Source organism: Eurosta solidaginis, unplaced genomic scaffold (genome assembly GCF_040869045.1).
Source record: "Eurosta solidaginis isolate ZX-2024a unplaced genomic scaffold, ASM4086904v1 ctg00001401.1, whole genome shotgun sequence".
In the NCBI taxonomy this organism is placed as follows: domain Eukaryota; kingdom Metazoa; phylum Arthropoda; class Insecta; order Diptera; family Tephritidae; genus Eurosta; species Eurosta solidaginis.
This window is the reverse complement of record NW_027137113.1, coordinates 94,362-166,450: the sequence shown is the minus strand read 5'-3', so window position 1 is coordinate 166,450 and position 72,089 is coordinate 94,362. Positions and strand designations below refer to the sequence as shown.

General features: G+C 41.0%; 2 pseudogenes; one reads left to right on the top strand and one right to left on the bottom strand.

Annotated features, from left to right (window-relative positions):
- Positions 1-37,670: 37,670 nt before the first annotated feature.
- LOC137236171 (nucleosome-remodeling factor subunit NURF301-like) lies at positions 37,671-39,179 on the top strand (annotated as a pseudogene).
- An 18,322-nt stretch (positions 39,180-57,501) lies between these two features.
- Positions 57,502-59,008, bottom strand: LOC137236170 (nucleosome-remodeling factor subunit NURF301-like; annotated as a pseudogene).
- Positions 59,009-72,089: the final 13,081 nt, after the last annotated feature.

The window sequence follows — 72,089 nt, the reverse complement described above, 5'->3', positions numbered from 1 at the left end:
AAAATTAGACGGTTGTTGTTGTTGAAGCGATAAGGATACTCCCCGAAGCCCTTGGGGAGTGTTATCGATGTTGATGGTCCTTTGCCGGATGCAGATCCGGTACTTTCCAGTATCAAGCACCACCAAGGCACCAGCCCGACCATCTCGGGAATGATTTAGTATGACCACATTAAACCTTCCAGGCCATACCGCCCCCCTAGATCCATGAGGAACTTGGAGTCAACAGAGCCGCGCTGTTAAAGTAACATGATTCGCCACGGGTAGGTGAGGTTGACAATTGGGTTGGATAAGCTATATTTTGCGCTGGCAACACCTTGAAAGGGTTGCGCTACACAACCCCTCAATTTAGTATTTTAGTCGCCTCTTACGACAGGCGCCCTAACCCGCTGGGGAAAACGGTCATAAACCTTTGCACAACACAGTCCATATATACACATATACATATATATATACATTTTTTTCGATCCAAGAGTTGTTATATACAAGAACACGAGGTTGGCGATGAGCCGCTGTGGCTCGGCTACTGGCGTTTTTCAGGTATTCCATAATGACTGTCAGAAAAAAAAGAAAGCCGAACATTCAGTTGCAGAAATAACTGAATACAGGAGCTTAGTCAAATACTGCGATATTACATTATACATTTTATGTTCTTGTTGTAACTGCAAAATTTGTCCCCAAAGACTTAGGGGAGTGTGCTGACTTACGCTTTTTAGGTGCATAAAATGCTTACTGTAAATACTTACAAATGTACGTCATTTTAAATTGAAATAAAGTATACTAACCTTTTCAATGTATTGCAATTTATCCTCTTTTGTCATACTCATCCACTCTTTAGCGCCACGTTTAATTGTTTCCACAGCGGAGAGTCCTGTATTACGTTGACGAAAATCGCTCAAAAAATTCAAATATGGATTACGATGTATTGTTCCACTGGGACGTTGGCATTTGCCAATTTTCGTCTTGTGGATTGCAGTTTTGGAAACGCCTTTATTGGTTTTCGTAGTGGAGCGTGAAGTTAATGACGGTTTCATTATCTCCATTAATGACTATCGTTAAATTTTTTAATGGTTTAAAAAATTATTCTTTGCGTTGGGACGCACTAATTTGGCTTAGTAATATTTAAATAATAACTATAGAGTTAATAGAAATTCCAGTGTTTTTGCAAATACAGCTAATTTTTGTAAAATTAATGAATTTTAATCTTTTCGACTTGAATTTGTAATGATTGGAAAAATTCTATAAACTCGACAGGTTTACGAAATTATTGAAACTATTTCCAAAAGCTTTTGTGGTAAATGAAATATGAAAGTATTCAGTGTTAAATATGTAAAGTGTAATAATAAGTTACATGAAACCAAGGCGAATTCAGTACCAGTTGTTGTTATCCCAACTGCTGATTGCTTCTTCTAGATTATTTTCCATACAACGCGTGGTACTAAAATATGTCAGTTAATCGAAATCAATACAAATTTTCTTTTGACTTGACATTCTTCTGCACGGCGAATTAGTCGAATTCGCTTTGCCACCACCTGGTATGGATTCGCCTTGCATGAAAATAAGCCTTGTACAAGTAGAGTTTGACGTAATGATCCAGAAATTCGCCACCACCAACAAGCGATAAGGCAAGGCAGATTCTCCCATCTAGTAGCGTGACTCTTAATCCCTTCATGATATGGATTAAAAAATCTGAGGAGGTACTCAAATACATTAAAAGCCTCCACACACAGCAATAGACTGACTGAAAGGTCAAGAACGATGGATCAAAATAAAGATAGCAGTGCATCGAGGCGGGTTAGGGGGTCAGAATATACCCGCGGTAGGTATGCCTGTCGTAAGAGGCGACTAATATACCAAATAGACAGTTGCCAGCGCAATATATAGCTTCTCCAAAAACCCAATTGTCAACCTCACCTATCTGTGGCGAATCCTGTTTCATTTACAGCCGAGGCTCTGGCGACCCCGAACTCCTCATGGATGTAGGGGGTGGTAGGGCGGTATGGCCTAGAATGTCGCATGTGGTCATAACAAATCGTTCCCGAGATGGTCGGGCTTGGTACGGGATCTGCATTAGACATGGGACCATCATCTCGATAACACTCCCCAAGGCCTTCGGGCAGTGTCCTTATAGCTACAACAACAACATCAACAACACCGAGGCCTTATAATAATGATAATAATAAATATAATTTAAGTTTGGCCAAGGTCACTTTCGATTCAGATTTAAATTTCATGTTTGACTGAGAAATCGATTTTGTCAGTATCAATTTTGGTTTCAACTTTGATTATGATTTCAGTTTTCGCTATGGTTTCCGTTTCTGCTCGGGTTTCGCTAATGACTTATTTTCTCCCTTATATTTCTGATTTACCTATTTTGTTTCAATATCAGTCTTGGGTTTGACTCGAGTTCGGTCATTGTTTCAGTTCTCGTTTCTGACGGGGCTTGGCTTGGGTTTTGGTTCCACATCCGATCTGGGTTTGGTTATGGTTTCGCTCTGTTATGTGTTCGTGTTTCGATCCCGGTATCGGTCTAGGTTTCAGATTTGGTTCTGGTTTCAGTTATCCGTTTTAGCTTCTGCTTTCGTTTCTAGATTTAAATTCGGTTCCGAATTCGTTATGGCTCGGATCGGCCCAGTTTCGGTTACAGGCATGGTTCTGGCTTCAGTCTCAGTTTATTACCAATACTTTCTTCGACCTACATTCTTTTCCTTTCCTTTCCAATACGGATTGCCCAATACCTTGAAAAATATGTATCCATATTTTAAGATAGCTAGTCCGCTTTTCAGTCACTTCCACTACAAACTGCTAGCTAGAGCCTGATAAAAATTAGACGGTTGTTGTTGTTGAAGCGATAAGGATACTCCCCGAAGCCCTTGGGGAGTGTTATCGATGTTGATGGTCCTTTGTCGGATGCAGATCCGGTACTTTCCAGTATCAAGCACCACTAAGGCACCAGCCCGACCATCTCGGGAACGATTTAGTATGACCACATTAAACCTTCCAGGCCTACCGCCCCCCTAGATCCATGAGGAACTTGGAGTCTCCATAGCCGCGCTGTTAAAGTAACATGATTCGCCACGGGTAGGTGAGGTTGACAATTGGGTTGGATAAGCTATATTTTGCGCTGGCAACACCTTGAAAGGGTTGCGCTACACAACCCCTCAATTTAGTATTTTAGTCGCCTCTTACGACAGGCCCCCTAACCCGCTGGGGAAAACGGTCATAAACCTTTGCACAACACAGTCCATATATACACATATACATATATATATACATTTTTTTCGATCCAAGAGTTGTTATATACAAGAACACGAGGTTGGCGATGAGCCGCTGTGGCTCGGCTACTGGCGTTTTTCAGGTATTCCATAATGACTGTCAGAGAAAAAAAGAAAGCCGAACATTCAGTTGCAGAAATAACTGAATACAGGAGCTTAGTCAAATACTGCGATATTACATTATACATTTTATGTTGTTGTTGTAACTGCAAAATTTGTCCCCAAAGACTTAGGGGAGTGTGCTGACTTACGCTTTTTAGGTGCATAAAATGCTTACTGTAAATACTTACAAATGTACGTCATTTTAAATTGAAATAAAGTCTACTAACCTTTTCAATGTATTGCAATTTATCCTCTTTTGCCATACTCATCCACTCTTTAGCGCCACGTTTAATTGTTTCCACAGCGGAGAGTCCTGTATTACGTTGACGAAAATCGCTCAAAAAATTCAAATATGGATTACGATGTATTGTTCCACTGGGACGTTGGCATTTGCCAATTTTCGTCTTGTGGATTGCAGTTTTGGAAACGCCTTTATTGGTTTTCGTGGTGGAGCGTGAAGTTAATGACGGTTTCATTATCTCCATTAATGACTATCGTTAAATTTTTTAATGGTTAAAAAAATTATTCTTTGCGTTGGGACGCACTAATTTAGATTTGGCTTAGTAATATTTAAATAATAACTATAGAGTTAATAGAAATTCCAGTGTTTTTGCAAATACAGCTAATTTTTGTAAAATTAATGAATTTTAATCTTTTCGACTTGAATTTGTAATGATTGGAAAAATTCTATAAACTCGACAGGTTTACGAAATTATTGAAACTATTTCCAAAAGCTTTTGTGGTAAATGAAATATGAAAGTATTAAGTGTTAAATATGTAAAGTGTAATAATAAGTTACATGAAACCAAGGCGAATTCAGTACCAGTTGTTGTTATCCCAACTGCTGATTGCTTCTTCTAGATTATTTTCCATACAACGCGTGGTACTAAAATATGTCAGTTAATCGAAATCAATAAAAATTTTCTTTTGACTTGACATTCTTCTGCACGGCGAATTAGTCGAATTCGCTTTCCCACCACCTGGTATGGATTCGCCTTGCATGAAAATAAGCCTTGTACAAGTAGAGTTTGATGTAATGATCCAGAAATTCGCCACCACCAACAAGCGATAAGGCAAGGCAGACTCTCCCATCTAGTAGCGTGACTCTTAATCCCTTCATGATATGGATTAAAAAATCTGAGGAGGTACTCAAATACATTAAAAGCCTCCACACACAGCTATAGACTGACTGAAAGGTCAAGAACGATGGATCAAAATAAAGATAGCAGTGCATCGAGGCGGGTTAGGGGGTTAGAATATACCCGCGGTAGGTATGCCCGTCGTAAGAGGCGACTAATATACCAAATAGACAGGTTGCCAGCGCAATATATAGCTTCTTCAAAAACCCAATTGTCAACCTCACCTATCTGTGGCGAATCCTGTTTCATTTACAGCCGAGGCTCTGGCGACCCCGAACTCCTCATGGATGTAGGGGGTGGTAGGGCGGTATGGCCTAGAATGTCGCATGTGGTCATAACAAATCGTTCCCGAGATGGTCGGGCTTGGTACCGGATCTGCATTAGGCATGGGACCATCATCTCGATAACACTCCCCAAGGCCTTCGGGCAGTGTCCTTATAGCTACAACAACAACATCAACAACACCGAGGCCTTATAATAATGATAATAATAAATACAATTTAAGTTTGGCCAAGGTCACTTTCGATTCAGATTTAAATTTCATGTTTGACTGAGAAATCGATTTTGTCAGTATCAATTTTGGTTTCAACTTTGATTATGATTTCAGATTTCGCTATGGTTTCCGTTTCTGCTCGGGTTTCGCTAACGACTTATTTTCTCCCTTATATTTCTGATTTACCTATTTTGTTTCAATATCTGTCTTGGGTTTGACTCGAGTTCGGTCATTGTTTCAGTTCTCGTTTCTGACGGGGCTTGGCTTGGGTTTTGGTTCCACATCCGATCTGGGTTTGGTTATGGTTTCGCTCTGTTATGTGTTCGTGTTTCGATCCCGGTATCGGTCTAGGTTTCAGATTTGGTTCTGGTTTCAGTTATCCGTTTTAGCTTCTGCTTTCGTTTCTAGATTTAAATTCGGTTCCGAATTCGTTATGGCTCGGATCGGCCCAGTTCCGGTTATAGGTATGGTTCTGGCTTCAGTCTCAGTTTATTACCAATACTTTCCTCGACCTACATTATTTTCCTTTCCTTTCCAATACGGATTGCCCAATACCTTGAAAAATATGTATCCATATTTTAAGATAGCTAGTCCGCTTTTCAGTCACTTCCACTACAAACTGCTAGCTAGAGCCTGATCAAAAATTTGACGGTTGTTGTTGTTGAAGCGATAAGGATACTCCCCGAAGCCCTTGGGGAGTGTTATCGATGTTGATGGTCCTTTGCCGGATGCAGATCCGGTACTTTCCAGTATCAAGCACCACTAAGGCACCAGCCCGACCATCTCGGGAACGATTTAGTATGACCACATTAAACCTTCCAGGCCATACCGCCCCCCTAGATCCATGAGGAACTTGGAGTCTCCAGAGCCGCGCCGTTAAAGTAACATGATTCGCCACGGGTAGGTGAGGTTGACAATTGGGTTGGATAAGCTATATTTTGCGCTGGCAACACCTTAAAAGGGTTGCGCTACACAACCCCTCAATTTAGTATTTTAGTCGCCTCTTACGACAGGCCCCCTAACCCGCTGGGGAAAACGGTCATAAACCTTTGCACAACACAGTCCATATATACACATATACATATATATATACAATTTTTTCGATCGAAGAGTTGTTATATACAAGAACACGAGGTTGGCGATGAGCCGCTGTGGCTCGGCTACTGGCGTTTTTCAGGTATTCCATAATGACTGTCAGAGAAAAAAAGAAAGCCGAACATTCAGTTGCAGAAATAACTGAATACAGGAGCTTAGTCAAATACTGCGATATTACATTATACATTTTATGTTGTTGTTGTAACTGCAAAATTTGTCCCCAAAGACTTAGGGGAGTGTGCTGACTTACGCTTTTTAGGTGCATAAAATGCTTACTGTAAATACTTACAAATGTACGTCATTTTAAATTGAAATAAAGTCTACTAACCTTTTCAATGTATTGCAATTTATCCTCTTTTGCCATACTCATCCACTCTTTAGCGCCACGTTTAATTGTTTCCACAGCGGAGAGTCCTGTATTACGTTGACGAAAATCGCTCAAAAAATTCAAATATGGATTACGATGTATTGTTCCACTGGGACGTTGGCATTTGCCAATTTTCGTCTTGTGGATTGCAGTTTTGGAAACGCCTTTATTGGTTTTCGTGGTGGAGCGTGAAGTTAATGACGGTTTCATTATCTCCATTAATGACTATCGTTAAATTTTTTAATGGTTAAAAAAATTATTCTTTGCGTTGGGACGCACTAATTTAGATTTGGCTTAGTAATATTTAAATAATAACTATAGAGTTAATAGAAATTCCAGTGTTTTTGCAAATACAGCTAATTTTTGTAAAATTAATGAATTTTAATCTTTTCGACTTGAATTTGTAATGATTGGAAAAATTCTATAAACTCGACAGGTTTACGAAATTATTGAAACTATTTCCAAAAGCTTTTGTGGTAAATGAAATATGAAAGTATTCAGTGTTAAATATGTAAAGTGTAATAATAAGTTACATGAAACCAAGGCGAATTCAGTACCAGTTGTTGTTATCCCAACTGCTGATTGCTTCTTCTAGATTATTTTCCATACAACGCGTGGTACTAAAATATGTCAGTTAATCTAAATCAATAAAAATTTTCTTTTGACTTGACATTCTTCTGCACGGCGAATTAGTCGAAGTCGCTTTGCCACCACCTGGTATGGATTCGCCTTGCATGAAAATAAGCCTTGTACAAGTAGAGTTTGATGTAATGATCCAGAAATTCGCCACCACCAACAAGCGATAAGGCAAGGCAGACTCTCCCATCTAGTAGCGTGACTCTTAATCCCTTCATGATATGGACTAAAAAATCTGAGGAGGTACTCAAATACATTAAAAGCCTCCACACACAGCAATAGACTGACTGAAAGGTCAAGAACGATGGATCAAAATAAAGATAGCAGTGCATCGAGGCGGGTTAGGGGGTTAGAATATACCCGCGGTAGGTATGCCTGTCGTAAGAGGCGACTAATATACCAAATAGACAGGTTGCCAGCGCAATATATAGCTTCTCCAAAAACCCAATTGTCAACCTCACCTATCTGTGGCGAATCCTGTTTCATTTACAGCTGAGGCTCTGGCGACCCCGAACTCCTCATGGATGTATGGGGTGGTAGGGCGGTATGGCCTAGAATGTCGCATGTGGTCATAACAAATCGTTCCCGAGATGGTCGGGCTTGGTACCGGATCTGCATTAGGCATGGGACCATCATCTCGATAACACTCCCCAAGGCCTTCGGGCAGTGTCCTTATAGCTACAACAACAACATCAACAACACCGAGGCCTTATAATAATGATAATAATAAATACAATTTAAGTTTGGCCAAGGTCATTTCGATTCAGATTTAAATTTCATGTTTGACTGAGGAATCGATTTTGTCAGTATCAATTTTGGTTTCAACTTTGATTATGATTTCAGTTTTCGCTATGGTTTCCGTTTCTGCTCGGGTTTCGCTAATGACTTATTTTCTCCCTTATATTTCTGATTTACCTATTTTGTTTCAATATCAGTCTTGGGTTTGACTCGAGTTCGGTCATTGTTTCAGTTCTCGTTTCTGACGGGGCTTGGCTTGGGTTTTGGTTCCACATCCGATCTGGGTTTGGTTATGGTTTCGCTCTGTTATGTGTTCGTGTTTCGATCCCGGTATCGGTCTAGGTTTCAGATTTGGTTCTGGTTTCAGTTATCCGTTTTAGCTTCTGCTTTCGTTTCTAGATTTAAATTCGGTTCCGAATTCGTTATGGCTCGGATCGGCCCAGTTTCGGTTACAGGCATGGTTCTGGCTTCAGTCTCAGTTTATTACCAATACTTTCTTCGACCTACATTCTTTTCCTTTCCTTTCCAATACGGATTGCCCAATACCTTGAAAAATATGTATCCATATTTTAAGATAGCTAGTCCGCTTTTCAGTCACTTCCACTACAAACTGCTAGCTAGAGCCTGATCAAAAATTAGACGGTTGTTGTTGTTGAAGCGATAAGGATACTCCCCGAAGCCCTTGGGGAGTGTTATCGATGTTGATGTTCCTTTGCCGGATGCAGATCCGGTACTTTCCAGTATCAAGCACCACTAAGGCACCAGCCCGACCATCTCGGGAACGATTTAGTATGACCACATTAAACCTTCCAGGCCATACCGCCCCCCTAGATCCATGAGGAACTTGGAGTCTCCAGAGCCGCGCTGTTAAAGTAACATGATTCGCCACGGGTAGGTGAGGTTGACAATTGGGTTGGATTAGCTATATTTTGCGCTGGCAACACCTTGAAAGGGTTGCGCTACACAACCCCTCAATTTAGTATTTTAGTCGCCTCTTACGACAGGCCCCCTAACCCGCTGGGGAAAACGGTCATAAACCTTTGCACAACACAGTCCATATATACACATATACATATATATATACAATTTTTTCGATCCAAGAGTTGTTATATACAGGAACACGAGGTTGGCGATGAGCCGCTGTGGCTCGGCTACTGGCGTTTTTCAGGTATTCCATAATGACTGTCAGAGAAAAAAAGAAAGCCGAACATTCAGTTGCAGAAATAACTGAATACAGGAGCTTAGTCAAATACTGCGATATTACATTATATATTTTATGTTGTTGTTGTAACTGCAAAATTTGTCCCCAAAGACTTAGGGGAGTGTGCTGACTTACGCTTTTTAGGTGCATAAATGCAAAAAAAATAAAGCCGAACATTCAGTTGCAGAAATAACTGAATACAGGAGCTTAGTCAAATACTGCGATATTACATTATACATTTTATGTTGTTGTTGTAACTGCAAAATTTGTCCCCAAAGACTTAGGGGAGTGTGCTGACTTACGCTTTTTAGGTGCATAAAATGCTTACTGTAAATACTTACAAATGTATGTCATTTTAAATTGAAATAAAGTCTACTAACCTTTTCAATGTATTGCAATTTATCCTCTTTTGCCATACTCATCCACTCTTTAGCGCCACGTTTAATTGTTTCCACAGCGGAGAGTCCTGTATTACGTTGACGAAAATCGCTCAAAAAAATCAAATATGGATTACGATGTATTGTTCCACTGGGACGTTGGCATTTGCCAATTTTCGTCTTGTGGATTGCAGTTTTGGAAACGCCTTTATTGGTTTTCGTGGTGGAGCGTGAAGTTAATGACGGTTTCATTATCTCCATTAATGACTATCGTTAAATTTTTTCATGGTTAAAAAAATTATTCTTTGCGTTGGGACGCACTAATTTAGATTTGGCTTAGTAATATTTAAATAATAACTATAGAGTTAATAGAAATTCCAGTGTTTTTGCAAATACAGCTAATTTTTGTAAAATTAATGAATTTTAATCTCTTCGACTTGAATTTGTAATGATTGGAAAAATTCTATAAACTCGACAGGTTTACGAAATTATTGAAACTATTTCCAAAAGCTTTTGTGGTAAATGAAATATGAAAGTATTCAGTGTTAAATATGTAAAGTGTAATAATAAGTTACATGAAACCAAGGCGAATTCAGTACCAGTTGTTGTTATCCCAACTGCTGATTGCTTCTTCTAGATTATTTTCCATACAACGCGTGGTACTAAAATATGTCAGTTAATCGAAATCAATAAAAATTTTATTTTGACTTGACATTCTTCTGCACGGCGAATTAGTCGAATTCGCTTTGCCACAACCTGGTATGGATTCGCCTTGCATGAAAATAAGCCTTGTACAAGTAGAGTTTGATGTAATGATCCAGAAATTCGCCACCACCAACAAGCGATAAGGCAAGGCAGACTCTCCCATCTAGTAGCGTGACTCTTAATCCCTTCATGATATGGATTAAAAAATCTGAGGAGGTACTCAAATACATTAAAAGCCTCCACACACAGCAATAGACTGACTCAAAGGTCAAGAACGATGGATCAAAATAAAGATAGCAGTGCATCGAGGCGGGTTAGGGGGTTAGAATATACCCGCGGTAGTATGCCTGTCGTAAGAGGCGACTAATATACCAAATAGACAGGTTGCCAGCGCAATATATAGCTTCTCCAAAAACCCAATTGTCAACCTCACCTATCTGTGGCGAATCCTGTTTCATTTACAGCCGAGGCTCTGGCGACCCCGAACTCCTCATGGATGTAGGGGGTGGTAGGGCGGTATGGCCTAGAATGTCGCATGTGGTCATAACAAATCGTTCCCGAGATGGTCGGGCTTGGTACCGGATCTGCATTAGGCATGGGACCATCATCTCGATAACACTCCCCAAGGCCTTCGGGCAGTGTCCTTATAGCTACAACAACAACATCAACAACACCGAGGCCTTATAATAATGATAATAATAAATACAATTTAAGTTTGGCCAAGGTCACTTTCGATTCAGATTTAAATTTCATGTTTGACTGAGAAATCGATTTTGTCAGTATGAATTTTGGTTTCAATTTTGATTATGATTTCAGTTTTCGCTATGGTTTCCGTTTCTGCTCGGGTTTCGCTAATGACTTATTTTCTCCCTTATATTTCTGGTTTACCTATTTTGTTTCAATATCAGTCTTGGGTTTGACTCGAGTTCGGTCATTGTTTCAGTTCTCGTTTCTGACGGGGCTTGGCTTGGGTTTTGGTTCCACATCCGATCTGGGTTTGGTTATGGTTTCGCTCTGTTATGTGTTCGTGTTTCGATCCCGGTATCGGTCTAGGTTTCAGATTTGGTTCTGGTTTCAGTTATCCGTTTTAGCTTCTGCTTTCGTTTCTAGATTTAAATTCGGTTCCGAATTCGTTATGGCTCGGATCGGCCCAGTTTCGGTTACAGGCATGGTTCTGGCTTCAGTCTCAGTTTATTACCAATACTTTCTTCGACCTACATTCTTTTCCTTTCCTTTCCAATACGGATTGCCCAATACCTTGAAAAATATGTATCCATATTTTAAGATAGCTAGTCCGCTTTTCAGTCACTTCCACTACAAACTGCTAGCTAGAGCCTGATCAAAAATTAGACGGTTGTTGTTGTTGAAGCGATAAGGATACTCCCCGAAGCCCTTGGGGAGTGTTATCGATGTTGATGGTCCTTTGCCGGATGCAGATCCGGTACTTTCCAGTATCAAGCACCACCAAGGCACCAGCCCGACCATCTCGGGAACGATTTAGTATGACCACATTAAACCTTCCAGGCCATACCGCCCCCCTAGATCCATGAGGAACTTGGAGTCAACAGAGCCGCGCTGTTAAAGTAACATGATTCGCCACGGGTAGGTGAGGTTGACAATTGGGTTGGATAAGCTATATTTTGCGCTGGCAACACCTTGAAAGGGTTGCGCTACACAACCCCTCAATTTAGTATTTTAGTCGCCTCTTACGACAGGCGCCCTAACCCGCTGGGGAAAACGGTCATAAACCTTTGCACAACACAGTCCATATATACACATATACATATATATATACATTTTTTTCGATCCAAGAGTTGTTATATACAAGAACACGAGGTTGGCGATGAGCCGCTGTGGCTCGGCTACTGGCGTTTTTCAGGTATTCCATAATGACTGTCAGAAAAAAAAGAAAGCCGAACATTCAGTTGCAGAAATAACTGAATACAGGAGCTTAGTCAAATACTGCGATATTACATTATACATTTTATGTTCTTGTTGTAACTGCAAAATTTGTCCCCAAAGACTTAGGGGAGTGTGCTGACTTACGCTTTTTAGGTGCATAAAATGCTTACTGTAAATACTTACAAATGTACGTCATTTTAAATTGAAATAAAGTATACTAACCTTTTCAATATATTGCAATTTATCCTCTTTTGCCATACTCATCCACTCTTTAGCGCCACGTTTAATTGTTTCCACAGCGGAGAGTCCTGTATTACGTTGACGAAAATCGCTCAAAAAATTCAAATATGGATTACGATGTATTGTTCCACTGGGACGTTGGCATTTGCCAATTTTCGTCTTGTGGATTGCAGTTTTGGAAACGCCTTTATTGGTTTTCGTAGTGGAGCGTGAAGTTAATGACGGTTTCATTATCTCCATTAATGACTATCGTTAAATTTTTTAATGGTTTAAAAAATTATTCTTTGCGTTGGGACGCACTAATTTGGCTTAGTAATATTTAAATAATAACTATAGAGTTAATAGAAATTCCAGTGTTTTTGCAAATACAGCTAATTTTTGTAAAATTAATGAATTTTAATCTTTTCGACTTGAATTTGTAATGATTGGAAAATTTCTATAAACTCGACAGGTTTACGAAATTATTGAAACTATTTCCAAAAGCTTTTGTGGTAAATGAAATATGAAAGTATTCAGTGTTAAATATGTAAAGTGTAATAATAAGTTACATGAAACCAAGGCGAATTCAGTACCAGTTGTTGTTATCCCAACTGCTGATTGCTTCTTCTAGATTATTTTCCATACAACGCGTGGTACTAAAATATGTCAGTTAATCGAAATCAATACAAATTTTCTTTTGACTTGACATTCTTCTGCACAGCGAATTAGTCGAATTCGCTTTGCCACCACCTGGTATGGATTCGCCTTGCATGAAAATAAGCCTTGTACAAGTAGAGTTTGATGTAATGATACAGAAATTCGCCACCACCAACAAGCGATAAGGCAAGGCAGATTCTCCCATCTAGTAGCGTGACTCTTAATCCCTTCATGATATGGATTAAAAAATCTGAGGAGGTACTCAAATACATTAAAAGCCTCCACACACAGCAATAGACTGACTGAAAGGTCAAGAACGATGGATCAAAATAAAGATAGCAGTGCATCGAGGCGGGTTAGGGGGTCAGAATATACCCGCGGTAGGTATGCCTGTCGTAAGAGGCGACTAATATACCAAATAGACAGTTGCCAGCGCAATATATAGCTTCTCCAAAAACCCAATTGTCAACCTCACCTATCTGTGGCGAATCCTGTTTCATTTACAGCCGAGGCTCTGGCGACCCCGAACTCCTCATGAATGTAGGGGGTGGTAGGGCGGTATGGCCTAGAATGTCGCATGTGGTCATAACAAATCGTTCCCGAGATGGTCGGGCTTGGTACGGGATCTGCATTAGACATGGGACCATCATCTCGATAACACTCCCCAAGGCCTTCGGGCAGTGTCCTTATAGCTACAACAACAACATCAACAACACCGAGGCCTTATAATAATGATAATAATAAATATAATTTAAGTTTGGCCAAGGTCACTTTCGATTCAGATTTAAATTTCATGTTTGACTGAGAAATCGATTTTGTCAGTATCAATTTTGGTTTCAACTTTGATTATGATTTCAGTTTTCGCTATGGTTTCCGTTTCTGCTCGGGTTTCGCTAATGACTTATTTTCTCCCTTATATTTCTGATTTACCTATTTTGTTTCAATATCAGTCTTGGGTTTGACTCGAGTTCGGTCATTGTTTCAGTTCTCGTTTCTGACGGGGCTTGGCTTGGGTTTTGGTTCCACATCCGATCTGGGTTTGGTTATGGTTTGGCTCTGTTATGTGTTCGTGTTTCGATCCCGGTATCGGTCTAGGTTTCAGATTTGGTTCTGGTTTCAGTTATCCGTTTTAGCTTCTGCTTTCGTTTCTAGATTTAAATTCGGTTCCGAATTCGTTATGGCTCGGATCGGCCCAGTTTCGGTTACAGGCATGGTTCTGGCTTCAGTCTCAGTTTATTACCAATACTTTCTTCGACCTACATTCTCTTCCTTTCCTTTCCAATACGGATTGCCCAATACCTTGAAAAATATGTATCCATATTTTAAGATAGCTAGTCCGCTTTTCAGTCACTTCCACTACAAACTGCTAGCTAGAGCCTGATCAAAAATTAGACGGTTGTTGTTGTTGAAGCGATAAGGATACTCCCCGAAGCCCTTGGGGAGTGTTATCGATGTTGATGGTCCTTTGTCGGATGCAGATCCGGTACTTTCCAGTATCAAGCACCACTAAGGCACCAGCCCGACCATCTCGGGAACGATTTAGTATGACCACATTAAACCTTCCAGGCCTACCGCCCCCCTAGATCCATGAGGAACTTGGAGTCTCCATAGCCGCGCTGTTAAAGTAACATGATTCGCCACGGGTAGGTGAGGTTGACAATTGGGTTGGATAAGCTATATTTTGCGCTGGCAACACCTTGAAAGGGTTGCGCTACACAACCCCTCAATTTAGTATTTTAGTCGCCTCTTACGACAGGCCCCCTAACCCGCTGGGGAAATCGGTCATAAACCTTTGCACAACACAGTCCATATATACACATATACATATATATATACATTTTTTTCGATCCAAGAGTTGTTATATACAAGAACACGAGGTTGGCGATGAGCCGCTGTGGCTCGGCTACTGGCGTTTTTCAGGTATTCCATAATGACTGTCAGAGAAAAAAAGAAAGCCGAACATTCAGTTGCAGAAATAACTGAATACAGGAGCTTAGTCAAATACTGCGATATTACATTATACATTTTATGTTGTTGTTGTAACTGCAAAATTTGTCCCCAAAGACTTAGGGGAGTGTGCTGACTTACGCTTTTTAGGTGCATAAAATGCTTACTGTAAATACTTACAAATGTACGTCATTTTAAATTGAAATAAAGTCTACTAACCTTTTCAATGTATTGCAATTTATCCTCTTTTGCCATACTCATCCACTCTTTAGCGCCACGTTTAATTGTTTCCACAGCGGAGAGTCCTGTATTACGTTGACGAAAATCGCTCAAAAAATTCAAATATGGATTACGATGTATTGTTCCACTGGGACGTTGGCATTTGCCAATTTTCGTCTTGTGGATTGCAGTTTTGGAAACGCCTTTATTGGTTTTCGTGGTGGAGCGTGAAGTTAATGACGGTTTCATTATCTCCATTAATGACTATCGTTAAATTTTTTAATGGTTAAAAAAATTATTCTTTGCGTTGGGACGCACTAATTTAGATTTGGCTTAGTAATATTTAAATAATAACTATAGAGTTAATAGAAATTCCAGTGTTTTTGCAAATACAGCTAATTTTTGTAAAATTAATGAATTTTAATCTTTTCGACTTGAATTTGTAATGATTGGAAAAATTCTATAAACTCGACAGGTTTACGAAATTATTGAAACTATTTCCAAAAGCTTTTGTGGTAAATGAAATATGAAAGTATTAAGTGTTAAATATGTAAAGTGTAATAATAAGTTACATGAAACCAAGGCGAATTCAGTACCAGTTGTTGTTATCCCAACTGCGGATTGCTTCTTCTAGATTATTTTCCATACAACGCGTGGTACTAAAATATGTCAGTTAATCGAAATCAATAAAAATTTTCTTTTGACTTGACATTCTTCTGCACGGCGAATTAGTCGAATTCGCTTTCCCACCACCTGGTATGGATTCGCCTTGCATGAAAATAAGCCTTGTACAAGTAGAGTTTGATGTAATGATCCAGAAATTCGCCACCACCAACAAGCGATAAGGCAAGGCAGACTCTCCCATCTAGTAGCGTGACTCTTAATCCCTTCATGATATGGATTAAAAAATCTGAGGAGGTACTCAAATACATTAAAAGCCTCCACACACAGCTATAGACTGACTGAAAGGTCAAGAACGATGGATCAAAATAAAGATAGCAGTGCATCGAGGCGGGTTAGGGGGTTAGAATATACCCGCGGTAGGTATGCCCGTCGTAAGAGGCGACTAATATACCAAATAGACAGGTTGCCAGCGTAATATATAGCTTCTTCAAAAACCCAATTGTCAACCTCACCTATCTGTGGCGAATCCTGTTTCATTTACAGCCGAGGCTCTGGCGACCCCGAACTCCTCATGGATGTAGGGGGTGGTAGGGCGGTATGGCCTAGAATGTCGCATGTGGTCATAACAAATCGTTCCCGAGATGGTCGGGCTTGGTACCGGATCTGCATTAGGCATGGGACCATCATCTCGATAACACTCCCCAAGGCCTTCGGGCAGTGTCCTTATAGCTACAACAACAACATCAACAACACCGAGGCCTTATAATAATGATAATAATAAATACAATTTAAGTTTGGCCAAGGTCACTTTCGATTCAGATTTAAATTTCATGTTTGACTGAGAAATCGATTTTGTCAGTATCAATTTTGGTTTCAACTTTGATTATGATTTCAGATTTCGCTATGGTTTCCGTTTCTGCTCGGGTTTCGCTAACGACTTATTTTCTCCCTTATATTTCTGATTTACCTATTTTGTTTCAATATCTGTCTTGGGTTTGACTCGAGTTCGGTCATTGTTTCAGTTCTCGTTTCTGACGGGGCTTGGCTTGGGTTTTGGTTCCACATCCGATCTGGGTTTGGTTATGGTTTCGCTCTGTTATGTGTTCGTGTTTCGATCCCGGTATCGGTCTAGGTTTCAGATTTGGTTCTGGTTTCAGTTATCCGTTTTAGCTTCTGCTTTCGTTTCTAGATTTAAATTCGGTTCCGAATTCGTTATGGCTCGGATCGGCCCAGTTCCGGTTACAGGCATGGTTCTGGCTCCAGTCTCAGTTTATTACCAATACTTTCTTCGACCTACATTCTTTTCCTTTCCTTTCCAATACGGATTGCCCAATACCTTGAAAAATATGTATTCATATTTTAAGATAGCTAGTCCGCTTTTCAGTCACTTCCACCACAAACTGCTAGCTAGAGCCTGATCAAAAATTAGACGGTTGTTGTTGTTGAAGCGATAAGGATACTCCCCGAAGCCCTTGGGGAGTGTTATCGATGTTGATGGTCCTTTGCCGGATGCAGATCCGGTACTTTCCAGTATCAAGCACCACTAAGGCACCAGCCCGACCATCTCGGGAACGATTTAGTATGACCACATTAAACCTTCCAGGCCATACCGCCCCCCTAGATCCATGAGGAACTTGGAGTCTCCAGAGTCGCGCTGTTAAAGTAACATGATTCGCCACGGGTAGGTGAGGTTGACAATTGGGTTGGATAAGCTATATTTTGCGCTGGCAACACCTTGAAAGGGTTGCGCTATACAACCCCTCAATTTAGTATTTTAGTCGCCTCTTACGACAGGCCCCCTAACCCGCTGGGGAAAACGGTCATAAACCTTTGCACAACACAGTCCATATATACACATATACATATATATATACATTTTTTTCGATCCAAGAGTTGTTATATACAAGAACACGAGGTTGGCGATGAGCCGCTGTGGCTCGGCTACTGGCGTTTTTCAGGTATTCCATAATGACTGTCAGAGAAAAAAAGAAAGCCGAACATTCAGTTACAGAAATAACTGAATACAGGAGCTTAGTCAAATACTGCGATATTACATTATACATTTTATGTTGTTGTTGTAACTGCAAAATTTGTCCCCAAAGACTTAGGGGAGTGTGCTGACTTACGCTTTTTAGGTGCATAAAATGCTTACTGTAAATACTTACAAATGTACGTCATTTTAAATTCAAATAAAGTCTACTAACCTTTTCAATGTATTGCAATTTATCCTCTTTTGCCATACTCATCCACTCTTTAGCGCCACGTTTAATTGTTTCCACAGCGGAGAGTCCTGTATTACGTTGACGAAAATCGCTCACAAAATTCAAATATGGATTACGATGTATTGTTCCACTGGGATGTTGGCATTTGCCAATTTTCGTCTTGTGGATTGCAGTTTTGGAAACGCCTTTATTGGTTTTCGTGGTGGAGCGTGAAGTTAATGACGGTTTCATTATCTCCATTAATGACTATCGTTAAATTTTTTAATGGTTGAAAAAATTATTCTTTGCGTTGGGACGCACTAATTTAGATTTGGCTTAGTAATATTTAAATAATAACTATAGAGTTAATAGAAATTCCAGTGTTTTTGCAAATACAGCTAATTTTTGTAAAATTAATGAATTTTAATCTTTTCGACTTGAATTTGTAATGATTGGAAAAATTCTATAAACTCGACAGGTTTACGAAATTATTGAAACTATTTCCAAAAGCTTTTGTGGTAAATGAAATATGAAAGTATTCAGTGTTAAATATGTAAAGTGTAATAATAAGTTACATGAAACCAAGGCGAATTCAGTACCAGTTGTTGTTATCCCAACTGCTGATTGCTTCTTCTAGATTATTTTCCATACAACGCGTGGTATAAAATATGTCAGTTAATTGAAATCAATAAAAATTTTCTTTTGACTTGACATTCTTCTGCACGGCGAATTAATCGAATTCGCTTTGCCACCACCTGGTATGGATTCGCCTTGCATGAAAATAAGCCTTGTACAAGTAGAGTTTGATGTAATGATCCAGAAATTCGCCACCACCAACAAGCGATAAGGCTCCCATAGTCTATAACAAAGGAACCGATAACATTTAACCAAGGTGAATTCATACGAGGTGGTGGCAAAGCGAAGTCAACCCAATTGCAAGGAGAAGCAATCAGCTGATGGGAAACTATCAAGAAGAAGCAATCAGCTGAAGGGATAACAATACCTGGTACTGAATTCGCCTTTCTTTTAATCACGAAAATCGTCAAATTCGTCAAATTCAAAAAACTTTATTTTTGGTGCGATTTGTTAGAAAAGTCTAGGGACCGATGGAAGATGGAAAGAGAGGAAGAGAGAAAGTAATAGATGGGAGAATATAGAAAGAGGAGAGCAAGGAACGTAGAAAAACTTATATGACATGCATTGTAAATTTTCTTTTGACTTGACATTAGTCTGCACAACGAATTACATAGGTTGATTTCGCTTTGCCATAAGCTGGTATGGACTCGCCTTGGAGTGCGCAAAAAGCAGAAAGAGATAAAGTGAGCGAAAAGTATGTGAAAAAGTGGTAGAGAAAGTGGAAGAGAAGGGAGAGATAAAGTGATAGCGTATTCCTAAAGTTTAAAATGTTGAACCAAAGATTGTGTACGATGGCGAAGCTTTGTAGCTACAACAAGTAAGGAAGGTTAAGTTCGGGTGTAACCGAACATTACATACTCATTTGAGAGCTATGGTGACAACATAAGGGAAAATAACCATGTAGGAAAATGAACCGAGGGAAACCCTGGAATGTGTTTATATGACAAGTGTATCAAATGAAAGGCATTATAAAGTATTTTATGAGGGAGTGTGCCATAGTTCTATAGGTGGACGCCATTTAGGGATATAGCTACAAAGGTGGACCAGGGGTGACCCTAGAATTTGTATGTACAATATGGGCATCAAACGAATGGTGTTAATGAGTATTTTAGAAGGGAGTGGGCCTTAGTTCTATAAGTGGATGCCGTATCGCCATAAAGGTGGACCAGGGGTGACTCTAGAATGTGTTTTCACGATATGGGTATCAAATTAAAGGTATTAATGAGGGTTTTAAAAGGGAGTGGTGGTTGTTGTATAGGTGGTCGCCTTTTCGAGATATCGCCATAAAGGTGAACCAGGGGTGACTCTAGAATGCGTTTGTACGATATGGGTATCAAATGAAAGATGTTAATGAGTATTCTAAAAAGGAGTAATCATTAGTTCCATAGGTGGACGCCGTTTCGAGATATCGCCATAAAGGTGGACCAGGGGTGACCCTAGAATTTGTTTGTACAATATGGGTATCAAAGGAAAGGTTTTAATGAGTATTTTAAAATGGGGTAATCCTTAGTTCCATAGGTGGACACCGTTTCGAGATATCGCCATAAAGGTGGGCCAGGGGTGACTCTAGAATTCGTTTGTGCAATATGGGTATCAAACGAAAGGAGTTAATGAGTATTTTAAAACGGAGTGGGCCTTAGTTCTATAGGTGGACGCCTTTTCGAGGTATCGCAATAAAGGTGAACCAGGGGTGACTCTAGATGTTTAGGCCACCAGCCTAAATATTTCGGACCACCCTAACACGCACATTAGTTTTTATTATTATTACCGGTAACGGCTAACACCAGCCGAAAGCTAACTTTGAAGGGGAAAAACTCTTGGTCTGCCTTTTCTATTTTGGAACGTCAACGAGCCAGCAGCTATCTCACAGGTGAGTTATCATATTACGTATCTTTTCATAGGTTGTGCATATAATTACGCTATAATCGCACCTTGCTATTGTGATTCTTCTTAATAATTGCGATTTTTTAACATTAGAATTTGCACTTGGCAATTGTCTGGCAATCAGCCACCAATATTTCTATTTTTGAATTGTAATCTATCCAACAATTTGCGGTCGTCATATTACTAACATTTGCCGTGCACGAATGTGTAATTAACAATTTAAGAACTTTGAATTCGAATTAGTTTGTGAAGCAATTCCCTTTTTGATGATAAATAAAGCTGAGAATTTATATTGTTTATAACGTGAATACATTTGTTGTTACTCGCCCTAATTCTTTTCTTTGCCTTCTTTTTATTTGCGACACACACGCCCGACTTCCCCGGGTCCACACTGCCCCGCAAAACATTGGTCCTTACGCGCCTAGAAAATCAAAAATTTGAAGACAACACAGAATCAGCGCAGCAGAATAATTGAAAAGTATTAGCAAATTTATAAAAGTGTTAATTTGGAAAAAGTAATCAGCGAAACAAAACCAACTAGCACAACATTTTGGCAACTCGCTATCACACAACACACATACTGCCATAAAATCATCACACACAGTCTATTGACGTCGAGATCACATCATCATACAGTCCATTATCACTCATACAGTCCACTAATATCATCGTCACGACATCACATACAATCTTATCATCATCATACTCATCAGTCAAAGTCCATCATCATCACAGTTTGTCATCACTCTACAGTCCATCACATCAACACATCGCTGCCCATCGATCAACTAAAAACACAAGGTACGTGGTTGCTTGGTTGCACAAAACATTTTTTTATTTGCGTGATTTACGCACGGAAAGTGCATTCCGTGTTAGACAAAAAAGGCAAAGCAAGTGAAATTGTTAGAATTCGTGGTTATAAACACACCAATCGCCTTTTGACGATCGGGTAATTCCCCCCACCAGTGGTAAGGGTTACTCGACACCGCTCAAGGCAGACAGTCAGTGAATTTTTTTTTAGTTTTTTTTCACACTCATCACTGCACTGTGTTGTACCCCCTCATCGTCACATACATTGACAAACTTCCTAGTCAGGAACCATAATTACACTTGGTTGATAGCCGTAGCTTGTCTATCACGGAATTCACTTTAGTAATCAGTTTGCGAGCTGAAATATTACCAAAAGCCAAAAAAGTATCACTACGTTGGGTGGCTAGTGGCTTGATCACACAATTTATACTGAGTTTTATATTATATAGCTGTATCTTTATCACTTTTTTTTCTTAATAAATACTTTAAATCGTAATTTTCACAGTAAGTTGGATAAACAAATTTATTTTTTATATTGGGAAAGATCCCTGGTTGGCTACTCGGGAATACTTGGCGTTCACTTTCACTTTGTATACACATTTAATCCTCGTCAGGATTTCTATCTGTGTTTCACATTAAATCCTCATTGGGATTTTCTATCTGTGTTTCACATTAAATCCTCATTGGGATTTTTTTATCTGTGGTTCACATTTTACACTATATCCACATTGGGATTACCATCTGCGTTTTTAATTTTTTTTAAACACGCTAAGTTTTCAAAATATTTCTATCTGTGTCCAACACACCTGTTAAGACACATTAAATATTTGCAGACGATTCTCTTCTCTGCATTGCATATCACTGTAGACACATTAAATCCTTTCAGGACTTCTATCCGTGCTTAATATCACTTCGCACCGACTAGAACCTTTCAGGATTTCTATCTGTGCTGCATATCACTACATTTATATCACTTTATACACACTAAATCCTCGTCAGGATTTCTATCTGTGTTTATTTCCATATCACTGCATACACATTAAATCCTTGTCAGGATTTCTATCTGTGCTGCATATCACTACATTTATATCACTTTATACACACTAAATCCTCGTCAGGATTTCTATCTGTGTTTATTTCCATATCACTGCATACACATTAAATCCTCGTCAGGATTTCTATCTGTGCTGCATATCACTACATTTATATCATTTTATACACACTAAATCCTCGTCAGGATTTCTATTTGTGTTTATTTCCATATCACTGCATACACATTAAATCCTCGTCAGGATTTCTATCTGTGGCTTGCACAATCCTCGTGAGGATTTCTATAAGTGGTTCATATCACCGGCCACATTACATACACGGCATAATTTACATTTGATTAAATTTTTGCTTAGCACTATTCACATAAGATTGCTATCTGTGTTAACACATTCAATCAGAATTCGTGTGTTCCTAAAGCTTTTACTTATATAGCGCAATCACAGCAAAAACGAAAACACTCTTATAATTTTTTGTTGTGGTTGCATTTACACCAAACCCACTAAGTCGTTTACCTCCGAGCTCGACACCTTCAAAGAGACAAAATATTCAAATTAATAAAATCAATGGAGACTTATATTAGATTGGCTGATTCCATAGTGGAGTTTGAACAAGAGTTCAACTCCACCCCGGCCGAATCCCGGAACAAGCACACCCTTGCACTACTGCAAGAGGAGCTAAGGGCACTATGGAAGAAGACCAAGTCCACATATGAAAGTCTTCTCGGCAATTCTGAACTCTCCAAAGACGAGCTCAGCTCATTAAGAAAGAAAAATAAAAGTTGCTTTGCATGCTACCTGCAATGCATGTCTGCTGTGGCGGCTGAAGCCGAAGCTATCACCCCACAGCCGGCGAAAGATGAAGCAAATGAGGAAGACTCCTCGCGCCGTGGACATAAAATGCGGCTGCCGCCTTGTGACACCATGTATTTAAAGGCGACTACCTCTCCTGGCCAGCTTTTCGAGATATGTTCACGGCGATATACATCCACAATACCGATCTGAAAGATGTCGAGAAATTATACTATTTGAAGCAAAAAACGCAAGGGGAGGCAAAAGATATAGTGGGCAGGTGCTCATTAACAAACGAGGGTTTTGCAACCGCCTGGAAGAATCTAAGCGACAGGTACGAAAATAAACGTATCCTCGTCAACACACAATTAAAACTTTTATTTAATCTGACGGCAGTCGAGCAGGAGTGTGGAACATCAATTAAAAAATTGCACGTGAGATCAACAATTGCATTTCTGCGCTACAATGTCATAATATTGACATCACAAATTGGGACGCAATCATAACTTACTTATGCTCCACAAAACTCCCTGAATCTACATTGCCTCTTTGGGAACAGACCGTAGAACGGAAGACAGATATCCCGAAATGGGAGGATATGGACAAATTCCTGTCCAATCGCTTCCAGACATTGGAGACGGTTTCCGATCTGAGGGGTAATAAAACAACAAAAACACCCAAAAGTCAGAGTTCGAATTCTAGGGAAAATTCTACGGAACTTGGGGTTTACCAAGCAAGCGTACCAAAGTCGGCATGTAAGATGTGCAACAGTACGGAGCACAAATTACGAAATTGCCAAAAATTCCGTAGGTTGTCCACGTCAGGCAAAATCGAATTTATCAAAAACAATAGTTATTGTCTGAATTGTCTGTCGGGTGGACACACCGTGACACGATGCACTAGCCAATTCAATTGCAGCACGTGCCACGCAAGGCACAACACCTTGCTCCATCTTCCGACAGCACAACCAAAGACAACTCCTCAAAGGTGGACTCAAAACGCCACCGACAATTCACCTTCAACCTCACAGCAGGCTGGGCAAGGATGGAGTCTGAAAAAAGACAAGATAATACTAATAACGTCTCTTCGTGTCATGCTAACACCACTAAAGGGGTGTTATTAGGAACAGCGCGGGTTCATATAATGTACAACGGGGTGAAATTTTCCGCCAGAGCGCTGATAGACTCTGGGTCCGAATGCTCTTTCATAACTGAAAGACTAAAGAAGCGAATAAACCTTCCGTCCAAACGTTTGCATGTGCAGGTGTCAGGAATAAATAATACACCATCTGCACAGGTAAAGGAATCATGCTCAATTAACTTAGGTTCGCTTACAGACCCCTTAGTAAGCATCCATACAGTGGCCCTAGTCCTGCCTCAATTAACAGGGGACCTTCCGACTTGCCAAGTGAGCGCAACGACTCGGCAAGCATTCCCTGATCTGATTCTGGCGGATAAGAGGTTCTTCATTAATGAACCAGTCGACCTCATACTTGGAGGCGATATTTATCCCCAGATCATACTAAACGGTATACGGAAGAACGTCCTAAATACGCTTCTCGTCCAAGAAACCGTCTTCGGTTGGATTTTAACCGGTCGTGCAGATGCACCTCACCCAACCAATACACGAGTATCCTTTTTCAATGAAATTAGCCTAGACAAGCAGCTAGCCGCTTTCTGGGAACTTGAAAACGTACCTACAAAAAAGGCACTGACCGAAGATAATGCCTATTGCGAGGCACTATATAAAAACACAACGGAAAGGAATTCAGATGGAAGATATACTGTCGCCCTTCCATTCAAACAAAGCTTCCCAAAAACCGTCTGTTTGGGCCCATCTCTCAAGAGCGTCTGCTCTCAGTTCTATCGGAACGAGACGCGCCTAGCCAAGACCCCGGCCCTACAGATGGAATACAATAGGGTACTGACAGAATATGTCACGTTAGGGCACATGACTAAGGTGCACACCGTAGTACCACCACAATCAACTGATTGCTATTTCTTACCGCATCATGCGGTGATCAAAGAAGAAAGCACAACGACTAAAGTAAGGGTCGTATTCAACGCGTCGTGCCCGACATCCAATGGCATAAGCCTGAACGATGTTCTACACACCGGCCCAGTACTGCAATCCGACTTAACAATACTGCTCCTCCGATGGAGATTCTACAAGTACGTCTTCAATAGCGACATTGAGAAGATGTACAGACAAATTTGGGTAAAGGAAAATCAAACCCAATACCAAAGAATAGTTTTTCGACTCCAAGCAGAGGACCCTGTCAGCGTGTTTGAGCTCAACACGGTAACTTTTGGGGTAAACTGTGCCCCCTATCTAGCGATCAGAACCCTACATGAACTTGCTGATGACGTCGAGGCGTCTCTGCCAACCGCAGCGCATATCTTGCGAAACAGTATGTACGTCGATGACGTCCTTGCAGGGGGACATAGCATCGAAGCAGCAATCGCGGCCCGCGATGAAATCACAGCTGCATTAAAGTCAGCAGGATTCCCTCTGCGAAAGTGGACATCTAACTGCAGTAGGATACTACAGGGCATACCCAAACCTCACAGGCTTACGGAAGACTTTCTGGAATTCGAGGACGCGAGCATGGTAAAAACCCTAGGCATCCGTTGGAACGCGCATTCCGACTATTTCTATTTCACAGCGAAACCAATCGAAAACCAAGACATCTTAACAAAAAGGGCGATCCTATCGGCCATCGCCAAACTCTTCGACCCCTTAGGCTGGCTTGCTCCAGTTATCATCGTAGCTAAGATATTAATGCAGAACATTTGGCTGGAGGGGACGGATTGGGATGAACCGGTATCCACAATCACTTTAGATCGGTGGCAAACCTTTATGCAGGAGTACCCCGCCATTAACCGGATTCGTATACCTCGGTGGGTGCACTTCACCCCAACCAACGATATAGAAATTCACGGCTTCTGTGACGCGTCCGAAAAAGCCTACGGGGCTACGGTTTACGTGTGAGCTAAGATCAACGATAGGGCATACGTTAGTCTACTCATGGCGAAAACGAGGATGGCACCAGTAAAAACAATTTCACTACCAAGATTGGAGTTATGCGGTGCCGTCTTGCTGGCTGAAACTTTGGAAAATGTGATGGAGAACCTGAACTTAGGCACATTTAACATGCACCTATGGACAGATATTGACAGATGGATATTCTTGATCGGTTTTCCGATCTATCAAGAGCGTTGCGGGTTATCTCCTACATTATACGATTCTCGAATAGAACACGTCCAAAAACTAAAATGTCCTTTAAGGCAGAGTCTCACCAGATCTCGCCCGACGAAATCAAGGCTACGACTAGCCGCCTCATAAGGATATCCCAAACCAACCACTATGCCGAAGAAATAAGCTCTCTGAGAACTAGGAAACCCATCGCGACCAAAAGCGAGATTCTCTCTTTAAACCCCTTTATCGACGAAGATAATGTCCTTCGGGTGGGGGGTCGCCTCAACGCATCCAGGGACGTTCCCGTCGACGAGCGTCACCCGATAATCCTCCCTTACGCCTGCCGACTCACCCGTCTCCTGGTCCAGTTTGTCCACACCATTTCCATACATGGCGGAAACCAACTAATGCTGCGGCTCCTACGCACGCAGTATTGGATACCTCGGGTCAAAAACATGATCCGATCCATCATACACAACTGCAAGGCCTGTACGCTATTTCGCAAACGTTCCCCGACGCAACTCATGGGAACCCTCCCTGCGGAACGCACTACCTTTAGCAGGGCATTTACCAACACCGGGGTGGATTTCGCAGGACCGTTTGACATAAAGTCTTACAGCGGACGAGGATGCCGCATGTCTAAGGGTTACGTCTGTCTATTCGTCTGCTTTGCGACTAAGGCGATCCACTTAGAGGCGACTAGCGACCTCAGCACCGCCGCGTTTCTAGCAGCATTTAGTCGGTTTGTCTCCAGACGAGGATGCCCGAAAAACCTCTATTCCGACAACGGAACGAACTTTGTCGGTGCGTCGAGGGCTCTCCGCTCAGAGGTCAAGGCATTCCTCGTTGATGCGCGCAACCAAACCCTCTCTAAATATGCCCACCAAACCATTACATGGCATTTCATACCAGCAGCTGCTCCTCATATGGGCGGACTGTGGGAAGCGGGAGTCAAGAGTTTCAAAACCCATTTCAAAAAGATCGCATTGGATCATAAATTTACTCTAGAGGAGTTTAGCACCCTCCTGTGTAGGATTGAATCCTGTCTCAACTCCCGACCCCTAAGCCTCTCTTCCAATGACCCGTCCAACCTGGAGCCACTCACCCCCGGGCACTTCCTCGTCGGGGGCCACCTACTAGCGCCACCCGAGATTGACGTCAGCGAGAATCGCGCTTCACTCGTCAATCGATGGGAAAAACTTAAGGCGCTGCATCAAACCTTCTGCAAGCGGTGGAAAACGGAGTACCTCACCGAACTGCAGAAGCGCGTTAAGTGGAAGCATCCACAATCGAATCTCAAACAGGGGGACTTAGTCGTCATTAAAGAGGACAATCTGCCCCCCAACGAATGGAGACTAGGTCGGATAGCCAACCTCCATTATGGCCCCGATAACCGAGTTCGAGTCGTCGAACTTGATACGGCAAGAGGACAAACCACCCGACCAATCACGAAATTGGTCCTACTACCACCCTCCAGTGAGGGTGAGGGAGACTTGTAACTCCCAACCGTTATAACCAACGTATAACCCAGCTCTCGTTCACCCTGAACGAGGCCTACAACCCGCTTACCCCAGCTCTCGTTCATCCCGAACGAAGACAACAACCCACTTAAACCCGCTCTCGTTCACCCCGAACTAGGCCAACAGAACCCTACCGCAGATCCGCTATCTGTTGAGAGCTATGGTGACAACATAAGGGAAAATAACCATGTAGGAAAATGAACCGAGGGAAACCCTGGAATGTGTTTATATGACAAGTGTATCAAATGAAAGGCATTAAAAAGTATTTTATGAGGGAGTGTGCCATAGTTCTATAGGTGGACGCCATTTAGGGATATAGCCACAAAGGTGGACCAGGGGTGACCCTAGAATTTGTATGTACAATATGGGCATCAAACGAATGGTGTTAATGAGTATTTTAGAAGGGAGTGGGCCTTAGTTCTATAAGTGGATGCCGTATCGCCATAAAGGTGGACCAGGGGTGACTCTAGAATGTGTTTTCATGATATGGGTATCAAATTAAAGGTATTAATGAGGGTTTTAAAAGGGAGTGGTGGTTGTTGTATAGGTGGTCGCCTTTTCGAGATATCGCCATAAAGGTGAACCAGGGGTGACTCTAGAATGCGTTTGTACGATATGGGTATCAAATGAAAGATGTTAATGAGTATTCTAAAAAGGAGTAATCATTAGTTCCATAGGTGGACGCCGTTTCGAGATATCGCCATAAAGGTGGACCAGGGGTGACCCTAGAATTTGTTTGTACAATATGGGTATCAAAGGAAAGGTTTTAATGAGTATTTTAAAATGGAGTAATCCTTAGTTCCATAGGTGGACACCGTTTCGAGATATCGCCATAAAGGTGGGCCAGGGGTGACTCTAGAATTCGTTTGTGCAATATGGGTATCAAACGAAAGGAGTTAATGAGTATTTTAAAACGGAGTGGGCCTTAGTTCTATAGGTGTACGCCTTTTCGAGGTATCGCAATAAAGGTGAACCAGGGGTGACTCTAGATGTTTAGGCCACCAGCCTAAATATTTCGGACCACCCTAACACGCACATTAGTTTTTATTATTATTACCGGTAACGGCTAACACCAGCCGAAAGCTAACTTTGAAGGGGAAAAACTCAACGAAAGTTAGCTATCGGCGGGTGCCGCGGACTTGTTCGCGGTCTTGGTCTGCCTTTTCTATTTTGGAACGTCAACGAGCCAGCAGCTATCTCACAGGTGAGTTATCATATTACGTATCTTTTCATAGGTTGTGCATATAATTACGCTATAATCGCACCTTGCTATTGTGATTCTTCTTAATAATTGCGATTTTTTAACATTAGAATTTGCACTTGGCAATTGTCTGGCAATCAGCCACCAATATTTCTATTTTTGAATTGTAATCTATCCAACAATTTGCGGTCGTCATATTACTAACATTTGCCGTGCACGAATGTGTAATTAACAATTTAAGAACTTTGAATTCGAATTAGTTTGTGAAGCAATTCCCTTTTTGATGATAAATAAAGCTGAGAATTTATATTGTTTATAACGTGAATACATTTGTTGTTACTCGCCCTAATTCTTTTCTTTGCTTTCTTTTTATTTGCGACACACACGCCCGACTTCCCCGGGTCCACACTGCCCCGCAAAACATTGGTCCTTACGCGCCGAGAAAATCAAAAATTTGAAGACAACACAGAATCAGCGCAGCAGAATAATTGAAAAATATTAGCAAATTTATAAAAGTGTTAATTTGGAAAAAGTAATCAGCGAAACAAAACCAACTAGCACAACATTTTGGCAACTCGCTATCACACAACACACATACTGCCATAAAATCATCACACACAGTCTATTGACGTCGAGATCACATCATCATACAGTCCATTATCACTCATACAGTCCACTAATATCATCGTCACGACATCACATACAATCTTATCATCATCATACTCATCAGTCAAAGTCCATCATCATCACAGTTTGTCATCACTCTACAGTCCATCACATCAACACATCGCTGCCCATCGATCAACTAAAAACACAAGGTACGTGGTTGCTTGGTTGCACAAAACATTTTTTTATTTGCGTGATTTACGCACGGAAAGTGCATTCCGTGTTAGACAAAAAAGGCAAAGCAAGTGAAATTGTTAGAATTCGTGGTTATAAACACACCAATCGCCTTTTGACGATCGGGTAATTCCCCCCACCAGTGGTAAGGGTTACTCGACACCGCTCAAGGCAGACAGTCAGTGAATTTTTTTTTAGTTTTTTTTCACACTCATCACTGCACTGTGTTGTACCCCCTCATCGTCACATACATTGACAAACTTCCTAGTCAGGAACCATAATTACACTTGGTTGATAGCCGTAGCTTGTCTATCACGGAATTCACTTTAGTAATCAGTTTGCGAGCTGAAATATTACCAAAAGCCAAAAAAGTATCACTACGTTGGGTGGCTAGTGGCTTGATCACACAATTTATACTGAGTTTTATATTATATAGCTGTATCTTTATCACTTTTTTTTCTTAATAAATACTTTAAATCGTAATTTTCCACAGTAAGTTGGATAAACAAATTTATTTTTTATATTGGGAAAGATCCCTGGTTGGCTACTCGGGAATACTTGGCGTTCACTTTCACTTTGTATACACATTTAATCCTCGTCAGGATTTCTATCTGTGTTTCACATTAAATCCTCATTGGGATTTTCTATCTGTGTTTCACATTAAATCCTCATTGAGATTTTTTTATCTGTGGTTCACATTTTACACTATATCCACATTGGGATTACCATCTGCGTTTTTAATTTTTTTTAAACACGCTAAGTTTTCAAAATATTTCTATCTGTGTCCAACACACCTGTTAAGACACATTAAATATTTGCAGACGATTCTCTTCTCTGCATTGCATATCACTGTAGACACATTAAATCCTTTCAGGACTTCTATCCGTGCTTAATATCACTTCGCACCGACTAGAACCTTTCAGGATTTCTATCTGTGCTGCATATCACTACATTTATATCACTTTATACACACTAAATCCTCGTCAGGATTTCTATCTGTGTTTATTTCCATATCACTGCATACACATTAAATCCTCGTCAGGATTTCTATCTGTGCTGCATATCACTACATTTATATCACTTTATACACACTAAATCCTCGTCAGGATTTCTATCTGTGTTTATTTCCATATCACTGCATACACATTAAATCCTCGTCAGGATTTCTATCTGTGCTGCATATCACTACATTTATATCATTTTATACACACTAAATCCTCGTCAGGATTTCTATTTGTGTTTATTTCCATATCACTGCATACACATTAAATCCTCGTCAGGATTTCTATCTGTGGCTTGCACAATCCTCGTGAGGATTTCTATAAGTGGTTCATATCACCGGCCACATTACATACACGGCATAATTTACATTTGATTAAATTTTTGCTTAGCACTATTCACATAAGATTGCTATCTGTGTTAACACATTCAATCAGAATTCGTGTGTTCCTAAAGCTTTTACTTATATAGCGCAATCACAGCAAAAACGAAAACACTCTTATAATTTTTTGTTGTGGTTGCATTTACACCAAACCCACTAAGTCGTTTACCTCCGAGCTCGACACCTTCAAAGAGACAAAATATTCAAATTAATAAAATCAATGGAGACTTATATTAGATTGGCTGATTCCATAGTGGAGTTTGAACAAGAGTTCAACTCCACCCCGGCCGAATCCCGGAACAAGCACACCCTTGCACTACTGCAAGAGGAGCTAAGGGCACTATGGAAGAAGACCAAGTCCACATATGAAAGTCTTCTCGGCAATTCTGAACTCTCCAAAGACGAGCTCAGCTCATTAAGAAAGAAAAATAAAAGTTGCTTTGCATGCTACCTGCAATGCATGTCTGCTGTGGCGGCTGAAGCCGAAGCTATCACCCCACAGCCGGCGAAAGATGAAGCAAATGAGGAAGACTCCTCGCGCCGTGGACATAAAATGCGGCTGCCGCCTTGTGACACCATGTATTTAAAGGCGACTACCTCTCCTGGCCAGCTTTTCGAGATATGTTCACGGCGATATACATCCACAATACCGATCTGAAAGATGTCGAGAAATTATACTATTTGAAGCAAAAAACGCAAGGGGAGGCAAAAGAAATAGTGGGCAGGTGCTCATTAACAAACGAGGGTTTTGCAACCGCCTGGAAGAATCTAAGCGACAGGTACGAAAATAAACGTATCCTCGTCAACACACAATTAAAACTTTTATTTAATCTGACGGCAGTCGAGCAGGAGTGTGGAACATCAATTAAAAAATTGCAACGTGAGATCAACAATTGCATTTCTGCGCTACAATGTCATAATATTGACATCACAAATTGGGACGCAATCATAACTTACTTATGCTCCACAAAACTCCCTGAATCTACATTGCCTCTTTGGGAACAGACCGTAGAACGGAAGACAGATATCCCGAAATGGGAGGATATGGACAAATTCCTGTCCAATCGCTTCCAGACATTGGAGACGGTTTCCGATCTGAGGGGTAATAAAACAACAAAAACACCCAAAAGTCAGAGTTCGAATTCTAGGGAAAATTCTACGGAACTTGGGGTTTACCAAGCAAGCGTACCAAAGTCGGCATGTAAGATGTGCAACAGTACGGAGCACAAATTACGAAATTGCCAAAAATTCCGTAGGTTGTCCACGTCAGGCAAAATCGAATTTATCAAAAACAATAGTTATTGTCTGAATTGTCTGTCGGGTGGACACACCGTGACACGATGCACTAGCCAATTCAATTGCAGCACGTGCCACGCAAGGCACAACACCTTGCTCCATCTTCCGACAGCACAACCAAAGACAACTCCTCAAAGGTGGACTCAAAACGCCACCGACAATTCACCTTCAACCTCACAGCAGGCTGGGCAAGGATGGAGTCTGAAAAAAGACAAGATAATACTAATAACGTCTCTTCGTGTCATGCTAACACCACTAAAGGGGTGTTATTAGGAACAGCGCGGGTTCATATAATGTACAACGGGGTGAAATTTTCCGCCAGAGCGCTGATAGACTCTGGGTCCGAATGCTCTTTCATAACTGAAAGACTAAAGAAGCGAATAAACCTTCCGTCCAAACGTTTGCATGTGCAGGTGTCAGGAATAAATAATACACCATCTGCACAGGTAAAGGAATCATGCTCAATTAACTTAGGTTCGCTTACAGACCCCTTAGTAAGCATCCATACAGTGGCCCTAGTCCTGCCTCAATTAACAGGGGACCTTCCGACTTGCCAAGTGAGCGCAACGACTCGGCAAGCATTCCCTGATCTGATTCTGGCGGATAAGAGGTTCTTCATTAATGAACCAGTCGACCTCATACTTGGAGGCGATATTTATCCCCAGATCATACTAAACGGTATACGGAAGAACGTCCTAAATACGCTTCTCGTCCAAGAAACCGTCTTCGGTTGGATTTTAACCGGTCGTGCAGATGCACCTCACCCAACCAATACACGAGTATCCTTTTTCAATGAAATTAGCCTAGACAAGCAGCTAGCCGCTTTCTGGGAACTTGAAAACGTACCTACAAAAAAGGCACTGACCGAAGATAATGCCTATTGCGAGGCACTATATAAAAACACAACGGAAAGGAATTCAGATGGAAGATATACTGTCGCCCTTCCATTCAAACAAAGCTTCCCAAAAACCGTCTGTTTGGGCCCATCTCTCAAGAGCGTCTGCTCTCAGTTCTATCGGAACGAGACGCGCCTAGCCAAGACCCCGGCCCTACAGATGGAATACAATAGGGTACTGACAGAATATGTCACGTTAGGGCACATGACTAAGGTGCACACCGTAGTACCACCACAATCAACTGATTGCTATTTCTTACCGCATCATGCGGTGATCAAAGAAGAAAGCACAACGACTAAAGTAAGGGTCGTATTCAACGCGTCGTGCCCGACATCCAATGGCATAAGCCTGAACGATGTTCTACACACCGGCCCAGTACTGCAATCCGACTTAACAATACTGCTCCTCCGATGGAGATTCTACAAGTACGTCTTCAATAGCGACATTGAGAAGATGTACAGGCAAATTTGGGTAAAGGAAAATCAAACCCAATACCAAAGAATAGTTTTTCGACTCCAAGCAGAGGACCCTGTCAGCGTGTTTGAGCTCAACACGGTAACTTTTGGGGTAAACTGTGCCCCCTATCTAGCGATCAGAACCCTACATGAACTTGCTGATGACGTCGAGGCGTCTCTGCCAACCGCAGCGCATATCTTGCGAAACAGTATGTACGTCGATGACGTCCTTGCAGGGGGACATAGCATCGAAGCAGCAATCGCGGCCCGCGATGAAATCACAGCTGCATTAAAGTCAGCAGGATTCCCTCTGCGAAAGTGGACATCTAACTGCAGTAGGATACTACAGGGCATACCCAAACCTCACAGGCTTACGGAAGACTTTCTGGAATTCGAGGACGCGAGCATGGTAAAAACCCTAGGCATCCGTTGGAACGCGCATTCCGACTATTTCTATTTCACAGCGAAACCAATCGAAAACCAAGACATCTTAACAAAAAGGGCGATCCTATCGGCCATCGCCAAACTCTTCGACCCCTTAGGCTGGCTTGCTCCAGTTATCATCGTAGCTAAGATATTAATGCAGAACATTTGGCTGGAGGGGACGGATTGGGATGAACCGGTATCCACAATCACTTTAGATCGGTGGCAAACCTTTATGCAGGAGTACCCCGCCATTAACCGGATTCGTATACCTCGGTGGGTGCACTTCACCCCAACCAACGATATAGAAATTCACGGCTTCTGTGACGCGTCCGAAAAAGCCTACGGGGCTACGGTTTACGTGCGAGCTAAGATCAACGATAGGGCATACGTTAGTCTACTCATGGCGAAAACGAGGATGGCACCAGTAAAAACAATTTCACTACCAAGATTGGAGTTATGCGGTGCCGTCTTGCTGGCTGAAACTTTGGAAAATGTGATGGAGAACCTGAACTTAGGCACATTTAACATGCACCTATGGACAGATATTGACAGATGGATATTCTTGATCGGTTTTCCGATCTATCAAGAGCGTTGCGGGTTATCTCCTACATTATACGATTCTCGAATAGAACACGTCCAAAAACTAAAATGTCCTTTAAGGCAGAGTCTCACCAGATCTCGCCCGACGAAATCAAGGCTACGACTAGCCGCCTCATAAGGATATCCCAAACCAACCACTATGCCGAAGAAATAAGCTCTCTGAGAACTAGGAAACCCATCGCGACCAAAAGCGATATTCTCTCTTTAAACCCCTTTATCGACGAAGATAATGTCCTTCGGGTGGGGGGTCGCCTCAACGCATCCAGGGACGTTCCCGTCGACGAGCGTCACCCGATAATCCTCCCTTACGCCTGCCGACTCACCCGTCTCCTGGTCCAGTTTGTCCACACCATTTCCATACATGGCGGAAACCAACTAATGCTGCGGCTCCTACGCACGCAGTATTGGATACCTCGGGTCAAAAACATGATCCGATCCATCATACACAACTGCAAGGCCTGTACGCTATTTCGCAAACGTTCCCCGACGCAACTCATGGGAACCCTCCCTGCGGAACGCACTACCTTTAGCAGGGCATTTACCAACACCGGGGTGGATTTCGCAGGACCGTTTGACATAAAGTCTTACAGCGGACGAGGATGCCGCATGTCTAAGGGTTACGTCTGTCTATTCGTCTGCTTTGCGACTAAGGCGATCCACTTAGAGGCGACTAGCGACCTCAGCACCGCCGCGTATCTAGCAGCATTTAGTCGGTTTGTCTCCAGACGAGGATGCCCGAAAAACCTCTATTCCGACAACGGAACGAACTTTGTCGGTGCGTCGAGGGCTCTCCGCTCAGAGGTCAAGGCATTCCTCGTTGATGCGCGCAACCAAACCCTCTCTAAATATGCCCACCAAACCATTACATGGCATTTCATACCAGCAGCTGCTCCTCATATGGGCGGACTGTGGGAAGCGGGAGTCAAGAGTTTCAAAACCCATTTCAAAAAGATCGCATTGGATCATAAATTTACTCTAGAGGAGTTTAGCACCCTCCTGTGTAGGATTGAATCCTGTCTCAACTCCCGACCCCTAAGCCCATCTTCAAATGACCCGTCCAACCTGGAGCCACTCACCCCCGGGCACTTCCTCGTCGGGGGCCACCTACTAGCGCCACCCGAGATTGACGTCAGCGAGAATCGCGCTTCACTCGTCAATCGATGGGAAAAACTTAAGGCGCTGCATCAAACCTTCTGCAAGCGGTGGAAAACGGAGTACCTCACCGAACTGCAGAAGCGCGTTAAGTGGAACCATTCACAATCGAATCTCAAACAGGGGGACTTAGTCGTCATTAAAGAGGACAATCTGCCCCCCAACGAATGGAGACTAGGTCGGATAGCCAACCTCCATTATGGCCCCGATAACCGAGTTCGAGTCGTCGAACTTGATACGGCAAGAGGACAAACCACCCGACCAATCACGAAATTGGTCCTACTACCACCCTCCAGTGAGGGTGAGGGAGACTTGTAACTCCCAACCGTTATAACCAACAACCCGTATAACCCAGCTCTCGTTCACCCTGAACGAGGCCTACAACCCGCTTACCCCAGCTCTCGTTCATCCCGAACGAAGACAACAACCCACTTAAACCCGCTCTCGTTCACCCCGAACTAGGCCAACAGAACCCTACCGCAGATCCGCTATCTGCCACAGAATACCAGTGAATCAATAATCATGATTTTGTCTTAAAACATCTACATATCTTTTCTCCTAGGGAGAAGAAAAATTGGGGAATAGGAATTTCGAATTTTCGAAGTCAGCTGTTTTGTCAATTGAAATCTTATTGCGCATTTCTTATTTTGTTTAAAAAAAAAAAAATTTTGTAAGGTCTAATGATTGTTGCTAATTTGTTTGAAATTAAGAAATAAGGTGTAAACCACGCACATTATTGCATTTCATGTGAAATGAGTAATGAATTGGTGCCACAGCAACATCAACTGAGGAGCATAAGAAGGAGACGGCGGGATAACACAAATCCGCCGGAGAGGCCTGCTCTCATTCTGCAAGGCACATTTCTGGCGGCCATGTCGAGTTGAGTTCGCCCTTCGCCATATACAAAAATTTAATTAAGCCTTCTTAAAATCCTTGCGCAATTTCTAAATGGCTACATCAAGTATACAAAGAGCTCTTCCGTTGCTTATGATACTTTTCGACTTAAAATAAAGAATATTGTGGTTGTTGATGCGGTTGTATTAACAGTGAGAACATTGTGGTACAATGCAAATACATATTTTAGCACACATTTGTACAATTAAGTGTTCTTTCTTAAAAGAACCAATTTCCTTTAACTATTTTGATGCATTCCCTTTAACTAGTGGAAAAACTCCTATGATGGCAAGGAAATATCCCTCTCCCTCACAGTCATAATACCTAATCTTCTCCCATAACTGGTTTCCTCCTTTTCGAACATTGTTCAGAATAGGAGGAAAGGGAGACGTGAAAGAAAACTCACAAGGAATTTCTATTTAGAATACGAGGAAGGGGAGAAGGGAATTGGGCTGCTAATATTTTATTACCTTAACGTAATATAGTTTACCATCATACCTTTAAATCCGTTTGGCGTATCAATCTCCGTCATGTGGTGCGCAGGTTCTGCACGTTCCTGTGGTTTGGCTGTAGTAGCATTTGAGGTAGTTGTTTTGTCAACGTTGTTCCACCTGTTAAATTAACTGCTTTTGAAATTAAGGTGATTTTAGCTATCATTACTACCTACTTACCTCAGCACTAGTCCTTGAGTAAAGTAATTCCGACCACATCGGGGTGCTTGTATTCTGATAGCACTGGTAGATACTCATATGTCGTCCTCCGAGCGCAGTAGATTCGACTCCAATTTCGAAGCGCGGCCACCAAGTCTAGACCCCATTTGGCTACCAGATCGTGAATATGAGCCATTGGTATTGCCGGAATCTTCTGCCGATTTATTAATGAAACATGACTTAATAATCAAGGCATTGAGCGTATATGCAGTATTACGACGTTTTCGTCATTTAATACGCTTATCACCATTTCGTTTTGAGGATTTTTGCGCTGCATTGACAAGTGACGAACAAAGTGCACCAATTGCAGACGTACATTTTATGTTAGTGAAGGCATTTTTACGTGAAGAAAATCTTCAGGGAACTCACTTTGTTCCTTCAGGGAACTCACCTTTGGACCACTCGATCCAAAAGATACGGTGAATATAAGTTTCCTATCTAATTAATGGCATCACATGGCCGGAGGTATTACGTAGCTATGTAGAGAGCGATATAATTTTTAGTCGCGAAGTATATAATATTTTATGTGCTGCTGGCGATTATCCATTTACGTGTGTTAACGATCGTACTATAGTTTTACAATCTTTAACCAATCAATTTTACAAGCAATGCTATACGAGACGTAATGTTACAAGAGGGTCCAATTCATTACGATGATCATCGTCGTAGATGTCTAGATTAGGCGATCTATTATGCGGCGCAACATGCCCTGCTGTTTACCATCTCGAATGTGTCGATCCACCATTGCATGATATACCAACTGACGATTGGCAGTGTAATTCATGTAAATCGCATAAAGTTAGTGGTGTTGTGGATTGTGTATTGCCACAAGAGGAACAAGGCGTACCCATAAGGAATGATACTTGTCTCGGATCGACATGGACGTAAACTTTGGTTCATAGCACGTAGAACATTCGTTGAAGGCCAACCTGCATATGATGACAAAATTTGGGATTATAGTACAGAATCAAAACGAGAACTACTATTGGGCATACTCGATAAGGATGACTTAGAAGCTGCACTCTATAATCAAATTACTGAGCGGAAAGATGAGATTGTACGACAGATGACATTAACAGAATCCATAACAGAAGAGCATAACAAATATCAAAGACTGTTATATATGGACGAAGAAAAGAAGCAAACGTGGGCATTAAGGCGTGGCACGAATGATGAAGATGTTGATATAAGTGCAAATGCCATCAGCGGCGGCGGTGGAGACAACAAAATGACACGCCTAAAAACAAGTCGGAACACAAAGGAATTTTCACATCTTAAATTGGTTATAGAACATGGTTTTGAAAATTACATAAATCAATATCCATCAAATCCAATTGCGTTGAATAAGCCACAACGCAACGAACAGCGCGATAAACGTCGACATTTATCACACAAATTTTCAGTGACTACCGCATCAGAATTTAAGTGGATTGGTACAACAATGGGTAGTTTGGATAGCATTATACAAACAGTGCGTCAAACGTTATTAATTTTGAAGATAGCATACCAACAGCGTTTATGATACCAAACTGGCGTTTCATGAAATAGAACCTGCGCAAAACTGTATCAGAAGCACGTCGTCCAACAGAATATTGTTTGCTTGGTATTGGTTATATATCAGCGAAGAGGCATGTCGAATCAGGGTTATTAGTGTTGGCGATAGGAGCTGATAGTTTTGTAGCAGCAGCATCTGCACCTTCAATTATTCCCTGCAACTGTTCCTCTATTGCACGCACCCGTTCAGCGAATGTAAATGCAAAATAATCGGCGCCCCCCAATTGTACATTCTCTTTATTACGTTGCTGTAGTTTAACATATAGCCCGGTTTTGACGTTCTTTGTTACGTTTATTTAAACGTTCCAATATGGTCTCTTTTTTATATCAGCATTATCAGCACCGCTTAGCATGATATTACTGCGGCTTGGGTCGGTACTTATTCTACTTGTTTGTTCTTGCTTTGCATGTGCTGAATCACGTGATCTGCCTCTTCCACAGCCCCATTCTGTCTACTTGTAAATACTCCACGTATTGAGTGTAGCCCGTTTTTCGAATGCCCGTAATACCTTTACCTCCTTCAAGTAATTTTATGGTAATATTACATCCCGAAACATTTGTTGTTGGTTCTGTTATTTCGCACTGACCCGGCGTGACGCCACCCCCCTTGGCAAATGCAACATCGGCCCACGTTTTCGTATATGCTACATCCACCTTTGTGCGATTCTCCATTGAAAATGATTTGCACACTTTCAGGGAGCCTAATTACAGCTGGATACTTGTCATAGCAACCAGTAGACTAAATATATGGGTGAAACCATCGATTGGTTTACACCAATCATTATTTGGAGGTAGGGTGAAGACTTGCTCTAATTAGCTGTATGGTTTCGTTAACGCCGCTGGACCGCTCATATTACGTTGCATGACTTCCCATTCGCAACGTGTTGGTATTTGTATCCAACTTTTCATTAATTTGTAGCGGTGTACCTGAAATGAAATAAAAAGAGTACCTGAAATGAAATAAAAGAATAAGAAATTAGAAAATTTATAAGATTATAAAAAAGGAACGATACTAGTATACTTACCCATCATACGTTTATCCATCGTAATGAAAATTCATTCAAAATGCCTGTATACTCATTTCCATGAATGAATGACATTTTGAATGAACGAAACAAGGGTGCCACTCGATGACATTTGCTTTTGTCTTTTCTTACGCCGTAAACACATTGCGCGCGACCCCATGCATTACAAGTCGGATCCGCGGGATAAATGATAGGTTTGTTTTAGTTTGACAAATTGGTGCATAAACACACACTCAAAACCAACTTTCTTGTGAAAAAAAAAACGGGTGAACCACTCGAGACCGAAATAATTCTCCCGGTTATTTGCATTGATTTCATTGTTAAAAAGGTTAGTGCAAAATTAAAATGTAAAACATAAACAGAAACATGTCACACTCCATAGTGGTCTCGCTTTCATAATAGAAATTGCCTTTGTGTATTGAGGTTCCGATAAGGTTTCGTCAGTCCTGTCAGCTTGAAATCCCAGCAGGAATAAAGTAGTGTCATCTATGCTTTCGATGCTACAAACAGGAGAGAAATTAAACCCTTTAGAACAGACTATAAATTTAATGTCGCGTCAGGATTCAGACGCAAGCTGTCCCTAAATACTTCATGACATGACCATTATGCATCAATACATTGCAATGGGCAGCACCGCACAGCGGTCTCATTCCAACGATTGGAAGAGTGAACAGCTGACAGCTCTACAAATTGCCACACTCGTTAGCGTAGGCTATTCCCGCCAGGGTTGTGTTGGAATCAACAAACACACCACAATTTGTGATTCTCACACAACATGACCCAAATCAACACAAAGAGCGTTCCCAGACAGCGAGTAAAGGCCTCTTCACATTTGTCGCACATTTGTATGCACGGCGTCATTTGACTAGTCATTTTACAGGGATTCATAGGTTATATTCACAGCCACATTTGTATCGGCGTGGGTGAGTTTTGTGATCAAATTTTTGTAGGGCAACTACAAGGAGCCGTGAAAATACACGGGTAACTCGTGATACCATCTGCTACACAAATGTAGCGTATATTACCGCATATTGCCTGTACTAGGCAAACAGCAAAAAATGACTGCTTTCAATATCAGAATTTCGTTATGATGAGGATATTTACCAAAATTAAAGATACCTTTAGGCGTATCTCAATAAAATTATATTAAATATAACAGTGGTTTCAACCACTACAAACACATCATTACATCGACATAATAACTTCATAAGATTATGCGTTCCACACAACCCTTTATCCCGAGTACGCCAACCACAAACTCAGCCAATTGAGCTCCTTGTCTCCGCTCATAAGCCACCCAACCTAAGGGCATCTACGAATGTTCGACTAACAATTTGATATTCCAGAATGACCGGATTGTCCCACAAACGCGCAAAGACGGAGGCACGCGGCACCACATTCACCGTCCCCTGCCGGCTATGTCAAAAGCCACACAGCATAAGGCTCTGCCCGATTTACCGGGGCATGACGAACATGGATCGACTAAAGACGATCATAGATTTCAGATATTGCACAAATTGCCTATCGCCATTCCACCAACGGAAGACATGTCCCAGCGAAGATCGCTGTCATCGGTGCAACGAGCAGCACCACACGTCAACACACCTCGACGACGTTCCACCACCGTCCCACGAGAGTGATGGCGAAGAGAGCTCCGACGGAGCCCTATCCATCCACGTCACGGAACAAACCCTGTGGTGGGAAGCGGACGTCGCCGAGGAAGAGATCGAACGACGGGAAGATCCTACTGCGACACTAGCCACGACACCACAAGGCGGTTCAGGACCACAACGTTTCCGACCGCTCCTACGACACGAGAAGCCTACAAACGTACAACGCGGGGATGGCGGGGAGACACGTCCTTTCCCCCATCGCACCGCTCTACCGGGGGGCGCCGTGGCGACGCGGAACCGCGTCCGTCCCGCTCGTCACGCCGCTCAATTGGTAGGGCGGCCCCGTATAATGCGCGGAACCAAGTAACCACGCTCGCGCGCCAACCAACAACGCCCACCGGCTTCAGAACAGGACGCCTCCGGGAGACGCCTCTAGCAACGACCATCACACGTGCATTCGTAGCCATAGCTCCAACGGCGGTCGTTCGGATAGCAGCAGGATGGAAGCTCCACGCAGTACGCGCCCTTATCGATCCGTGCGCTCCGAATTCAATCATAGATGCGAATCTCGCAAAGGACCTCGGGTTAGAGCGTACCGGCACGTCCTATCATGTGAAGTGCACGCTTGTTCTGCGAGGGAAATACGGGGTAACGGGAGCCGTGACAACCCAGGCCGCAGTGGTGGCGCGATATTCAGGGCTTAGTCCGACAGCAACGCTGGATCCATCGGTAGCCACGCCATTCCAATTCATGAAGCTGGCGGATCCAGCTTTCCACCGGTCTACACCTGTCCGGCTCACACTAGGTGCCGACGTCTACGCCAGCCTAATGGTTAGCGGCACACCACCGTCGACCGTCGGCGGGCTGCTGACTCAAGCCACCATATTCGGGTTGGTAGTGTCGGGAGCCCACCAGCAATAATCAGGCATCTGTCCATTCAATAAGTAAAGTGCACTAAAACCAAACAGCCCCACGTACATGACCACTAACGTTTTTCTCTTTTTCATCCACAGTTCAGCGAGGCTGCATTACTGCGAGCATGGATGTCCGCCGGAGAGCGTACTGACGATCCGCCTATACATACATACCATATTTTTTAATTTTAGTTAAGTTTATCCCGCCTTGGGAAGGCTGCTGGCGCACTCACCCAATTTCAAATTGCTCGCCGCAAGGGGGCCGGCATGTTTAGGCCACCAGCCTAAATATTTCGGACCACCCTAACACGCACATTAGTTTTTATTATTATTACCGGTAACGGCTAACACCAGCCGAAAGCTAACTTTGAAGGGGAAACACTCAACGAAAGTTAGCTATCGGCGGGTGCCGCGGACTTGTTCGCGGTCTTGGTCTGCCTTTTCTATTTTGGAACGTCAACGAGCCAGCAGCTATCTCACAGGTGAGTTATCATATTACGTATCTTTTCATAGGTTGTGCATATAATTACGCTATAATCGCACCTTGCTATTGTGATTCTTCTTAATAATTGCGATTTTTTAACATTAGAATTTGCACTTGGCAATTGTCTGGCAATCAGCCACCAATATTTCTATTTTTGAATTGTAATCTATCCAACAATTTGCGGTCGTCATATTACTAACATTTGCCGTGAACGAATGTGTAATTAACAATTTAAGAACTTTGAATTCGAATTAGTTTGTGAAGCAATTCCCTTTTTGATGATAAATAAAGCTGAGAATTTATATTGTTTATAACGTGAATACATTTGTTGTTACTCGCCCTAATTCTTTTCTTTGCTTTCTTTTTATTTGCGACACACACGCCCGACTTCCCCGGGTCCTCACTGCCCCGCAAAACACTAGACTTTGTTTGTACGATATGGGTATCAAACGAAAGGTGTTAATGAGTATTTTAAAAGGGCGTGGGGCTTAGTTCTATAGGTGGACGCCTTTTCGAGATATCGCCATAAATGTGGACCAGGGGTGACTCTAGAATGAGTTTGTACGATATGGGTATAAAATTAAAGGTATTAATGAGAGTTTTAAAAGGGAGTGGTGGTAGTTGTATATGTGAAGGCGTTTTCCAGATATCGACCAAAATGTGGACCAGGGTGACCCAGAACATCATCTGTTGGATACCGCTAATTTATTTATATATGTAATATCTGCCAAGATTTTAAGGGTTTTTTATTTCGCCCTGCAGAACATTTTCATTTTCTTCTACTTAATATGGTAGGTGTTACAACCATTTTATAAAGTTTTTTCTAAAGTTATATTTCGCGTCAATAAAACAATCCAATTACCTTACCATGTTTCATCCTTTTTTTCGTATTTGGTATAGAATTATGGCATTTTTTTCATTTTTCGTAATTTTCGATATCGAAAAAGTGGGCGTGGTCATAGTCGGATTTCGTTCATTTTTCATACCAAGATAAAGTGAGTTCAAGTAAGCACGTGAACTAAGTTCATTAAAGATATGTCGATTTTTGCTCAAGTTATCGTGTTAACGGCCATGCGGAAGGACAGACGGACGACTGTGTATAAAAACTGGGCGTGACATCAACCGATTTCGCCCATTTTCACAGAAAACAGTTAACGTCAAAAAATCTATGACCCCACCAAATTTCAAAAGGATTGGTTAATTTTTGTTCGACTTATGGCGTTAAAAGTATCCTAGACAAATTAAATGAAAAAGGGCGGAGGCACGCTCATTTTGAAATTTTCTTTTATTTTTGTATTTTGTTGCACCATATCATTACTGAGGTTGAATGTTGACATAATTTACTTATATACTGTAAAGATATACAATTTTTTGTTAAAATTTTACTGTAAAAAATTTTTTTTTAAAAGTGGGCGTGGTCCTTCTCCGATTTTGCTAATTTTTATTACGCGTACATATAGTAATAGGAGTAACGTTCCTGCCAAATTTCATCATTATATATCTTCAACGGTTGCCAAATTACAGCTTGCAAAAGTTTTAAATTACCTTCTTTTAAAAGTGGGCGGTGCCACGACCATTGTCCAAAATTTTACTAATTTTCTATTCTGCGTCATAAGTTCAACCCATCTACCAAGTTTCGTCGCTTTACCTGTCTTTTGTAATGAATTATCGCACTTTTTCGGTTTTTCGAAATTTTCGATATCGAAAAAGTGGGCGTGGTTATAGTCCGATATCGTTCATTTTAAATAGCGATCTGAGATGAGTGCTCAGGAACCTACGTACCAAATTTCATCAAGATACCTCAAAATTTACTCAAGTTATCGTGTTAACGGACGGACGGACGGACGGACATGGCTCAATCAAATTTTTTTTCGATCCTGTTTATTTTGTTATATGGAAGTCTATATATATTTCGATTCCTTTATATATGTACAACCAACCGTTATCCAATCAAACTTAATATACTCTGTGAGCTCTGCTCAACTGAGTATAAAAGTGAATGTGTGCGTGTTTTTAATAGACCTTCAAAATTCTCAACATTTCTTCGACATTTTTTTGGTCATGTGATTACTATTGTAACGAATTTACTGAAATTCCTCTTATTTGCAACCTTCTACTAACGTTCGCATCACTAAAATGTTGAATAAATAACTCCACTGTTCTATAATGCAAAATGGCCTTTATTAAAGTACTTCACAATAACACTTCGCAACTGATAGATTGCTTAAATCAAACTGATTGTCGTGCCTCAACTGTTGCCGCCTTTTATACTGTCTGGTTTCCTCGTTGACATATTTCTAGGCGCTTCTATTTCTAGAATTTACTAGTTAGCCATCAGCTATAAATTTCTCTGCTATAACTACAGATGCACGATTTTATTGCTTCTCTCATAGCCCATGCGCGTGTATATGTGAGTGATACTTGCACAATTGATTGTATACTTTTGGGAGTATCTCAAATATATGCATGTGTTTGTGCGTCACTCTCCGCTGCTCGTATGGACATATGGGTAGACATAATGATTGATTTGTTGATGTGCATACGAGTCACTAATTAGTATCGGCTTAGAGATGATAGTATCCCGTATATAAAATTTTGGAAAAGAGGAGGGAGTGATTGGTAGTATAATTTGGCGTGCAGGTGCAAAGAAAAGTGGAAGGGGCATTTCTTTTCCAGTATGAGTGGGAGTAGGTGTGCATGTGGAAGTGGGAGTGCGATAGGAAAGGAGGATGCAATATATAGGCTCGTTATACGTTACTTATAAAGGAGTTATCGGTTTGTTATCTAAGTTTTATACCAATTTTTTATGAACGAGTTGTCCGCTTCGTATGGATTTGGTATCAAAAAGTCATCGATTTTTTACCAAAAAACTACGATTTGTTCATAAAGTTATCTTAAATTTATCGAAATATTATCAAAACATTGTAGATTTGCTATCAGAGTGTTAAAAAAATAAATGCTAGGCGCGATAACCTCGGAAGGCATTTTTCGCTGAGCTTCTCTTCCAACTTGAGTCGTGCTCCCTTGAGTTGTCAGATCTCATCTCGAGAGAACAATTAAACTAGATCCTAGAAAACGTCTATTATTTGCCAAGAGTATTTGCGTCAAACAAATTCCAGTAACACTATGGCCGCATCCAGTATATGTGACCCGGTTTATGAAAGGGCTTATGACTCAAAAAAAATTACTACCACTAAGAAACTGAAGAAATGCATTGTTTATCTTTAACAGCTGTTTCCCGCAATTTCTTTTTTCAGTCATAAGCCACCTTTTCATAGACCGGGTCACATATGATGAATTTCATATCAAAACCGATATGCATTTAACCCGACCCCCTCAAATTTTGATGAAAATTTGCATACAAGTACACTTTACCTATACAAACACAACCTCATTTTTATAAATTGCATTTGTGAAAAATTGTGGGCGTGGAAAGGTGTCATAGTTGTGAAAAATGCGTGAAAAGTGATGGTAATAGGTACTTTTGAGCTGTGATAACTTCAGAATGGCTCAACCGATTTCAAAGATATTGATACCATTGGAAAGGTATTCGAATCGGCTTTCGAAAATATACACTGTAAAAAAATTGTATTACACTGAGAAATTTTTTGTTTCAAAAATAAAATTTTAAACTTAAAAAAAGTTCAAAGGCCAAGTGTTTTAAAATAAAATATATTTTTATTAGAAAGGTCTATTTAATAACGTATATAACATATCCAAAATCTAAAATGACGCTTTATTCTTTTTTTATAAAATTTTTTCAAGGTTGAATCGAGCTCAAGGCCAGAACAATAATTTTTTTCTAATGATAATTATTGTTATTTTTTAATTTTTCTAAATTTGAAAAATTGTATTTTGTTTTTCGAATAGTAAGTGGAAAATTTTTCAGACAACCTGCCATAGCTGCGCAGATAGATCCATTTCGAAGGGTGCTAAGCCTTCATCATCAGTACGCTTTAGGCATGCTGCGCTAACCATTTAGCTATACAGCGGTGGTTTGTTTGACTGGCAAATTTGCTACTTCTATTCCTTTTTACCAACTATATTTATTCAGTGTTGCGCCATCTGGTGCAAATCACTGATAATGCTGGATTTTTGTTTATTGTCAATTACTTTGTTTGACATTCCCAAGTGCTCATGGTTTATTAACAATTGTTTTTGTTTTTATCGGCCTATTGATAAATCATTCAAGGTTCGAATCGAGCTCAAGGCCAGAACAATAATTTTTTTCTAATGATAATTATTGTTATTTTTTAATTTTTCTAAATTTGAAAAATTGTATTTTGTTTTCGGAATAGTAAGTAGAAAATTTTTCAGACAACCTGCCATAGCTGCGCAGATAGCTCCATTTCGAAGGGTGCTAAGCCTTCATCATCAGTACGCTTTAGGCATGCTGCGCTAACCATTTAGCTATACAGCGGTGGTTTGTTTGACTGGCAAATTTGCTACTTCTATTCCTTTTTACCAACTATATTTATTCAGTGTTGCGCCATCTGGTGCAAATCACTGATAATGCTGGATTTTTGTTTATTGTCAATTACTTTGTTTGACATTCCCAAGTGCTCATGGTTTATTAACAATTGTTTTTGTGTTTATCGGCCTATTGATAAATCATTCAAGGTTCGAATCGAGCTCAAGGCCAGAACAATAATTTTTTTCTAATGATAATTATTGTTATTTTTTAATTTTTCTAAATTTGAAAAATTGTATTTTGTTTTCGGAATAGTAAGTAGAAAATTTTTCAGACAACCTGCCATAGCTGCGCAGATAGCTCCATTTCGAAGGGTGCTAAGCCTTCATCATCAGTACGCTTTAGGCATGCTGCGCTAACCATTTAGCTATACAGCGGTGGTTTGTTTGACTGGCAAATTTGCTACTTCTATTCCTTTTTACCAACTATATTTATTCAGTGTTGCGCCATCTGGTGCAAATCACTGATAATGCTGGATTTTTGTTTATTGTCAATTACTTTGTTTGACATTCCCAAGTGCTCATGGTTTATTAACAATTGTTTTTGTGTTTATCGGCCTATTGATAAATCATTCAAGGTTCGGATCGAGCTCAAGGCCAGAACAATAATTTTTTTCTAATGATAATTATTGTTATTTTTTAATTTTTCTAAATTTGAAAAATTGTATTTTGTTTTTGGAATAGTAAGTAGAAAAAATAGTTCGTAAAAAGGAATAGAAGTAGCAAATTTGCCAGTCAAACAAACCAGCGCTGTATAGCTAAATGGTTAGCGCAGCATGCCTAAAGCGTACTGATGATGAAGGCTTAGCACCCTTCCAAATGGATCTATCTGCGCAGCTATGGCAGGTTGTTTGAAAAATTTTCTACTTAATATTCCAAAAACAAAATACAATTTTTCAAATTTAGAAAAATTAAAAAATAACAATAATTATCATTAGAAAAAAATTATTGTTCTGGCCTTGAGCTCGATTCGAACCTTGAATGATTTATCAATAGGCCGATAAAAACAAAAACAATTGTTAATAAACCATGAGCACTTGGGAATGTCAAACAAAGTAATTGACAATAAACAAAAATCCAGCATTATCAGTGATTTGCACCAGATGGCGCAACACTGAATAAATATAGTTGGTAAAAAGGAATAGAAGTAGCAAATTTGCCAGTCAAACAAACCACCGCTGTATAGCTAAATGGTTAGCGCAGCATGCCTAAAGCGTACTGATGATGAAGGCTTAGCACCCTTCGAAATGGATCTATCTGCGCAGCTATGGCAGGTTGTCTGAAAAATTTTCCACTTACTATTCGAAAAACAAAATACAATTTTTCAAATTTAGAAAAATTAAAAAATAACAATAATTATCATTAGAAAAAAATTATTGTTCTGGCCTTGAGCTCGATTCAACCTTGAAAAAATTTTATAAAAATAAGAATAAAGCGTCATTTTAGATTTTGGATATGTTATATACGTTATTAAATAGACCTTTCTAATAAAAATATATTTTATTTTAAAACACTTGGCCTTTGAATTTTTTTTAAGTTTAAAATTTTATTTTTGAAACAAAAAATTTCTCAGTGTAATAAAATTTTTTTACAGTGTATATTTTCGAAAGCCGATTCGAATACCTTTCCAATGGTATCAATATCTTTGAAATCGGTTGAGCCATTCCGAAGTTATCACAGCTCAAAAGTACCTATTACCATCACTTTTCACGCATTTTTCACAACTATGACACCTTTCCACGCCCACAATTTTTCACAAATGCAATTTATAAAAATGAGGTTGTGTTTGTATAGGTAAAGTGTACTTGTATGCAAATTTTCATCAAAATTTGAGGGGGTCGGGTTAAATGCATATCGGTTTTGATATGAAATTCATCATATGTGACCCGGTCTATGAAAAGGTGGCTTATGACTGAAAAAAGAAATTGCGGGAAACAGCTGTTAAAGATAAACAATGCATTTCTTCAGTTTCTTAGTGGTAGTAATTTTTTTTGAGTCATAAGCCCTTTCATAAACCGGGTCACATATACTGGATACGGCCATAGTGTTACTGGAATTTGTTTGACGCAAATACTCTTGGCAAATAATAGACGTTTTCTAGGATCTAGTTTAATTGTTCTCTCGAGATGAGATCTGACAACTCAAGGGAGCACGACTCAAGTTGGAAGAGAAGCTCAGCGAAAAATGCCTTCCGAGGTTATCGCGCCTAGCATTTATTTTTTTAACACTCTGATAGCAAATCTACAATGTTTTGATAATATTTCGATAAATTTAAGATAACTTTATGAACAAATCGTAGTTTTTTGGTAAAAAATCGATGACTTTTTGATACCAAATCCATACGAAGCGGACAACTCGTTCATAAAAAATTGGTATAAAACTTAGATAACAAACCGATAACTCCTTTATAAGTAACGTATAACGAGCCTATATATTGCATCCTCCTTTCCTATCGCACTCCCACTTCCACATGCACACCTACTCCCACTCATACTGGAAAAGAAATGCCCCTTCCACTTTTCTTTGCACCTGCACGCCAAATTATACTACCAATCACTCCCTCCTCTTTTCCAAAATTTTATATACGGGATACTATCATCTCTAAGCCGATACTAATTAGTGACTCGTATGCACATCAACAAATCAATCATTATGTCTACCCAAATGTCCATACGAGCAGCGGAGAGTGACGCACAAACACATGCATATATTTGAGATACTCCCAAAAGTATACAATCAATTGTGCAAGTATCACTCACATATACACGCGCATGGGCTATGAGAGAAGCAATAAAATCGTGCATCTGTAGTTATAGCAGAGAAATTTATAGCTGATGGCTAACTAGTAAATTCTAGAAATAGAAGCGCCTAGAAATATGTCAACGAGGAAACCAGACAGTATAAAAGGCGGCAACAGTTGAGGCACGACAATCAGTTTGATTTAAGCAATCTATCAGTTGCGAAGTGTTATTGTGAAGTACTTTAATAAAGGCCATTTTGCATTATAGAACAGTGGAGTTATTTATTCAACATTTTAGTGATGCGAACGTTAGTAGAAGGTTGCAAATAAGAGGAATTTCAGTAAATTCGTTACAATAGTAATCACATGACCAAAAAAATGTCGAAGAAATGTTGAGAATTTTGAAGGTCTATTAAAAACACGCACACATTCACTTTTATACTCAGTTGAGCAGAGCTCACAGAGTATATTAAGTTTGATTGGATAACGGTTGGTTGTACATATATAAAGGAATCGAAATATATATAGACTTCCATATAACAAAATAAACAGGATCGAAAAAAAATTTGATTGAGCCATGTCCGTCCGTCCGTCCGTCCGTTAACACGATAACTTGAGTAAATTTTGAGGTATCTTGATGAAATTTGGTACGTAGGTTCCTGAGCACTCATCTCAGATCGCTATTTAAAATGAACGATATCGGACTATAACCACGCCCACTTTTTCGATATCGAAAATTTCGAAAAACCGAAAAAGTGCGATAATTCATTACAAAAGACAGGTAAAGCGACGAAACTTGGTAGATGGGTTGAACTTATGACGCAGAATAGAAAATTAGTAAAATTTTGGACAATGGGCGTGGCACCGCCCACTTTTAAAAGAAGGTAATTTAAAACTTTTGCAAGCTGTAATTTGGCAACCGTTGAAGATATATAATGATGAAATTTGGCAGGAACGTTACTCCTATTACTATATGTACGCGTAATAAAAATTAGCAAAATCGGAGAAGGACCACGCCCACTTTTAAAAAAAAAATTTTTTACAGTAAAATTTTAACAAAAAATTGTATATCTTTACAGTATATAAGTAAATTATGTCAACATTCAACCTCAGTAATGATATGGTGCAACAAAATACAAAAATAAAAGAAAATTTCAAAATGAGCGTGGCTCCGCCCTTTTTCATTTAATTTGTCTAGGATACTTTTAACGCCATAAGTCGAACAAAAATTAACCAATCCTTTTGAAATTTGGTGGGGGCATAGATTTTTTGACGTTAACTGTTTTCTGTGAAAATGGGCGAAATCGGTTGATGTCACGCCCAGTTTTTATACACAGTCGTCCGTCTGTCCTTCCGCATGGCCGTTAACACGATAACTTGAGCAAAAATCGACATATCTTTAATGAACTTAGTTCACGTGCTTACTTGAACTCACTTTATCTTGGTATGAAGAATGAACGAAATCCGACTATGACCACGCCCACTTTTTCGATATCGAAAATTACGAAAAATGAAAAAAATGCCATAATTCTATACCAAATACGAAAAAAAGGATGAAACATGGTAAGGTAATTGGATTGTTTTATTGACGCGAAATATAACTTTAGAAAAAACTTTATAAAATGGTTGTAACACCTACCATATTAAGTAGAAGAAAATGAAAATGTTCTGCAGGGCGAAATAAAAAACCCTTAAAATCTTGGCAGATATTACATATATAAATAAATTAGCGGTATCCAACAGATGATGTTCTGGGTCACCCTGGTCCACATTTTGGTCGATATCTGGAAAACGCCTTCACATATACAACTACCACCACTCCCTTTTAAAACTCTCATTAATACCTTTAATTTTATACCCATATCGTACAAACTCATTCTAGAGTCACCCCTGGTCCACATTTATGGCGATATCTCGAAAAGGCGTCCACCTATAGAACTAAGCCCCACGCCCTTTTAAAATACTCATTAACACCTTTCATTTGATACCCATATCGTACAAACAAAGTCTAGTGTTTTGCGGGGCAGTGAGGACCCGGGGAAGTCGGGCGTGTGTGTCGCAAATAAAAAGAAAGCAAAGAAAAGAATTAGGGCGAGTAACAACAAATGTATTCACGTTATAAACAATATAAATTCTCAGCTTTATTTATCATCAAAAAGGGAATTGCTTCACAAACTAATTCGAATTCAAAGTTCTTAAATTGTTAATTACACATTCGTTCACGGCAAATGTTAGTAATATGACGACCGCAAATTGTTGGATAGATTACAATTCAAAAATAGAAATATTGGTGGCTGATTGCCAGACAATTGCCAAGTGCAAATTCTAATGTTAAAAAATCGCAATTATTAAGAAGAATCACAATAGCAAGGTGCGATTATAGCGTAATTATATGCACAACCTATGAAAAGATACGTAATATGATAACTCACCTGTGAGATAGCTGCTGGCTCGTTGACGTTCCAAAATAGAAAAGGCATACCAAGACCGCGAACAAGTCCGCGGCACCCGCCGATAGCTAACTTTCGTTGAGTTTTTCCCCTTCAAAGTTAGCTTTCGGCTGGTGTTAGCCGTTACCGGTAATAATAATAAAAACTAATGTGCGTGTTAGGGTGGTCCGAAATATTTAGGCTGGTGGCCTAAACATGCCGGCCCCCTTGCGGCGAGCAATTTGAAATTGGGTGAGTGCGCCAGCAGCCTTCCCAAGGCGGGATAAACTTAACTAAAATTAAAAAATATGGTATGTATGTATAGGCGGATCGTCAGTACGCTCTCCGGCGGACATCCATGCTCGCAGTAATGCAGCCTCGCTGAACTGTGGATGAAAAAGAGAAAAACGTTAGTGGTCATGTACGTGGGGCTGCTTGGTTTTAGTGCACTTTACTTATTGAATGGACAGATGCCTGATTATTGCTGGTGGGCTCCCGACACTACCAACCCGAATATGGTGGCTTGAGTCAGCAGCCCGCCGACGGTCGACGGTGGTGTGCCGCTAACCATTAGGCTGGCGTAGACGTCGGCACCTAGTGTGAGCCGGACAGGTGTAGACCGGTGGAAAGCTGGATCCGCCAGCTTCATGAATTGGAATGGCGTGGCTACCGATGGATCCAGCGTTGCTGTCGGACTAAGCCGTGAATATCGCGCCACCACTGTGGCCTGGGTTGTCACGGCTCCCGTTACCCCGTATTTCCCTCGCAGAACAAGCGTGCACTTCACATGATAGGACGTGCCGGTACGCTCTAACCCGAGGTCCTTTGCGAGATTCGCATCTATGATTGAATTCGGAGCGCACGGATCGATAAGGGCGCGTACTGCGTGGAGCTTCGCTCCTGCTGCTATCCGAACGACCGCCGTTGGAGCTATGGCTACGAATGCACGTGTGATGGTCGTTGCTAGAGGCGTCTCCCGGAGGCGTCTTGTTCTGAAGCCGGTGGGCGTTGTTGGTTGGCGCGCGAGCGTGGTTACTTGGTTCCGCGCATTATACGGGGCCGCCCTACCAATTGAGCGGCGTGACGAGCGGGACGGACGCGGTTCCGCGTCGCCACGGCGCCCCCCGGTAGAGCGGTGCGATGGGGGAAAGGACGTGTCTCCCCGCCATCCCCGCGTTGTACGTTTGTAGGCTTCTCGTGTCGTAGGAGCGGTCGGAAACGTTGTGGTCCTGAACCGCCTTGTGGTGTCGTGGCTAGTGTCGCAGTAGGATCTTACCGTCGTTCGATCTCTTCCTCGGCGACGTCCGCTTCCCACCACAGGGTTTGTTCCGTGACGTGGATGGATAGGGCTCCGTCGGAGCTCTCTTCGCCATCACTCTCGTGGGACGGTGGTGGAACGTCGTCGAGGTGTGTTGACGTGTGGTGCTGCTCGTTGCACCGATGACAGCTATCTTCGCTGGGACATGTCTTCCGTTGGTGGAATGGCGATAGGCAATTTGTGCAATATCTGAAATCTATGATCGTCTTTAGTCGATCCATGTTCGTCATGCCCCGGTAAATCGGGCAGAGCCTTATGCTGTGTGGCTTTTGACATAGCCGGCAGGGGACGGTGAATGTGGTGCCGCGTGCCTCCGTCTTTGCGCGTTTGTGGGACAATCCGGTCATTCTGGAATATCAAATTGTTAGTCGAACATTCGTAGATGCCCTTAGGTTGGGTGGCTTATGAGCGGAGACAAGGAGCTCAATTGGCTGAGTTTGTGGTTGGCGTACTCGGGATAAAGGGTTGTGTGGAACGCATAATCTTATGAAGTTATTATGTCGATGTAATGATGTGTTTGTAGTGGTTGAAACCACTGTTATATTTAATATAATTTTATTGAGATACGCCTAAAGGTATCTTTAATTTTGGTAAATATCCTCATCATAACGAAATTCTGATATTGAAAGCAGTCATTTTTTGCTGTTTGCCTAGTACAGGCAATATGCGGTAATATACGCTACATTTGTGTAGCAGATGGTATCACGAGTTACCCGTGTATTTTCACGGCTCCTTGTAGTTGCCCTACAAAAATTTGATCACAAAACTCACCCACGCCGATACAAATGTGGCTGTGAATATAACCTATGAATCCCTGTAAAATGACTAGTCAAATGACGCCGTGCATACAAATGTGCGACAAATGTGAAGAGGCCTTTACTCGCTGTCTGGGAACACTCTTTGTGTTGATTTGGGTCATGTTGTGTGAGAATCACAAATTGTGGTGTGTTTGTTGATTCCAGGCATGCTTAACCAACGAACCGATATCATTTCGTTACGATAATTAACGTTAATAAACGAAACAAAGTCATTTCGTTTCGTTTATTAACGTTAAAAACGTCAAATTAACGAAATGATTTTGTTTCGTTTTCTGCCATATCCCAACGAAATCAAATCGTTTATGTTGATTATTAATTTCAAACTATGCTGGCAAAGCTGATTGATGGCGGAGTCATTAAAGGTGAAAGCATTAGCCGAGCTGATTGCAAATTTTCTCATGAATTTTGACAGTACGAACATTTCTCAGAGTATTTTTGACATTACCACCAACGAATTACACAAACAAATTACATGGAGTTTGTGTGTGTATGTCCGCTCGTTGTTACCACCTTACGGCTTCACCATGGCTATAGCATTGCCAGCACAATTCAAACATAAAGTATCACGGTTTTGTTAACGTTTTTAACGTTAACGAAAGCTTTTCGTTTCGTTTAAAAACGAGATACAATTTATCTTGATAATTAATTTATCGATAATATTTCGAAGTGTTTCAACGGAAACGGTGGAAATTTTTTGATAAACGATTAGCTTAACGTTAAGGTGCATCCCTGGTTGATTCCAACACAACCCTGGCGGGAATAGCCTACGCTAACGAGTGTGGCAATTTGTAGAGCTGTCAGCTGTTCACTCTTCCAATCGTTGGAATGAGGCCGCTGTGCGGTGCTGCCCATTGCAATGTATTGATGCATAATGGTCATGTCATGAAGTATTTAGGGACAGCTTGCGTCTGAATCCTGACGCGACATTAAATTTATAGTCTGTTCTAAAGGGTTTAATTTCTCCCCTGTTTGTAGCATCGAAAGCATAGATGACACTACTTTATTCCTGCTGGGATTTCAAGCTGACAGGACTGACGAAACCTTATCGGAACCTCAATACACAAAGGCAATTTCTATTATGAAAGCGAGACCACTATGGAGTGTGACATGTTTCTGTTTATGTTTTACATTTTAATTTTGCACTAACCTTTTTAACAATGAAATCAATGCAAATAACCGGGAGAATTATTTCGGTCTCGAGTGGTTCACCCGTTTTTTTTTCACAAGAAAGTTGGTTTTGAGTGTGTGTTTATGCACCAATTTGTCAAACTAAAACAAACCTATCATTTATCCCGCGGATCCGACTGGTAATGCATGGGGTCGCGCGCAATGTGTTTACGGCGTAAGAAAAGACAAAAGCAAATGTCATCGAGTGGCACCCTTGTTTCGTTCATTCAAAATGTCATTCATTCATGGAAATGAGTATACAGGCATTTTGAATGAATTTTCATTACGATGGATAAACGTATGATGGGTAAGTATACTAGTATCGTTCCTTTTTTATAATCTTATAAATTTTCTAATTTCTTATTCTTTTATTTCATTTCAGGTACTCTTTTTATTTCATTTCAGGTACACCGCTACAAATTAATGAAAAGTTGGATACAAATACCAACACGTTGCGAATGGGAAGTCATGCAACGTAATATGAGCGGTCCAGCGGCGTTAACGAAACCATACAGCTAATTAGAGCAAGTCTTCACCCTACCTCCAAATAATGATTGGTGTAAACCAATCGATGGTTTCACCCATATATTTAGTCTACTGGTTGCTATGACAAGTATCCAGCTGTAATTAGGCTCCCTGAAAGTGTGCAAATCATTTTCAATGGAGAATCGCACAAAGGTGGATGTAGCATATACGAAAACGTGGGCCGATGTTGCATTTACCAAGGGGGGTGGCGTCACGCCGGGTCAGTGCGAAATAACAGAACCAACAACAAATGTTTCGGGATGTAATATTACCATAAAATTACTTGAAGGAGGTAAAGGTATTACGGGCATTCGAAAAACGGGCTACACTCAATACGTGGAGTATTTACAAGTAGACAGAATGGGGCTGTGGAAGAGGCAGATCACGTGATTCAGCACATGCAAAGCAAGAACAAACAAGTAGAATAAGTACCGACCCAAGCCGCAGTAATATCATGCTAAGCGGTGCTGATAATGCTGATATAAAAAAGAGACCATATTGGAACGTTTAAATAAACGTAACAAAGAACGTCAAAACCGGGCTATATGTTAAACTACAGCAACGTAATAAAGAGAATGTACAATTGGGGGGCGCCGATTATTTTGCATTTACATTCGCTGAACGGGTGCGTGCAATAGAGGAACAGTTGCAGGGAATAATTGAAGGTGCAGATGCTGCTGCTACAAAACTATCAGCTCCTATCGCCAACACTAATAACCCTGATTCGACATGCCTCTTCGCTGATATATAACCAATACCAAGCAAACAATATTCTGTTGGACGACGTGCTTCTGATACAGTTTTGCGCAGGTTCTATTTCATGAAACGCCAGTTTGGTATCATAAACGCTGTTGGTATGCTATCTTCAAAATTAATAACGTTTGACGCACTGTTTGTATAATGCTATCCAAACTACCCATTGTTGTACCAATCCACTTAAATTCTGATGCGGTAGTCACTGAAAATTTGTGTGATAAATGTCGACGTTTATCGCGCTGTTCGTTGCGTTGTGGCTTATTCAACGCAATTGGATTTGATGGATATTGATTTATGTAATTTTCAAAACCATGTTCTATAACCAATTTAAGATGTGAAAATTCCTTTGTGTTCCGACTTGTTTTTCGGCGTGTCATTTTGTTGTCTCCACCGCCGCCGCTGATGGCATTTGCACTTATATCAACATCTTCATCATTCGTGCCACGCCTTAATGCCCACGTTTGCTTCTTTTCTTCGTCCATATATGACAGTCTTTGATATTTGTTATGCTCTTCTGTTATGGATTCTGTTAATGTCATCTGTCGTACAATCTCATCTTTCCGCTCAGTAATTTGATTATAGAGTGCAGCTTCTAAGTCATCCTTATCGAGTATGCCCAATAGTAGTTCTCGTTTTGATTCTGTACTATAATCCCAAATTTTGTCATCATATGCAGGTTGGCCTTCAACGAATGTTCTACGTGCTATGAACCAAAGTTTACGTCCATGTCGATCCGAGACAAGTATCATTCCTTATGGGTACGCCTTGTTCCTCTTGTGGCAATACACAATCCACAACACCACTAACTTTATGCGATTTACATGAATTACACTGCCAATCGTCAGTTGGTATATCATGCAATGGTGGATCGACACATTCGAGATGGTAAACAGCAGGGCATGTTGCGCCGCATAATAGATCGCCTAATCTAGACATCTACGACGATGATCATCGTAATGAATTGGACCCTCTTGTAACATTACGTCTCGTATAGCATTGCTTGTAAAATTGATTGGTTAAAGATTGTAAATATAGTACGATCGTTAACACACGTAAATGGATAATCGCCAGCAGCACATAAAATATTATATACTTCGCGACTAAAAATTATATCGCTCTCTACATAGCTACGTAATACCTCCGGCCATGTGATGCCATTAATTAGATAGGAAACTTATATTCACCGTATCTTTTGGATCGAGTGGTCCAAAGGTGAGTTCCCTGAAGGAACAAAGTGAGTTCCCTGAAGATTTTCTTCACGTAAAAATGCCTTCACTAACATAAAATGTACGTCTGCAATTGGTGCACTTTGTTCGTCACTTGTCAATGCAGCGCAAAAATCCTCAAAACGAAATGGTGATAAGCGTATTAAATGACGAAAACGTCGTAATAGTGCATATACGCTCAATGCCTTGATTATTAAGTCATGTTTCATTAATAAATCGGCAGAAGATTCCGGCAATACCAATGGCTCATATTCACGATCTGGTAGCCAAATGGGGTCTAGACTTGGTGGCCGCGCTTCGAAATTGGAGTCGAATCTACTGCGCTCGGAGGACGACATATGAGTATCTACCAGTGCTATCAGAATACAAGCACCCCGATGTGGTCGGAATTACTTTACTCAAGGACTAGTGCTGAGGTAAGTAGGTAGTAATGATAGCTAAAATCACCTTAATTTCAAAAGCAGTTAATTTAACAGGTGGAACAACGTTGACAAAACAACTACCTCAAATGCTACTACAGCCAAACCACAGGAACGTGCAGAACCTGCGCACCACATGACGGAGATTGATACGCCAAACGGATTTAAAGGTATGATGGTAAACTATATTACGTTAAGGTAATAAAATATTAGCAGCCCAATTCCCTTCTCCCCTTCCTCGTATTCTAAATAGAAATTCCTTGTGAGTTTTCTTTCACGTCTCCCTTTCCTCCTATTCTGAACAATGTTCGAAAAGGAGGAAACCAGTTATGGGAGAAGAGTAGGTATTATGACTGTGAGGGAGAGGGATATTTCCTTGCCATCATAGGAGTTTTTCCACTAGTTAAAGGGAATGCATCAAAATAGTTAAAGGAAATTGGTTCTTTTAAGAAAGAACACTTAATTGTACAAATGTGTGCTAAAATATGTATTTGCATTGTACCACAATGTTCTCACTGTTAATACAACCGCATCAACAACCACAATATTCTTTATTTTAAGTCGAAAAGTATCATAAGCAACGGAAGAGCTCTTTGTATACTTGATGTAGCCATTTAGAAATTGCGCAAGGATTTTAAGAAGGCTTAATTAAATTTTTGTATATGGCGAAGGGCGAACTCAACTCGACATGGCCGCCAGAAATGTGCCTTGCAGAATGAGAGCAGGCCTCTCCGGCGGATTTGTGTTATCCCGCCGTCTCCTTCTTATGCTCCTCAGTTGATGTTGCTGTGGCACCAATTCATTACTCATTTCACATGAAATGCAATAATGTGCGTGGTTTACACCTTATTTCTTAATTTCAAACAAATTAGCAACAATCATTAGACCTTACAAAATTTTTTTTTTTTTAAACAAAATAAGAAATGCGCAATGAGATTTCAATTGACAAAACAGCTGACTTCGAAAATTCGAAATTCCTATTCCCCAATTTTTCTTCTCCCTAGGAGAAAAGATATGTAGATGTTTTAAGACAAAATCATGATTATTGATTCACTGGTATTCTGTGGCAGATAGCGGATCTGCGGTAGGGTTCTGTTGGCCTAGTTCGGGGTGAACGAGAGCGGGTTTAAGTGGGTTGTTGTCTTCGTTCGGGATGAACGAGAGCTGGGGTAAGCGGGTTGTAGGCCTCGTTCAGGGTGAACGAGAGCTGGGTTATACGGGTTGTTGGTTATAACGGTTGGGAGTTACAAGTCTCCCTCACCCTCACTGGAGGGTGGTAGTAGGACCAATTTCGTGAGTGGTCGGGTGGTTTGTCCTCTTGCCGTATCAAGTTCGACGACTCGAACTCGGTTATCGGGGCCATAATGGAGGTTGGCTATCCGACCTAGTCTTCATTCGTTGGGGGGCAGATTGTCCTCTTTAATGACGACTAAGTCCCCCTGTTTGAGATTCGATTGTGGATGCTTCCACTTAACGCGCTTCTGCAGTTCGGTGAGGTACTCCGTTTTCCACCGCTTGCAGAAGGTTTGATGCAGCGCCTTAAGTTTTTCCCATCGATTGACGAGTGAAGCGCGATTCTCGCTGACGTCAATCTCGGGTGGCGCTAGTAGGTGGCCCCCGACGAGGAAGTGCCCGGGGGTGAGTGGCTCCAGGTTGGACGGGTCATTGGAAGATGGGCTTAGGGGTCGGGAGTTGAGACAGGATTCAATCCTACACAGGAGGGTGCTAAACTCCTCTAGAATAAATTTATGATCCAATGCGATCTTTTTGAAATGGGTTTTGAAACTCTTGACTCCCGCTTCCCACAGTCCGCCCATATGAGGAGCAGCTGCTGGTATGAAATGCCATGTAAGGGTTTGGTGGGCATATTTAGAGAGGGTTTGGTTGCGCGCATCAACGAGGAATGCCTTGACCTCTGAGCGGAGAGCCCTCGACGCACCGACAAAGTTCGTTCCGTTGTTGGAATAGAGGTTTTTCGGGCATCCTCGTCTGGAGACAAACCGACTAAATGCTGCTAGAAACGCGGCGGTGCTGAGGTCGCTAGTCGCCTCTAAGTGGATCGCCTTAGTCGCAAAGCAGACGAATAGACAGACGTAACCCTTAGACATGCGGCATCCTCGTCCGCTGTAAGACTTTATGTCAAACGGTCCTGCGAAATCCACCCCGGTGTTGGTAAATGCCCTGCTAAAGGTAGTGCGTTCCGCAGGGAGGGTTCCCATGAGTTGCGTCGGGGAACGTTTGCGAAATAGCGTACAGGCCTTGCAGTTGTGTATGATGGATCGGATCATGTTTTTGACCCGAGGTATCCAATACTGCGTGCGTAGGAGCCGCAGCATTAGTTGGTTTCCGCCATGTATGGAAATGGTGTGGACAAACTGGACCAGGAGACGGGTGAGTCGGCAGGCGTAAGGGAGGATTATCGGGTGACCCTCGTCGACGGGAACGTCCCTGGATGCGTTGAGGCGACCCCCCACCCGAAGGACATTATCTTCGTCGATAAAGGGGTTTAAAGAGAGAATCTCGCTTTTGGTCGCGATGGGTTTCCTAGTTCTCAGAGAGCTTATTTCTTCGGCATAGTGGTTGGTTTGGGATATCCTTATGAGGCGGCTAGTCGTAGCCTTGATTTCGTCGGGCGAGATCTGGTGAGACTCCGCCTTAAAGGACATTTTAGTTTTTGGACGTGTTCTATTCGAGAATCGTATAATGTAGGAGATAACCCGTAACGCTCTTGATAGATCGGAAAACCGATCAAGAATATCCATCTGTCAATATCTGTCCATAGGTGCATGTTAAATGTGCCTAAGTTCAGGTTCTCCATCACAATTTCCAAAGTTTCAGCCAGCAAGACGGCACCGCATAACTCCAATCTTGGTAGTGAAATTGTTTTTACTGGTGCCACCCTCGTTTTCGCCATGAGTAGACTAACGTATGCCCTATCGTTGATCTTAGCTCGCACGTAAACCGTAGCCCCGTAGGCTTTTTCGGACGCGTCACAGAAGCCGTGAATTTCTATATCGTTGGTTGGGGTGAAGTGCACCCACCGAGGTATACGAATCCGGTTAATGGCGGGGTACTCCTGCATAAAGGTTTGCCACCGATCTAAAGTGATTGTGGATACCGGTTCATCCCAATCCGTCCCCTCCAGCCAAATGTTCTGCATTAATATCTTAGCTACGATGATAACTGGAGCAAGCCAGCCTAACGGGTCGAAGAGTTTGGCGATGGCCGATAGGATCGCCCTTTTTGTTAAGATGTCTTGGTTTTCGATTGGTTTCGCTGTGAAATAGAAATAGTCGGAATGCGCGTTCCAACGGATGCCTAGGGTTTTTACCATGCTCGCGTCCTCGAATTCCAGAAAGTCTTCCGTAAGCCTGTGAGGTTTGGGTATGCCCTGTAGTATCCTACTGCAGTTAGATGTCCACTTTCGCAGAGGGAATCCTGCTGACTTTAATGCAGCTGTGATTTCATCGCGGGCCGCGATTGCTGCTTCGATGCTATGTCCCCCTGCAAGGACGTCATCGACGTACATACTGTTTCGCAAGATATGCGCTGCGGTTGGCAGAGACGCCTCGACGTCATCAGCAAGTTCATGTAGGGTTCTGATCGCTAGATAGGGGGCACAGTTTACCCCAAAAGTTACCGTGTTGAGCTCAAACACGCTGACAGGGTCCTCTGCTTGGAGTCGAAAAACTATTCTTTGGTATTGGGTTTGATTTTCCTTTACCCAAATTTGCCTTTACATCTTCTCAATGTCGCTATTGAAGACGTACTTGTAGAATCTCCATCGGAGGAGCAGTATTGTTAAGTCGGATTGCAGTACTGGGCCGGTGTGTAGAACATCGTTCAGGCTTATGCCATTGGATGTCGGGCACGACGCGTTGAATACGACCCTTACTTTAGTCGTTGTGCTTTCTTCTTTGATCACCGCATGATGCGGTAAGAAATAGCAATCAGTTGATTGTGGTGGTACTACGGTGTGCACCTTAGTCATGTGCCCTAACGTGACATATTCTGTCAGTACCCTATTGTATTCCATCTGTAGGGCCGGGGTCTTGGCTAGGCGCGTCTCGTTCCGATAGAACTGAGAGCAGACGCTCTTGAGAGATGGGCCCAAACAGACGGTTTTTGGGAAGCTTTGTTTGAATGGAAGGGCGACAGTATATCTTCCATCTGAATTCCTTTCCGTTGTGTTTTTATATAGTGCCTCGCAATAGGCATTATCTTCGGTCAGTGCCTTTTTTGTAGGTACGTTTTCAAGTTCCCAGAAAGCGGCTAGCTGCTTGTCTAGGCTAATTTCATTGAAAAAGGATACTCGTGTATTGGTTGGGTGAGGTGCATCTGCACGACCGGTTAAAATCCAACCGAAGACGGTTTCTTGGACGAGAAGCGTATTTAGGACGTTCTTCTGTATACCGTTTAGTATGATCTGGGGATAAATATCGCCTCCAAGTATGAGGTCGACTGGTTCATTAATGAAGAACCTCTTATCCGCCAGAATCAGATCAGGGAATGCTTGCCGAGTCGTTGCGCTCACTTGGCAAGTCGGAAGGTCCCCTGTTAATTGAGGCAGGACTAGGGCCACTGTATGGATGCTTACTAAGGGGTCTGTAAGCGAACCTAAGTTAATTGAGCATGATTCCTTTACCTGTGCAGATGGTGTATTATTTATTCCTGACACCTGCACATGCAAACGTTTGGACGGAAGGTTTATTCGCTTCTTTAGTCTTTCAGTTATGAAAGAGCATTCGGACCCAGAGTCTATCAGCGCTCTGGCGGAAAATTTCACCCCGTTGTACATTATATGAACCCGCGCTGTTCCTAATAACACCCCTTTAGTGGTGTTAGCATGACACGAAGAGACGTTATTAGTATTATCTTGTCTTTTTTCAGACTCCATCCTTGCCCAGCCTGCTGTGAGGTTGAAGGTGAATTGTCGGTGGCGTTTAGAGTCCACCTTTGAGGAGTTGTCTTTGGTTGTGCTGTCGGAAGATGGAGCAAGGTGTTGTGCCTTGCGTGGCACGTGCTGCAATTGAATTGGCTAGTGCATCGTGTCACGGTGTGTCCACCCGACAGACAATTCAGACAATAACTATTGTTTTTGATAAATTCGATTTTGCCTGACGTGGACAACCTACGGAATTTTTGGCAATTTCGTAATTTGTGCTCCGTACTGTTGCACATCTTACATGCCGACTTTGGTACGCTTGCTTGGTAAACCCCAAGTTCCGTAGAATTTTCCCTAGAATTCGAACTCTGACTTTTGGGTGTTTTTGTTGTTTTATTACCCCTCAGATCGGAAACCGTCTCCAATGTCTGGAAGCGATTGGACAGGAATTTGTCCATATCCTCCCATTTCGGGATATCTGTCTTCCGTTCTACGGTCTGTTCCCAAAGAGGCAATGTAGATTCAGGGAGTTTTGTGGAGCATAAGTAAGTTATGATTGCGTCCCAATTTGTGATGTCAATATTATGACATTGTAGCGCAGAAATGCAATTGTTGATCTCACGTTGCAATTTTTTAATTGATGTTCCACACTCCTGCTCGACTGCCGTCAGATTAAATAAAAGTTTTAATTGTGTGTTGACGAGGATACGTTTATTTTCGTACCTGTCGCTTAGATTCTTCCAGGCGGTTGCAAAACCCTCGTTTGTTAATGAGCACCTGCCCACTATTTCTTTTGCCTCCCCTTGCGTTTTTTGCTTCAAATAGTATAATTTCTCGACATCTTTCAGATCGGTATTGTGGATGTATATCGCCGTGAACATATCTCGAAAAGCTGGCCAGGAGAGGTAGTCGCCTTTAAATACATGGTGTCACAAGGCGGCAGCCGCATTTTATGTCCACGGCGCGAGGAGTCTTCCTCATTTGCTTCATCTTTCGCCGGCTGTGGGGTGATAGCTTCGGCTTCAGCCGCCACAGCAGACATGCATTGCAGGTAGCATGCAAAGCAACTTTTATTTTTCTTTCTTAATGAGCTGAGCTCGTCTTTGGAGAGTTCAGAATTGCCGAGAAGACTTTCATATGTGGACTTGGTCTTCTTCCATAGTGCCCTTAGCTCCTCTTGCAGTAGTGCAAGGGTGTGCTTGTTCCGGGATTCGGCCGGGGTGGAGTTGAACTCTTGTTCAAACTCCACTATGGAATCAGCCAATCTAATATAAGTCTCCATTGATTTTATTAATTTGAATATTTTGTCTCTTTGAAGGTGTCGAGCTCGGAGGTAAACGACTTAGTGGGTTTGGTGTAAATGCAACCACAACAAAAAATTATAAGAGTGTTTTCGTTTTTGCTGTGATTGCGCTATATAAGTAAAAGCTTTAGGAACACACGAATTCTGATTGAATGTGTTAACACAGATAGCAATCTTATGTGAATAGTGCTAAGCAAAAATTTAATCAAATGTAAATTATGCCGTGTATGTAATGTGGCCGGTGATATGAACCACTTATAGAAATCCTCACGAGGATTGTGCAAGCCACAGATAGAAATCCTGACGAGGATTTAATGTGTATGCAGTGATATGGAAATAAACACAAATAGAAATCCTGACGAGGATTTAGTGTGTATAAAATGATATAAATGTAGTGATATGCAGCACAGATAGAAATCCTGACGAGGATTTAATGTGTATGCAGTGATATGGAAATAAACACAGATAGAAATCCAGACGAGGATTTAGTGTGTATAAAGTGATATAAATGTAGTGATATGCAGCACAGATAGAAATCCTGACGAGGATTTAATGTGTATGCAGTGATATGGAAATAAACACAGATAGAAATCCTGCCGAGGATTTAGTGTGTATAAAGTGATATAAATGTAGTGATATGCAGCACAGATAGAAATCCTGAAAGGTTCTAGTCGGTGCGAAGTGATATTAAGCACGGATAGAAGTCCTGAAAGGATTTAATGTGTCTACAGTGATATGCAATGCAGAGAAGAGAATCGTCTGCAAATATTTAATGTGTCTTAACAGGTGTGTTGGACACAGATAGAAATATTTTGAAAACTTAGCGTGTTTAAAAAAAATTAAAAACGCAGATGGTAATCCCAATGTGGATATAGTGTAAAATGTGAACCACAGATAAAAAAATCCCAATGAGGATTTAATGTGAAACACAGATAGAAAATCCCAATGAGGATTTAATGTGAAACACAGATAGAAATCCTGACGAGGATTAAATGTGTATACAAAGTGAAAGTGAACGCCAAGTATTCCCGAGTAGCCAACCAGGGATCTTTCCCAATATAAAAAATAAATTTGTTTATCCAACTTACTGTGGAAAATTACGATTTAAAGTATTTATTAAGAAAAAAAAGTGATAAAGATACAGCTATATAATATAAAACTCAGTATAAATTGTGTGATCAAGCCACTAGCCACCCAACGTAGTGATACTTTTTTGGCTTTTGGTAATATTTCAGCTCGCAAACTGATTACTAAAGTGAATTCCGTGATAGACAAGCTACGGCTATCAACCAAGTGTAATTATGGTTCCTGACTAGGAAGTTTGTCAATGTATGTGACGATGAGGGGGTACAACACAGTGCAGTGATGAGTGTGAAAAAAAACTAAAAAAAAATTCACTGACTGTCTGCCTTGAGCGGTGTCGAGTAACCCTTACCACTGGTGGGGGGAATTACCCGATCGTCAAAAGGCGATTGGTGTGTTTATTACCACGAATTCTAACAATTTCACTTGCTTTGCCTTTTTTGTCTAACACGGAATGCACTTTCCGTGCGTAAATCACGCAAATAAAAAAATGTTTTGTGCAACCAAGCAACCACGTACCTTGTGTTTTTAGTTGATCGATGGGCAGCGATGTGTTGATGTGATGGACTGTAGAGTGATGACAAACTGTGATGATGATGGACTTTGACTGATGAGTATGATGATGATAAGATTGTATGTGATGTCGTGACGATGATATTAGTGGACTGTATGAGTGATAATGGACTGTATGATGATGTGATCTCGACGTCAATAGACTGTGTGTGATGATTTTATGGCAGTATGTGTGTTGTGTGATAGCGAGTTGCCAAAATGTTGTGCTAGTTGGTTTTGTTTCGCTGATTACTTTTTCCAAATTAACACTTTTATAAATTTGCTAATATTTTTCAATTATTCTGCTGCGCTGATTCTGTGTTGTCTTCAAATTTTTGATTTTCTCGGCGCGTAAGGACCAATGTTTTGCGGGGCAGTGTGGACCCGGGGAAGTCGGGCGTGTGTGTCGCAAATAAAAAGAAAGCAAAGAAAAGAATTAGGGCGAGTAACAACAAATGTATTCACGTTATAAACAATATAAATTCTCAGCTTTATTTATCATCAAAAAGGGAATTGCTTCACAAACTAATTCGAATTCAAAGTTCTTAAATTGTTAATTACACATTCGTGCACGGCAAATATTAGTAATATGACGACCGCAAATTGTTGGATAGATTACAATTCAAAAATAGAAATATTGGTGGCTGATTGCCAGACAATTGCCAAGTGCAAATTCTAATGTTAAAAAATCGCAATTATTAAGAAGAATCACAATAGCAAGGTGCGATTATAGCGTAATTATATGCACAACCTATGAAAAGATACGTAATATGATAACTCACCTGTGAGATAGCTGCTGGCTCGTTGACGTTCCAAAATAGAAAAGGCAGACCAAGACCGCGAACAAGTCCGCGGCACCCGCCGATAGCTAACTTTCGTTGAGTTTTTCCCCTTCAAAGTTAGCTTTCGGCTGGTGTTAGCCGTTACCGGTAATAATAATAAAAACTAATGTGCGTGTTAGGGTGGTCCGAAATATTTAGGCTGGTGGCCTAAACATCTAGAGTCACCCCTGGTTCACCTTTATTGCGATACATCGAAAAGGCGTCCACCTATAGAACTAAGGCCCACTCCGTTTTAAAATACTCATTAACTCCTTTCGTTTGATACCCATATTGCACAAACGAATTCTAGAGTCACCCCTGGCCCACCTTTATGGCGATATCTCGAAACGGTGTCCACCTATGGAACTAAGGATTACTCCATTTTAAAATACTCATTAAAACCTTTCCTTTGATACCCATATTGTACAAACAAATTCTAGGGTCACCCCTGGTCCACCTTTATGGCGATATCTCGAAACGGCGTCCACCTATGGAACTAATGATTACTCCTTTTTAGAATACTCATTAACATCTTTCATTTGATACCCATATCGTACAAACGCATTCTAGAGTCACCCCTGGTTCACCTTTATGGCGATATCTCGAAAAGGCGACCACCTATACAACAACCACCACTCCCTTTTAAAACCCTCATTAATACCTTTAATTTGATACCCATATCGTGAAAACACATTCTAGAGTCACCCCTGGTCCACCTTTATGGCGATACGGCATCCACTTATAGAACTAAGGCCCACTCCCTTCTAAAATACTCATTAACACCATTCGTTTGATGCCCATATTGTACATACAAATTCTAGGGTCACCCCTGGTCCACCTTTGTGGCTATATCCCTAAATGGCGTCCGCCTATAGAACTATGGCACACTCCCTCATAAAATACTTTTTAATGCCTTTCATTTGATACACTTGTCATATAAACACATTCCAGGGTTTCCCTCGGTTCATTTTCCTACATGGTTATTTTCCCTTATGTTGTCACCATAGCTCTCAACTGAGTATGTAATGTTCGGTTACACCCGAACTTAACCTTCCTTACTTGTTGTAGCTACAAAGCTTCGCCATCGTACACAATCTTTGGTTCAACATTTTAAACTTTAGGAATACGCTATCACTTTATCTCTCCCTTCTCTTCCACTTTCTCTACCACTTTTTCACATACTTTTCGCTCACTTTATCTCTTTCTGCTTTTTGCGCACTCCAAGGCGAGTCCATACCAGCTTATGGCAAAGCGAAATCAACCTATGTAATTCGTTGTGCAGACTAATGTCAAGTCAAAAGAAAATTTACAATGCATGTCATATAAGTTTTTCTACGTTCCTTGCTCTCCTCTTTCTATATTCTCCCATCTATTACTTTCTCTCTTCCTCTCTTTCCATCTTCCATCGGTCCCTAGACTTTTCTAACAAATCGCACCAAAAATAAAGTTTTTTGAATTTGACGAATTTGACGATTTTCGTGATTAAAAGAAAGGCGAATTCAGTACCAGGTATTGTTATCCCTTCAGCTGATTGCTTCTTCTTGATAGTTTCCCATCAGCTGATTGCTTCTCCTTGCAATTGGGTTGACTTCGCTTTGCCACCACCTCGTATGAATTCACCTTGGTTAAATGTTATCGGTTCCTTTGTTATAGACTATGGGAGCCTTATCGCTTGTTGGTGGTGGCGAATTTCTGGATCATTACATCAAACTCTACTTGTACAAGGCTTATTTTCATGCAAGGCGAATCCATACCAGGTGGTGGCAAAGCGAATTCGATTAATTCGCCGTGCAGAAGAATGTCAAGTCAAAAGAAAATTTTTATTGATTTCAATTAACTGACATATTTTATACCACGCGTTGTATGGAAAATAATCTAGAAGAAGCAATCAGCAGTTGGGATAACAACAACTGGTACTCAATTCGCCTTGGTTTCATGTAACTTATTATTACACTTTACATATTTAACACTGAATACTTTCATATTTCATTTACCACAAAAGCTTTTGGAAATAGTTTCAATAATTTCGTAAACCTGTCGAGTTTATAGAATTTTTCCAATCATTACAAATTCAAGTCGAAAAGATTAAAATTCATTAATTTTACAAAAATTAGCTGTATTTGCAAAAACACTGGAATTTCTATTAACTCTATAGTTATTATTTAAATATTACTAAGCCAAATCTAAATTAGTGCGTCCCAACGCAAAGAATAATTTTTTTAACCATTAAAAAATTTAACGATAGTCATTAATGGATATAATGAAACCGTCATTAACTTCACGCTCCACCACGAAAACCATCAAAGGCGTTTCCAAAACTGCAATCCACAAGACGAAAATTGGCAAATGTCAACGTCCCAGTGGAACAATACATCGTAATCCATATTTGAATTTTTTGAGCGATTTTCGTCAACGTAATACAGGACTCTCCGCTGTGGAAACAATTAAACGTGGCGCTAAAGAGTGGATGAGTATGGCAAAAGAGGATAAATTGAAATACATTGAAAAGGTTAGTAGACTTTATTTCAATTTAAAATGACGTACATTTGTAAGTATTTACAGTAAGCATTTTATGCACCTAAAAAGCGTAAGTCAGCACACTCCCCTAAGTCTTTGGGGACAAATTTTGCAGTTACAACAACAACATAAAATGTATAATGTAATATCGCAGTATTTGATTAAGCTCCTGTATTCAGTTATTTCTGCAACTGAATGTTCGGCTTTCTTTTTTTCTCTGACAGTCATTATGGAATACCTGAAAAACGCCAGTAGCCGAGCCACAGCGGCTCATCGCCAACGTCGTGTTCTTGTATATAACAACTCTTGGATCGAAAAAAATGTATATATATATGTATATGTGTATATATGGACTGTGTTGTGCAAAGGTTTATGACCGTTTTCCCCAGCGGGTTAGGGGGCCTGTCGTAAGAGGCGACTAAAATACTAAATTGAGGGGTTGTGTAGCGCAACCCTTTCAAGGTGTTGCCAGCGCAAAATATAGCTTATCCAACCCAATTGTCAACCTCACCTACCCGTGGCGAATCATGTTACTTTAACAGCGCGGCTCTGGAGACTCCAAGTTCCTCATGGATCTAGGGGGGCGGTATGGCCTGGAAGGTTTAATGTGGTCATACTAAATCGTTCCCGAGATGGAGGTGCCTTAGTGGTGCTTGATACTGGAAAGTACCGGATCTGCATCCGGCAAAGGACCATCAACATCGATAACACTCCCCAAGGGCTACGGGGAGTATCCTTATCGCTTCAACAACAACAACCGTCTAATTTTCCCTTCAGCTGATTGCTTCTTCTTGATAGTTTCCCATCAGCTGATTGCTTCTCCTTGCAATTGGGTTGACTTCGCTTTGCCACCACCTCGTATGAATTCGCCTTGGTTAAATGTTATCGGTTCCTTTGTTATAGACTATGGGAGCCTTATCGCTTGTTGGTGGTGGCGAATTTCTGGATCATTACATCAAACTCTACTTGTACAAGGCTTATTTTCATGCAAGGCGAATCCATACCAGGTGGTGGCAAAGCGAATTCGACTAATTCGCCGTGCAGAAGAATGTCAAGTCAAAAGAAAATTTTTATTGATTTCGATTAACTGACATATTTTATACCACGCGTTGTATGGAAAATAATCTAGAAGAAGCAATCAGCAGTTGGGATAACAACAACTGGTACTGAATTCGCCTTGGTTTCATGTAACTTATTATTACACTTTACATATTTAACACTGAATACTTTCATATTTCATTTACCACAAAAGCTTTTGGAAATAGTTTCAATAATTTCGTAAACCTGTCGAGTTTATAGAATTTTTCCAATCATTACAAATTCAAGTCGAAAAGATTAAAATTCATTAATTTTACAAAAATTAGCTGTATTTGCAAAAACACTGGAATTTCTATTAACTCTATAGTTATTATTTAAATATTACTAAGCCAAATCTAAATTAGTGCGTCCCAACGCAAAGAATAATTTTTTTAACCATTAAAAAATTTAACGATAGTCATTAATGGAGATAATGAAACCGTCATTAACTTCACGCTCCACCACGAAAACCAATAAAGGCGTTTCCAAAACTGCAATCCACAAGACGAAAATTGGCAAATGCCAACATCCCAGTGGAACAATACATCGTAATCCATATTTGAATTTTGTGAGCGATTTTCGTCAACGTAATACAGGACTCTCCGCTGTGGAAACAATTAAACGTGGCGCTAAAGAGTGGATGAGTATGGCAAAAGAGGATAAATTGCAATACATTGAAAAGGTTAGTAGACTTTATTTGAATTTAAAATGACGTACATTTTTAAGTATTTACAGTAAGCATTTTATGCACCTAAAAAGCGT